This window comes from Coptis chinensis, chromosome 3, assembly GCF_015680905.1.
Source record: "Coptis chinensis isolate HL-2020 chromosome 3, ASM1568090v1, whole genome shotgun sequence".
Classification (NCBI taxonomy): Eukaryota; Viridiplantae; Streptophyta; class Magnoliopsida; order Ranunculales; family Ranunculaceae; genus Coptis; species Coptis chinensis.
In genome coordinates this window covers 70402081-70474169 of record NC_141458.1, presented here as the reverse complement: position 1 = coordinate 70474169, position 72089 = coordinate 70402081, and the positions used below count along the sequence as shown (strand labels likewise).

At 38.9% G+C, this 72089-nt stretch overlaps 2 protein-coding genes, 1 long non-coding RNA gene and 5 other non-coding genes across 11 annotated transcripts; 6 read left to right on the top strand and 2 right to left on the bottom strand.

Moving 5' to 3' along the window:
• Window positions 1-10439: 10439 nt before the first annotated feature.
• Window positions 10440-11060, bottom strand: LOC147510610 (uncharacterized). The gene has a single exon (XM_086598195.1). It carries the CDS (start codon window positions 11058-11060, stop codon window positions 10440-10442), a length of 621 nt encoding a protein of 206 aa, XP_086454321.1.
• Window positions 11061-17488: 6428 nt separating this feature from the next.
• Window positions 17489-17926, top strand: LOC147510609 (uncharacterized). Its single transcript, XM_086598193.1, has one exon. It carries the CDS (start codon window positions 17489-17491, stop codon window positions 17924-17926), a length of 438 nt encoding a protein of 145 aa, XP_086454319.1.
• Window positions 17927-23431: 5505 nt separating this feature from the next.
• LOC147510608 (small nucleolar RNA Z103) lies at window positions 23432-23530 on the top strand. The gene has a single exon (XR_015219602.1). It is a non-coding gene; the product is annotated as a small nucleolar RNA Z103 (small nucleolar RNA).
• A 212-nt stretch (window positions 23531-23742) lies between these two features.
• On the top strand, window positions 23743-23866 carry LOC147510607 (small nucleolar RNA SNORD14). The gene has a single exon (XR_015219730.1). It is a non-coding gene; the product is annotated as a small nucleolar RNA SNORD14 (small nucleolar RNA).
• A 278-nt stretch (window positions 23867-24144) lies between these two features.
• On the top strand, window positions 24145-24269 carry LOC147510606 (small nucleolar RNA SNORD14). The gene has a single exon (XR_015219604.1). It is a non-coding gene; the product is annotated as a small nucleolar RNA SNORD14 (small nucleolar RNA).
• A 91-nt stretch (window positions 24270-24360) lies between these two features.
• On the top strand, window positions 24361-24458 carry LOC147510605 (small nucleolar RNA Z103). The gene has a single exon (XR_015219603.1). It is a non-coding gene; the product is annotated as a small nucleolar RNA Z103 (small nucleolar RNA).
• Window positions 24459-26943: 2485 nt separating this feature from the next.
• LOC147510604 (small nucleolar RNA R71) lies at window positions 26944-27050 on the top strand. Its single transcript, XR_015219648.1, has one exon. It is a non-coding gene; the product is annotated as a small nucleolar RNA R71 (small nucleolar RNA).
• An 11767-nt stretch (window positions 27051-38817) lies between these two features.
• LOC147510603 (uncharacterized) lies at window positions 38818-59201 on the bottom strand. Of its 4 annotated transcripts, XR_015218949.1 has the most exons (10): window positions 59126-59201; window positions 45856-45890; window positions 45417-45482; window positions 45229-45321; window positions 44962-45090; window positions 43113-43169; window positions 41691-41888; window positions 41378-41437; window positions 40065-40160; window positions 38818-39229 (listed from the first exon to the last, which is right to left on the bottom strand). It is a non-coding gene; the product is annotated as an uncharacterized LOC147510603 (long non-coding RNA). The 4 variants fall into 4 exon arrangements; XR_015218948.1 differs by lacking the exons at window positions 44962-45090; window positions 45229-45321; window positions 45417-45482; window positions 45856-45890; window positions 59126-59201 and adding exons at window positions 39387-39529; window positions 43514-44948; XR_015218946.1 differs by lacking the exons at window positions 44962-45090; window positions 45229-45321; window positions 45417-45482; window positions 45856-45890; window positions 59126-59201 and adding an exon at window positions 43514-44940.
• Between the last annotated feature and the right edge of the window lie 12888 nt (window positions 59202-72089).

Genomic DNA, 72089 nt, shown 5'->3' with positions numbered 1-72089 from the left:
AGAAGAATTTTTCACCCTCTATCCTAGTGATTCTTCTAACCCACCTATTGAGGAATGTTTTGCATATTTAAAAGATTCTGATGTTCTAGAACTGAGAGCATATATTAGGTGAGCGCCATTTACCTACCTCATATCATCCTGTTACTCATTCATCTTCCATTAATGTTCCCTGCCCTCCACCTTTTCAAAGGAACCTTGAGTTTACGCTTGACCCTCTTACTTCTTCTGTGCTTAATGATTTTCTAAATCCTCCTAATATGGAAATAACTCCCAAGGGAAAAGCACTTGACACCTTCATTTTCAGAATTGAGACAGTTCCTACCTACACCATGAATGAGTTTTGTGCTAAACCCACATCCTCATTTCTTCTATTCCTTACTTCTAACACTTATCCATATCCAACATATCTTCCACAAACATCCATTTTCTCACGATCATTCACTTGGATACCCTCTCATTCAAAGATGAAGAAGAAGGTGCATGCTCGGTTACGTTCTAGATCTATTAGACTTCGCTTTCATTTCACTAAGTTTCGTCATAGAAAATCTTGGTGCTTGATTCTGTTTGGGGGTGCATTCCATGCTATTTATTTAAGGAAAGACCCACAACTCTTTAGGTTGTTGATATATGGTAAACTGCATGTTCATTATATACATATGTTTTAAATATAGTCTTGAGTATCTGACTATAAAAGACTCATTTTGTTGTTTGGTGTATTTCCTTTCACTTCCATATAGTGATAAGTGCACCATTCAGGTAACCGGGCCCTCCTTATGGAGTATGTGGCTGTAAGTACCGGATCTTAAGTCCACGTTTAATATAATTCACGTATTCCACTCTATCTTGTTTTCTCGATTTTTGAGTAATGTTCATCTATGGTGTGAATTATGCATTTATTACTTTATTGTTTTTCTTATATTAAATCTAATTTATAAAAACTAAAAAATATATTAAAACCATAAAAATAGTAATCTAGGAAGTCTCGGGAATCTGACTTTAAAAGACCCACGTTTAAAACAAATTTCCTAACTTCATTGCCAAAATTTGTTTGGGGGTGGGGTGTTGGTTTTTCCGTTCTTGATTGTTCAACTTTCTATTTATGTTGCTTATGTCGTTTAATCGTATTTCGATTCGGATTGATATTATCTATGAATTTAGATTTCATTCGTTCGCATAACTTACATCACGCACGCACTTTGAGGCATTTTTCATCTTCTTATATGTCACCCTTGGTTAGAATAAAATGTTTTATGGATCATTGGATTGGAAATTCTCTCTTGATCATTTCCATATCTCATTCGCAAAAATCGGACTGGTAACGAATCGGCAATTTTAGTTTGAAGTTGCGCGAAAAATCAAAAAAATTTGAAAATCGAATTGGGCTTGGGCCCAAATCTCACACGCACGCGCCACGCACATGCATCTCTTTCCTTCAAACAAAACAGATCATGAGTTTTTATTCTTACTTCCGCCATTACCAAACTTTAAACCCTAACCAAAAATAAAAAAATAAAATAAAATAGAAAACCTAAATACAACCACGCCAAAAGTTTAAACCCACACCAAAAACTTCTCCACACATCCCCACCACCAATTTCAACCTTTTGCACTAGAAAAACATACTAAAATGCACAAAAATTTGGACCACCTCCACGCCACCTACCAAATATTTAGTAAGTTTTCTTCAAACTCGTCTCCTCCACCTTATTCAAACCCACAAATCGTTTCAAAACTTCAATGGCTCTAAGATGAAGAATTTTGCCGGAACAAGCTTTTACTGCCGCCCGCTTTGCGCCGTTTTTTCGTGACGAGATGATTAGGAGGGATTAGAATAGGTTGTGGTACTTGACAGATGATTTCTACCACTCTGATTTGGTCGAACAATTCTATAAGAAGAGGGAGTTGGAGGGTCAGAGAATTTTCGTCAAGGTGGCTAGGACTAGGAGAGAAGTATCAAAAGAGTTGTTGGCTGAGATTTTAGGCATTACACCTAAACGCCACCTCGAAGCCACCTTGCAGGAATCCCAGTATACTGGAGTTCCTGCATTGATGAAAGACACTGTCATGGAGGGTCAATACAATCCGAATTCTCATTGTGCTCGACAATCATCTCTGCGAACCAACCAACTGGCTGTAGCTTAGTGGATTGGTAAGAATATCATCGGGAAGGAGAAAGTCAGCTACATCAGTCTAACATGTCTGCACATTCTCTGGATATTGCGGGAGAAGAAGTATAACTTCTGCATCCTCGAGTTTATTTTAACTATGATTAGAAGGGTTGGAAAGAGTGTTGCGCCCTTTCTGGTATTGATCACTAAGATCATGGTGTCTTTTAGAGCTGTTACAAAATTTGTTCGTATTATGATAAAATTGCATTCAAATGCAATTATTTATACAGAGTGTATCCAAAAGCCTTGGAAGTTGCCGGAGGATAGGGTGGTTGATTCGGATGATGAAATGGAGGATATGATATGTTTTGATGAAAATGCCTTGGAGAAGTGTACTTTTGAGTTAGAGCACATGTCAGTGCTGCATACTGGCTTGCATTGCGTTAATGGTATTTTTGAAGATGTACGGGATAGGCAAATTATAATTCAAAATAAACAAAAGACCCTTCAGACGAGTTTTGAAGTGTTTGACAAGGGTCAGGCGGATCTCCAGTATAACATGGAGACTCTCGTTCAGCATCAGGATACCCATTATACAGAGATGAAGGCATAGATGGAAGCACAGCGCCAGTTTTGAGTAGAGATTCTATGATCCATGCCACCCCTGGAGGGTTCTATTTCAGATGAGTCTGAGAGGCATGAGCGTCGTCGCCGAAGGACGGATGGCTCAGGCCCTTCTTCATCTCAGGCCCCATCTTCATCCCAGGCCCAATCTCCATCTCAGGGTCCATCTTCATCACGTGGCTAGTTGTTTAGAAAAATTTGTTATTTTGATGTTATTTAGTTGTTTTATTGTTTTTATTAGTTTGGATGTTAAGTAGTTGAATTCAGTAGCTAAATTTGAATTCGATAGTTAATTTTAATTTTAATTTTAATTTAATGTGGTTTTTTTTCAAATTATGCGTTGATTTTTGTGTTAATCCCACCTTCCCGAATTGTTTGGAGGTGGTATTATTTCTTCTAGCATGATTTTTATATGATCCAAATTTTTAGAAGTAGTTTTACGGTGATTGTTGGGAATGTTGCCGATATTGGCGTGCCTATGATTAGATTTTATGGTAAGATGAAATTTCAAAGAGTTAAGAAGTTACTATTCTAAAGTCAATCTTAAAGATATTAGGTTTGTTTTAGAATAATGAATAGGGGTTGTTTCCGTTTTAAGTTTTTGAAATATTTTGTTTTTGGCAACTGCCTTAAACTTTTTTGGCAACTTGTCAATTCGTTTTCGAAACTAAAACCCTATATAAACTTCCTTCATTCTACACTCACAACCCACACTACATCTCACTTTCATCTCTCACCTTTCACTCCCTATTTTTATCTCTTTTATTCTTCACTTCAGCACTCAAGCTACCCGGAGTGCGACCTGCACCTCAGTTGAGTGCCACATGCGCTTGAACCACTTGTAACTCGATTCAGTGAGGAGCGCGACCTGTGCCCTACACAGACCAAATCTGAGTGTGCCCCGCGCCCAAAATACTATAACTCGAAATTCACCTGAGTGCGACCCGCGCCCTACCCAGACCAAATCTGAGCGCACTCTGACCTCCGTAGGCACGAAAAATTCCAAATTTTTGTGGGTTGTTCCAGGATCGTTTGCAGCTGTTTTAGAGAGTAGTTTGGTGATGACATCCCCTCGTATCATACCAGAACAGTCTTTTGAAGACTTGTTCCAAAGTGACACCTATGGTGCGTGGTTCCGCGAAGTAATCATACAAGCAGGATGACAATCTTTAATAGTAAGTTTTGATGAACTTTACTCTCCTGCACTTACCTCATATTTTTATGACCATTGTAAATTCTTTTATCGGATGGACGGAGAACACGTGTTCTCCATCAACATTGATGACGAAACAATGGAAATAACCAAGTTCTTGTTGGCTTTTGTTGTTGACCTTCCTATGCCTACTGAGATTCAAGACCAATGGGCAAACATAGTTGATAATTTCTCTGCCTACAACTATGAGCTTTTGCATGAGAATTATGGGGCTGGCATTTTTCGTGTAGAGGACCAAGGGACATATAACGTAGCCCTTGGTAGCTTGTCCATTAACGTGGGCACGGTCATATTCTTTATCATGCTAAACATATTAGGAGAGTGACGTTTTTCTTCTGCGAATGACGCCACTTGCGATGTTTTCCTTGCTCTAGCTGAGGGACGCCTGCTATATGACCTTCCCAAGACATTAATGTCTAGTTTAGCACGAGCCCAGAGTATGAGGCATAAGTACCTTCTTATGCCTGTTTTAGTTTGCCGTATTATGCTATGTTTCTTCCCTGTTTTTTGTGCCCGTTTAACGGATTGGGTTGGGGTCGACATTATGAGACCCACCAATTGTATTATTAGATCTTTCTATGCTATGACTTGGCCGGGATGGCAAGTGCAACCTCATTGGGTTGCCCCCTACACCCCATCTGACTAAGTGGCGCTAAACAGGTTAGCGATTGTAGATGATAAATGTCGTGAAGCCTGGCAAATCACCATGGCGTGGCAGGATGCAAAGGAACCTCATTTCTTTATAGAAGAGAATGAGGATGATGCTTAAACGGGAGATAATATATTCCAGAATTTCACGCATTTCCATGGTATTTTTCTACCCTTTTTATTTCAATACTTTGAGGACAAAGCATGCTTTTTGTTTGGGGGTGGCATAGAAACACGTGTAATTAAAGCATCTATTAGGATATAGATATGTACAATATGCACTTGTTTTCTAGTTAAAATTTCAAAAAATTCAAACATATAAATAAAAAATTTATGCTATACACTTAGGAATATTGGTATTGTTTTCTTTCTCTATGCTCTAAATAATCTAGAAGTCTCACGTAGCTTTTGCATTAAAATAGTTTTTAGAAACTTAGGTTAGTATGTAGGTAATAATCTTTGCATCTATCTATAAATATATTACATTAGTATCTATGATTGTTTGGCAGTAAGTTTCTGAAATCTAGGCAAGAGTACTTATTCTACAAATCCTGTGAGAATATAGCCTAAAGCCTTATATGAGCGAAACATTTAAGAATGACACAAGGGAGAAGTAAAATCCGGATAGAGAAATCACACGTCCACTTACTTGATCACTTTACCATATCCTAAGCAAGAATTTAGGCCCTCTTTGGATCAATATATCCAAAAATTCAAAACTATGAATTATTTTCTGCTAGTCGCCCCTTTGAGCCTTTCTTTAGCCTTTCATAAACCGCAAATCCTTTACCCTGTTACAAAAAAAAAAAAAAAAATCAACCTACCCATTATAAAATGAGTCTGAGAATAGGATGAGTGAAGAAAAGAGAAAGAAAAAACCTGTGTAAACAAAAATTAGTTAGTTGCTTCAGAAAAGAAAAAGAAAATAAAAAATAAGTTTCCATCCAAAGAAAAGAAACGAAAAATAAAAATAAAAACAAAATAAAAACTTCAAAAATAGAATAAAAAGAGTCAAAAAGCCAAAATAAAAAAGGCTAAGGATGGAAACAAAGTGTAGAAGCAAAAGAACAAGGGTTTCTCTAGTTACGTAGTATGAAGACCTTATTATCTCAGACTTGTCCTTTTTGAGTATCCATTTCCTTCCTTCTTAAACCATCTCCTAATCCCCGCAACACCTAATAAAGACCTCTAGCTCAATTAGAAATTGGTTAGTGTGATAGTAAGTGGCAGATGTGTTTGATCAAACCCGGCTTCCTTGTGTGTCGTTGAGATTGTTAGGTAAAGTGTGCCCACTGCGCACTAGAGTAGTGAAACTTGAGCGGAAAAATCAGAGTGGTTTTTGTCTTGACATTTATGTGAGGACCTACTGAAGGACGCTATTCCGAGTTTTCAGAAACGGACCTGCTAATGCATTTCATAGTATTACTCATTGTATATATGTTTATTCATAGATGATTGATTATTATGCATATATTAGGTTAGGTTTCGACTTGATTATTCTGTATTCATTGCTAGTGAGATGTATAGATAATTGAGACATAAAGAAGGAAACAATAGTTTTATTTCTTAGTTGTTGTAGTATATATGAAGTTTGTGAGTACTTTCACTGGAAAACTCTCACGATGCTATAACTCATCCATTAGGGAATTCCTAGTGGTTTAAGGCCTTGTTGCATATGGTCAATGTAATCGCACTCGGTGAAACGAGATTAGTTAGAACTCCATTTTTTGTCACTTATGCTAATTTCTCATATTTGCTCGAGGACAAGCAAAATTCTGTTTGGGGGTGGTTTGATAAGAGCCCAAAACTGTAGTTTTAACCCCCTAACAATAATACTTTTAGACCAATTATGCGAGTAATAAATAAGAGTTAATGCTAATTACGTGCTTTTACGTATTTCAGACATTGGAGTCAATTATGTGCAGAAATGTGTCACTTTTGTGAGATAAAGGAGCAAGGGTTGGTTGCTAAGAAGTTCTGCAATTAAAGGCCAAGATTCAAGGAGAAAAAACCTTTTTAAAGCCTGGTCAAAGCTGAAAAGTCAAAGTCAACGCGGGCAGAAATAGCGCACAAAAGTCAGTAGAAGTTCCGAAGGCCGTATCTTTATACTCAAACCTCAGAATTAGGCCTACCTAATGTCAAAACGACCGGCTCGGAAAGAGCTTTCCAATGGTTTAAGTCTTGACCCAATCAGAGGAGCAAATGTGGACAAAAAGTCTACTGAAGTTAAATCCAGCTGAAAAAGGCTCTGTGGACTGAAGAGATTGGGTTTTGGGCTCGATTTTCCGCCCCAAAACATGTCTCCTCAGCCCATGCACGAAAATGTAGATCTAGTCTCCTCCATTTGAGAAGAGAAGACTTAACTCTTAAGCATGCTAGTTTTTAGGTAGCCATTTTAGCCAATAATTTTAGATCTAGTTTTAGACTCCATTAATTAGTTTCAATAGCTTGTTTTAGATCTAGTTTTTACTTTGCAATAAATTAGTGTTAGAACAAAAGTAGATTATTATTTAGAATCATTATTAGTTTTATAATAAAGTATTAGTTTCCATCTCAATTTAGTTTACTTGATTAAATTCTTATTTAGTTTTAGTTGTTTTAAATTCATAAATTAGGTTGTCTTTATTTGATAATTAGTTAAATCATAATTATAGTTCCAAATTAGTTTTAAATCTTGTTTAGTTTATTTGGAATCATTAGATTATTATTCATTAGATCTAATTTTGACCATTTAGTTATTAATCATTTCGTAGTTATTAGTTTAGTTTTGAATTCTTGATTAGATCAAGATAGTAAATTTACAATCTTTATATCATGTCTTGCTTAAATTCGTATAGAAATGATAGTTTAATGACTTAAGGCTAAACCTTCATTAAAAGGGTTTGAGGAAGCCTTGATGAAAACTTGATTTTGTTAGCTTAGAAATGGTCGTGATAATCTATTCAATTCTAGAAAGTAATTAGTTCACCATGAGAATGGGCTTGATTGCTTCACATGCTAGTTATTATTTGGTAGAGATTGACATGAATAATTAGGGATTAGAAATACCATTTTGTTATGCGAAATCATTGAAATTTGGATCACGACGAATCTTCGCTAGTTAATTAAGTCGAGTTAAGGTGGAATCAATCCCCCCTAATTCCTTATCATATAGTCAAATTAGAAATCCCATAGTTTGAATTATTGTATCTTGTTAGTATAATTCACATCGTAGTATAATTTCCATCATACTCTCATTAACTTTGGATAGACCGATAATCTTAGAAAACATTGAATTCTAAAGAACTAGGAGTGGAACGAATTCTCTACTCCAACTCTATTAAGATAGCATCGAGAGTAGAAAACTTTGATAAACCCTTAGCGGAAAATAGCTTTAGTTTTACTTGCGTTTGAGTCTCGTGCTTATTCGTAGGTAAAACTAGTAATTTTACTTTTATCAACTCCTTCGTGCCACTTTGACCTTGATTAGGAACTTTTGAGAATTCACAACATAATTTCTTTGATATTAGGAAACTATCTATAATTAGCTCAAGAGTGTACATGGTATGGGCGGTATGCAAGTCTTATTTTGAGACTTAATTGAAGATGGAAATATTATAGATGAGTCTATTTTAATAAGGTATTCACCAAAATATATATAGAAGATCTATTTCTTCTCAAGTCTAAATAATCCTTTCACGTTCTCATTAAATGATGACTTGAGTGGTGACTTCATATCATTAAACTAAACCACATTGTCGTGGGATTTTCGTCCACGGTTGATTGATTTTTTTTTTTTTTTTGGCTGAGAATAATTAGACGATGCTAAGCTATAACAGTTGGCGTTGGATACCAAAAACCAAGAGTAATAATATGGCTGACTCTCGTAGAATTATTAACCTATTGAATGGTATTAAGCAAGCACCTGCCCTAGCTTTAGCTTGGTACTCTTTCAAACACCTTGGTACGCTATGAGAAACTAGACGGAGATGTTCGATAAGAGTTAAAATCCCAGAAGCTGGACCATTTCTGGAGCCATTTAAGGGAAATGGTCGAGTTAGTGATGCAAGCTGACTGATCTTGCACCCTTAACAGTTACCATTGCACCATCAACTAAGAATTATGGAGAAAACTACTAGAGTATAAGAATATCGATCGTACTACTCACTTTCGAGTTTCTTTGTCTCTGTAAATATCGATAACTTTTGAAACTGGGTTCGTTCAGTTCGCTCCGCTTTCTCCACCTCTCCTGCATATTTACAGCCCGCCAATAGGTTTGTTCGCATTTTATAGGCTATGAGAGTGTGGTGACTCAATGGGGGTGTTAGTCGCCTTCTTGGCAAGACTCATAGGGATTTGCTAAAGGTAGCATGTATTGGTGCTTGCGCATCCAGCTAGAGTTTCATTCTCTATAGCTAGGGTAGAGAAGAATGGGTATCACTATTATACATAGATGAACAAAAAGATATACAAGCTTGGAAAGGCTTATCATGGGTCACATGCATACTGTTGACAGTGAGTACGATAGGACTAAAAAGGACATCATTACTCCGATGGGAGGTTTAATTTTCCCCAAACTTAATAATAAAGGGCTGTTGTGAGGGACCGAAGAAACATGTTGTTACTCTGAGACAATCACTGTTGAAGCAGACTTCAAGACCGGCCATGGAGGAAATCAAGCTCAAATTTATACACTTAAAGTTTGACCATGGTGAAAAAGTCCAAGTTTTATGGGCAAGTCAAAGCTTAGAAATCACAAAGTGTTGGTTGTCATTCTGTTTAATTCTAGCAGCAGTTCTACTTAGCTTGCTTTCTGTTCTATGTTTGGGCTTTGATCTTCAGTGAACTTCTTGACTTTTTTCGTTATTTCTATAAGGATCTAAATTTTTTAGCACAATGTGACTTATGAGCAATGGTATCCAGAATACTTAATATCGAAAAATTACATGTCTAACTCTAATTAAGAGATATCTAATTAAACTACTAGAATTTTTTTTTGAATTGACTTTGTCTTTCTATATACAACAATTATAAAAATGCTACTGTCAACTCTAGATTTCTACATATAGAACAATCATAATCATATCAAAGGATCTAATAAGGAGGATCCGTGAAGATATTGTTCTATACGTTGAGTAAGCACTGCACCATTAGTAAAAAGATTAAGTAGTTCTATCATAGTTACAATATAATGAAAAGCTTATAATGCATCCCCATCCTCTCCAGAATCAAATTTAGAGGTTACATTATCATGTTTCTAATGATAGAGATATGGGACGACATGAACTTGATTAGGTATGAACACAAGGAGGCCAAGATTAAGAGAATTATGCAAAAGGGCAGTGCAATATAAGCTTCTTTAGTATTGAGGCTTACATGAAGGATGAAGAAACGATGAAGGGGGAATGAAGCAAATGAAAATGAAAAATTGATTGTTAAACGATAGGTCGGGCAATAGTGGTGTACTTAGATCTTCTCAGAGGAGTTATTTTGCAATGGATGGAGAGTAATCAAGATTAAGTTTGCAATGTTCTCATGTTTTATCATAATTGATTGGTTTAATTTTTACCAATTGATTTCCAAAATGTTCAAAAAATTGTGCACCAAAAAAAAACTTTTTACTTCAAGCGAAATATCTTAAAGATCCCAGGCGTATGCCCGGTCCAAAATAGAGTAAAAACTAAAATAAGATAACACCCAATTTGTCGAATTTTTGTTTTCCCTTGCATATTTTTTAAAAGTAAAAAAAAAAAAAAAAAAACACAATTCGAATCCCATCACAAAAGACATGTAAATTTTTTTTTTTTTTTTTTTTTTTTAAGAAATAAGCTAGGGTTAGGCAGACCCCCACCTGTATTAAATCAAACTCACTCATACATTTTTCCTACTGCCTCATCTTCTACTAGTATATGGAGCTCTATACTTAGAGGATTACCATGATGCACGCAACTAATACAATTAGAGATGCTTAAACCTGCTAGAAAGTCAGCAGGTTTATTGCGCTCTCTGTATACATGAGAAAAAGAACAAAAAACAAAATTGGTTGCCAGCTCTTGGATATGAGTAACAATGTCCAGACAATACCAAGGTATTTCAACAACTCTCTTAATGATTTGAGTCGCCCAGAGAGAGTCTGATTCGATTTCCACTTCCTGAACCCCTAAGGCACGACATCTGATCATACCTATTTCAATAGCTTTGAGTTCTTGAAAAATGACCGACTGCATCCCCCCAGAGCCTGTGAAAGCTTCAATCACTGCGCCATTACTATCTCTGATCAAACCACCATGCCCTGTTCCTAGTGGTGTTAAAGCCCCATCGGCATTCAATTTTATCCTTGGTTCTGCCGGAGTATGCCATCTGCACCACTTCCTTTCTAAAGGCTTAAACTGAATTTGGATGCCTATTCTTTGACAGAGTACTCGACTCTCAGCTGTATTTGGCATCACATTGACTTGAAGTTGGATATAGGCCCTCATCTCCCTCATAATTCTCCCCAAGACCACTGGCGCAGGCTTTGAGAAGCTCTTGAACCTTCTAGCATTCCTCTCTTTCCATATGCAGCTTTTGGAATTACAAAAGACTAGATTGCTTAATAGATCGATTTAGGAGAAAAAAAAATACAAGAACATTTAGCTTTAGAAAATTAGGAACTTAAGAAGAAAGTGCCTACAAAGATATGCTTCTTACAAATATATATGCTTATGGAAACCACTTTAAAATTCCACAAATGAAAAAAGCAATGAATTCTTTGGAACTGTAAGGAAAATAGTCCAAAAGGCATTGGGAAAAAAAATTAAGCACTTAGGCGCAATAAAGAATATTATACAATATATGTTTAGACATTTTTTTTTTGGCTAAAGGGTAATTAATATTAATAGCAAAAAAGTGGTGTTACAGACTTACAAAGCGTTTACAAATTCTGGATTGGGAATATAATTCCCATGTTTACGCTTTCTCAAAAATCTATATTGGGTAAGCAAACTTTGGATTTTCAAGCTAGCTTGTTGTGCCAACATGGTTTATGATCCCACCGTTGTTTTAAATTGTACATGTTTAGAAACCAGTACATTTTTTTTTGTGGTCACTTTAGCATTTATTTTAATTGTTTTCATTTTCATTCAATCCTGAAATTCCAATCAATACCTTAACTAGATTCAAAAGTAAATTTACTACAATTTTATGCAACAAATTAAAATTGTAATCGACTCATGTAACCGATGGATTGAATTCATTACATACAAAATTGAATTATAACTAATAAAATTAATTACCAAAAAACTAAAAAAATAAGAGATTGGGGAATTATGGTTTAGAAAACATACCAATAAACATACATATGAATTATTGGGACTGAGACTTGAGAATGTTATTACTCTTTTTTTCTCTTTCTTATTTTTTGTTTTTTCAAATAAGGAAAAACACTTGCCAAAAGTGTTGTTTCTCAAAATACATAAAATTAGAGATGGAGAGCTTTCTCATGTTAGTTAGGGGAAGGGTTTTTTTATTTTTGGTCAGTTACGGTGATGGTTTAGTAACAAAATCATTTTCATATATATAGAACTCACTTTTTTGGAAGAAATTGAGGGTGAGACAGGGCTTACCCTGGGCCCCCTAGCTCCGCCACTGCTTGTGGGTTGCGCAGTTGGCACCGTTCAATCCTCCACCTCTAGGGTGTATATGCTTAGCCCAAACCCACTTGTACCACCTAATCTTATTGTTCTCATTCTAATTGTATCAAAAGCCGATGGACCTGAAAAGGTACCATTCCGAGAAGGTTTCCAAACTATCATATCTTCTTCACCTGTAGGGGGTTGCAATGAGGCCAGGTTCATGCCTAGATTGCTAAATACAGTGTTCTCCCCTGGAGGGCTAGAAGCTCCACGGATTATAAATCTAAGATGAGATCAGACATTGTAGACTTGGACTCCTTCCAAACCATCACTCATAGCTTGAACTACCCGTGTTTTCCTCTACAATCCAACCCACTCCATATGACTATATGAGGTCTACTCACTTGGCATAAGGCCCATTTGAATCCTGTCCATTAGAAGAAGCCTTGTAGTATGTTACTGTAGAAACTAATACAAAGAAAGAATAAGAGATTCGAGAAGGACTAATTTTATTATATTTCGATGATTACAATGGAAGAAGACCTTCTCCTTATATAGTTACAATTACTTGGACGCTAAGTAAGAAATTACATATATATAGGATATACTATAAGGAGTGTTTAGTATATCCTATATTTAGAGAATCCTATATTTAATATCTATCATCTATTAAGTATATTCTATATTCAACACTCCCTCTTAAGATGGGGCATAGATGTCAATCATGCCCAGCTTGTCAATCACTTCGTTAAATATTCGTCCACAAACTCCTTTCATAAGAATATCTTCAAGTTGATCTTCCGACTTCACGAATGGAAAACATATACACCCTTTGTCAATATTTTCTCTGATAAAGAACCAATCCACTTCAACATGTTTCATACGGACATGTTGAATTGGATTGTGTGCAATCATAATCGCTGCTTTATTGTCACAGTGTAGATCCATTTCTTTCATGAGTTTAAATCCAAGATCCTTCAATATATTTCGTATCCGTAGTAGTTCACATACTCCATGAGCCATACCCCGAAACTTAGATTTTGCACTTGATCTAGCAACAAGCTTTTGCTTCTTAGCTCTAAAAGTCACCAAATTCCCACATACAAATGTAAAATAGCCTGAGGTTGACTTCCTGTTCGTCATATCTCCTGCCTAATCTGCATCGGTGTATCTCATTACTTCCATATCACCACCTTTCCAGAATAAGAGACCTTTTCCCTCAGATTTCTTCAAGTACCTTAGTATTCGAAAGACCGCCTTCATATGTTCTTCACTTGGATTATGCATGAATTGACTTACGACGCTAATGGCATATGCAATATCCGGTCAAGTATGGGAGAGATAAATTAGTCTTCCCACTAAGCGTTGGTACCTTCCTTTGTCACATGGAACTTGGTCGGGAAACATTCCCAAGTGATGATTTGCTTCAATCGATGTATCTATCGGTTTGCAATCAAGCATCCCAGTTTCTGCAAGAAGGTCTAATATATACTTTTGTTGAGACATAAAAATACCTTGACTTGATCTTGCAACTTCAATGCCTAAGAAGTATTTTAACTGTCCCCAATCCTTCAACTCAAATTCCCTAGACAAATAGTTCTTCAGTGCCTCCATTTCTACTGAGTCATTTCCAATAACAACCATATTATCAACATAAACAATAAGAGGGGTAAGCTTACCTGACTTCCGTTTTATAAACAAGGTATGATCAGAATTACATTGTCTATATCCAAATGTCTTCATGCTTTTCGAAAACCGCCCAAACCAAGCTCGTGGCGACTATTTTAACCCGTACAATGCCTTCTTTAATTTGCATACTGTAAGGGGATTTCCCGTCACTAACTAAATGACCCGTGGGAGGGAAATGACCCAGGACTATAGATGTCTAGAATGAGATGAGAGCCATCGGATCAGTTATATGAACAAGTAATCTCGTGTTTATCATGAGTGTTTAGTAAGCCTGTGCCAGACACGTGACTAACCCGCCTCTAAGCATAACAGTTCTCCAAGTCATTAGGAATTGATATGGATAGTTCCTAAATATAAGGAAACTGAAGAGGGCGATCTTTGATAATAAGGAAGGAATCGTAATGACATATTTCTAAGAGTTACCTTTTAGATATAATCTTCCCATATACAATGGGATATTATGATCAACAAGGAAACCTACCTCTAATAAGATATGGTCTAGATTCAGACTTCCATAAGGAGAGGATTCCTAATAGGAAGGTAGAGTCCAAAGATAAAGGGAACTCACAAGCGGTGAGGTTAACCCTAACCCTAGGACTCTCAAAGCTCTTCCTATATAAACCATAGGGATTCGCTCTTAGGAACTACGCAAAATAGGGTTTGATTCTTCTAAATAAACAAGGAGATACGTACGCAGCCGCCAGGCAGTTCAACCCTGAACTCTAAATAATCTCATCCCTTCTCTGTCAAGAAAAAAGTTCTGAATCACAAGGCAAAGAAGAAGATCAAGGGATGCTCAGAAAATCCCCTACATCTTTTGGCACCGTCTGTGGGGATGAAAGCAACCTGAGGAGATTAGCACGTTAGTTCAAGATCCCCCAGGTATTGGGCCACTCAATGGCCGGGTCTAGATAAACATGATTTCAGGAAAGGCAAGCAAGCGAATTGGGCGGGCCATAGAAAATGGTGCGCAATACCAAATGCGTGTTGCCAAGCAAATGAGGATCATGAACAACGAATTGACTACGGATTGTGCTCAAGTCGACATGTTACCCTACAAAGATCCACTCATCCTTTTCACTAAGGCCAACTGTCTCAGTATCCAAAGTCTACTTGAGGATGCATTGGTTCTTACACTTCCTTTTGGAGATTACGATTTGCATCGCATATTGGTTGATCCAGGAAGTGCAGCAGATGTGTTATACTATGTCGCATTCAAAAAACTGCAGATTCCTAACTTTGAGATGGTCGCCACCAACTCCAACTTATATGGATTCAGCGGAGACAAAGCTCTAACAGTTGGGGAGGTCTAGCTACCCGTAGCTACTGGTCTGGTAACATCATAAATTTTGTTGTGGTAAAAGCTAACACACCCTCTCATATGATCTTGGGCAGGACCTGGCTGCACAGACTCCGCGCTGTTCCCAGCACCTATAACTAATGTCTAAAATTCCCACATAATGGGAAAATTGAGACAATCAGAGGAGATCAGGTGGTTGTCAAAACATGCTACGCTATGGCGACAAAGCAGTCCCCACTCCTTTTTTAACCAATCGAGGTGGGGCAACCCGCCAAATAGCAATTACAATTGGATCCCCCTCTCACGGACCTGGTCCCAAGAGAGAGGGAGGATCTCCTCTCACTAAAGCCATTAGAGAAAGTGGAAATTGTGAAAGGAAGCTCGCCTAAAACCACTTTCATCGGCACCTTATTGAGTCCTGAAGACCACCAGGCTCTAATAAACTTCCTCCGAGAACACAAAGACGTGTTTGCTTGGTCATTCAAAGAAATGCTGGGAATTGACCCCCATGTGGCATGCCACCGGCTCAATGTCCACAGTGATGCAGTAGTAGTCAAACAGAAACCGAGAATAATAGGTGCTGACAGATCCAAAGCAATAAAAGCCGAAGTTGAAAAGCTAAAGGCAGCTAATTTTGTTAGGGAAATCAATTTCCCCACCTGGATTTCTAATATTGTCCCAATCTGTAAGAAGAATGGGTCATGGAGAATCTGTATCGACTTCACAGATTTGAACTCCCCATGTCCAAAAGACAATTACCTTCAACCACGGATTGACAAATTAGTGGATGTGACGGCTGGACATGAATTGTTATCTTTCACAGATGGGTCGTCTGGCTACAACCAGATCCCATTGCATGAGGAAGACCACAAGTATGCTAGTTTCACAATCGAGAATGGCCTGTACTGTTATCAGGTCAGGCCATTCGGACTGAAAAATGTGGGAGCCACGTACCAACGTTTGGTAAACAAAATGTTTGAAGGATTGATAGGCGACATTGTAGAGGTGTGTGTAGATGATCTCTTGATCAAAAGCCTAAGACGTGGAGATCATCTCTCCTACCAGAAACGTGCATTTGACATTCTCCGAGAGTATTGCATGAAACTTAACCCAGTGAAATGTGCTTTCGCTGTCTCATCAGGGAAGTTTTTAGGGTATCTGGTTACTAAGCGAGGAATCGAGGCAAACCCAGATCATATCCGGGCACTCATAGAAATGCCTTCACCTAAAAACATGAAAAATGTTCAAAAAGTTACGGGCAGGTTAGCAGCTCTGAACTCCAAGAGTCCAGATAAGCGCTAACCTCTGTTTCAATTACTGCAAAAAAATACCTCATTTGCATGGATGGAAGAATGCCAAAAAGCATTCGATCAACTCAAAACGTACCTGGAAGCACCACCAATCCTTTCCAAACCAATTGAGGGAGAAGTTTTGGGTCTTTATCTCTCTTCATATGAGTACGGTATCAGTTATCTACTAATACGTGTAGACAAAAAGAAGGTTGAAAAACCTGTCTATTTCTTGATTCGAACACTCCTACTGGCAGAAACAAGATACCTTAAACTCGAAAGAGTCGCTTTAGCAATTGTTTTTGCGGCAGAGAAATTACGACCGTACTTCCAGTCCCACACTCTCAGAGTAATCATAGAATACAAGTTATGATCAGTCCTGGAAAGGTCGAACAGGTCAGGAAGGTTAGCTAAATGGTTCGTGCAACTGTCAAAGTATGATGTTATCTACGTCCCATGAATCTCAGAGAAAGGTTAGGCACTAGCAGAATTCTTGGGAGATTTCCCAATGACCTACACTGGGTACGACTCAACAATCCCCAGTTCAGATGATAGCATCTTACTTGAATCCCTAAATACTCGTCCGGACCCTTGGGAGCCATGCTCCGGATGGCGACTGTTTATGGATGGATCTTCAAATGATAGAGGCGTAGGAGTTAGAGCTGTGTTAGTTACTCCTGCCAACATGTGACTGGAGAAATCCATCCGGTTAGGTTGGAATGCCTCTAACAATGAAGCAGAGTATAAGGCAACACTTGCTGGCTTCGCAATGGCTCTCGACCTGGGCTTAACACACCTCACAATTTTTAGTGACTCACAGCTGGTTATGTTTCAAGTTTGAGAATATTCAGTTTTATCAGCTACCTCGATCACAAAATCGACAAGCAGATACTTTGGCATATGTTGCCTCCATATTGGGCAACAGCGAGTCTCGCTCCATCCATATAGAGTTCCAGGACAAACCTAGCATCCAAGCACCCACTGTTATAACAGTTTGTGTTATTTCAGCCACCACACCAAACTGGATGGATCCATACAAGTCTTACCTCAAGAACGGGACATTCCCAGAGGATAAGAACACAGCAAGGCGTCTGCTTGCAAATGTACCAAGATTCACCCTCATTGGGGATGATCTTTATAAGAAGTCCTTCCTGGGACCTCATCTCCGATGTCTCTCCCCAGACCTCGCTGAAAATGTCATGCGAGAGGTTCACGAAGGAATTTGTGGCAACCACGCTGGGGGCAGAACACTCGCTCTCAAGATCTTAAGGCAAGGGTACTTTTGGCCTTACATGCAAAAGGATGCACAAGTTTTTGCCCACAAATATGAAAAGTATCAGCGACATGCTCCGCTTATTCATGCTCCAGCGACAGAGCTGCACCCATTGGCTAGCCCATGGACATTTGCACAGTGGGGAACTGACATTGTGAGACCCTTGCCACCCTCTCCCGACAATGTCTGATGTTTACTGGTCGCGACGGATTACTTTACCAAGTGGATAGAAGTTGTTCCCCTTGTCTTCATTCGAGAACAGGACGTCAGAAAGTTCATTTGGAACAACATTGTCTGTAAGTTTGGCATACCCAAAGTCATCATCTCAGATAATGGGCAACACATCACCCATCTTTTCTCAACTCCAAGGTATCCACAAGGCAATGGCCATGCTGAGGTCTCCAATAGGGTTATTTTGGATAACATGAAGTGCAAATTAGATGACGCAAAGGGTTTATGGGTTGAGGAATTACCTACGGTCCTATGTGCATACCGAACTACACCCAGACGATTGACTGGTAAGTCCCCATTTTCACTGACCTACGAAACTGAAGCTGTCATACCACCCGAACTGATAGCTCCCACTCAGAAGTCGGATGTTGTGAACACCCTGGACAATGAGGAATTGTTATGTAGAGAAATGGATCTCCTGGATGAAAAGCGAGAAGGCACCACATTGCTCTTGGCTGCTAACCAGCAAATTCTGATAAGATCATACGACAAGAGAGTCCGAATTTGTGCTTTCAAATCTGGCAATCTGGTTCTCCATGAGATCCCAAAGCATAACGGCAAGCTTGGGCCCAACTGGGAAGGACCATACATCATCGACAAGGTTGGCCGAACTGGTTTTTATTACTTACGTACTGTTGAAGGGGACGTTCTTGTCAAACCATGGAATGTAGAGCACCTTCGCAAGTACTATTAGTAAATTGTTATTTCATGCTTATTTATGCATTGTTTATTCTCTCCAGTTATCAATAAAGTTCCTCACCTTGCAATCGAATTTATTCCTTGCGTCAGCTCTTTATTTATTATCCACAATGGATTAAGCCTTTAGGAAATTATCTTCTCACTATCTGTTCAAGAATATTGTATGCCAATTTTCTTTGGAACCAGAGATACTAAGTTTGGGGAAGTCGAACTGTATGCCAGTTCCTTTCTCATCCCCATGCAGCCTGAACCATACGCCAGTTCTTTCAGACTAAGATTATCCTTGATGGGTTAAGCCTTTAGGGAATCTAACCACACTAACTGTTCAGTAAACTATATGCCAGCTTGACTTGGAACTAGAGATAGTATTCTTGAGAGCCTGAACTGTATGCTAGTTCCTTGTGCTCTCATAACATCACAAATGGGGGTTGCTAGGAAGATCTGGGTTGGATCTAGATCCTAGCACGCAATCATTGGCCTAGAATTATATCGGCATGATTGCGCTGAGGAAAACTCTCCCACTGTTGTTCTGGCGATAACCTATTTATTTTTTAAATAGACAGGACCTATTGTTATTAAACACAGTGTTGTGCTCAAGGCACCCAGTTACCTTCACATAGACACATGACTCCTCTGTGAAGTTGTTTCTCTATTATGATCGAAATTTCAATTACGGTTAAACTTGGACGGCTCCCATGATATCCTGATCAGATTCTGGTTATGCCTAATTTTAACTTGCTTAACCTATTATGGTCACCTATTATTGTTCCAAATGAACTTTGGGGGCATCAGGGCTAGAATATGCATAGTAGTTCATGTCATTATATACTATAGAATATGCATTGTAGTTCACATCATTATATGTTATATAACATAGAATGTTTTAAATGCATGCATAAACTAGAAGAGCTGCAAAGCTTAGTAAGTAAATAGTATGTGAGCAATATAGCTCAATATTATAGACCCATAGAAAAATTGTTTCAAAATAAATGTTTTCTAAATCATGAACTTAATAACTAAGTATTTACTTAGCCTGTTGAGCAGGGGTAGAATCGAACTTCGGTTCAGCATCAGTACTTGCTGCTGCACCAACATCAAGAACTCTTGGACCACTCTTAGGAACTGACTGTGTGGTTAGACTGGTTGGGACGATTGAAGGCTGAATAGAACATTCACCTGAAACGGGCATAGACAAAAAAAGAAGCTGAACGGGAGGCATGTCATCATCGGTGTCTTCTACAAAAGATGAGGAGGCATTAGGCATAAGTTCATTATGAATTGCTAAGATAATGGTATTCAAGTAAGGAAATAAGATGAAAGGGTTGGTCACCCGCCCCTGATCATCCACTTGAGAAACATACCCAGTAGCCTCAATTGCCTCCTCAAACTTAGCTTGTATGGCTGCATTGAAGGAGTCTTCAGAAACATCAAGTACTCTCAGAGCAAAACGAATAGCATTCTCAGCTGACCTCTTCTTTACCTCGTGCACCACCTTGGAATAGAACTCAGAGGTCTCCGCCAAGAGATCACCAGCCTTCTTTTCATAATGTAGACACTTTTTTTTTAGAGCCCTCTCATAGCCTGTCATGACTTCATTTGCATGAGTAATGGCTTGGCCAAAGGTTCTCATCTCAGTATTCCTACGGTGAAGCTCCCCCTAGACTTGGTCATGCTTTGCTTGTAAAGTGGTGAATTGGGAATGTAGTTCCAAGAATTTCACTTTCCAAGAAGCAACCTCGGCAGCTCCCTTTTGGGCTTTGTTTAGAGAGTTTTGGAGGTTTGCAATCGTCTATCTCATGTTCCTAAAACCAGCTTCTGACTTCTTCTCTCTGGCCAAAAGTTGGTCTACCTGGGCTTGCAGTTCCTCAACCCTTTTCTCAGCAGCCTCTCTTGCCCAGTTCTGCTCGCCAATGGCCATGTCATCGGCAGGTGTACTGGCTGAGATCGCAAAGATTGGTTATTTCATGGCCAAGAAGTTATTCACTAACTGAGAAAGAAGACAGGGTGTGTAAGTAACATAATGAGAGAAACAAAACATTGTATAGAGAAGGAAGTCTTACCTTGGCAAGATAAACGACAGATCTGTGAAATGACAAATCCAGACTACCAGCCATATTTGCTTCAGCTTTATCAACAGGAAGTCACGTAGCTTCTAGAACTCCAACCGCGATATCAACATCATTAACTGAGTGTTTGTTGTTAACGGGAAGCTCATCAGTTTGTCCCCAACGCCTCATCTCCACGATCATCTCCCTTTCAGCTAGAGATTGTGGCGAGAAGGGAATGTTGTTACTTACCCACCTCCTATCTTGTAAAACCCCTATTTTTTTGTACATTATTATTTTACAATATTTCGTATTTTTGGATTAGATATTTAATGCATGGTCAATATGCTAGAAAATTTGGTTTGACTTTTATTATAAAAAGAGAAATGAGGGAAAACAATAGAATATTTTTGAAATTTGTATTAAAGGAATTTTGAATTTTGAATTTTAAGTTTTTGTAAAGATTTTTAATATTTGGAAAGTTTTCAAAAGAGATGTTAATATAAGGTATATAATAAACAGAGTACTTTTAATATATAATAATATTCTATATTTATGAATAGAGATATTTAATAAAAAGGAAAATTTCTTTATTAAGGTGAGATAATATGGTAGAGAATTTTATTGTTATGGAAAGTTAATTTTTATTCAAAGGAAAGTAATGGAAAGTTTTTAGTTGTTAAGGAAACTAATGTGTAGATAATTTAAAATTGTGGAATTGTCTTAGTTTATTTCTTTGTATCTAAATAAGAACATTGTTTCACTTAGAACAAAACAAAAAGAAAAATATATATAAAAAAGAAAAAAAAATCAAAAGAAGATTAAAAGGAATAAGGAATAAAGAAAAAGAGATAATGAAAAAAGGGAATATTTCTATTACTTGGTGATATGGATTTTTTTTGTGGCATGGATTTTTTTATATAATTGTTCTTTCAATTTTGATGGCAACAACAAAAAGGTAAGTAGACCTTACTAATTAGTCATTTTCAATTATTTGGTTGTTGATTCTTATATATTACATTCAATTAAATAGAAAACAAAGAAATATATGTTCTGTATCTTGGAATGTTAAATATTAGGATATGATTAATAGTCTTGAAATGGTTGTTTTAATTATATGGGTTCATATTTTATTTGCATGAATCAAATTTAATATTGCAAAGTACTTATTAACGTTAAATAACGTAAAATAGATAAAAGGAAATGATTAACATTGTATTAGTGATTAGACCTCAGATATAAATAACTATTCTAATTATTTTGGTTGTTGTTTTTCTATGGTATTCAATTAATTAAAATAAAATGGTTATGAGATGGATGATGTTATTTCCAAACGTTGTGTTTTAGTGCAATATATTTTATTGGCACATGATAAAGTGTGGAATGATTACGAGATATAATGGTAAGATATTTGAATAAATTACGTAACGAAAATCCTAGAACCTAACTACCATAACTCATATGATTTGCCATTGTGTAGGGCGTACGTAATATGATTGGCCCTTGTATAGGGCATATATGATGTTGATTGACCCATATGTAGGGCAATCATAGTTGAATAGTGGCTTGATTATCTCGTTCGCAAAATTTAGAACGAGACGCGCGATATTTTATGCCGAATAGTGGCAGTACTCACCTAATGGTGTTCGTGTGAGGGTTACCTGGTATGCGATATCCCGCTTAGGATAATTACGCACGGAGTGGTTCATTACGTCGGGGGAGGTATGTAGATGTACATGTTCAGCGTTGGGAAGCGATTGTGGTAGCCAGGAAAACTAGGTAAGACATAGAGACGACGTGTTGCTAGGGGCACTTGATAGAAACTCTAAACAATAATTGTAATGATATATCAAAGTGTACGTTAAATCTATAATAAATGATTTATTGTGGTTGTGAAATTGGTCATTGAAATTGTTCTTGTTGGTTCAATGAGATGATTGGAATTATGTATATGATATGTTTGTTTTATTATAATTTATTTTGCATTCACAATGGTTTTGCATAAGGGTGAGTTGAATTGATTATTTATACAGGTGTGACCCACTCTGTGATCAAGCCTATACCAGTTTAAGTATAGAGTAAGTTTTAATTTTGTTATTTTATTATTAGATGCAGTTGATCTAGTATGGTTTGAAGATAAGGCGCCTCGGTGGAGGAACTAATTAAATGCCTTATTATTATTGAATTAGAAGTTAAGGCGTCTCAGTGGAGGAACTACCTTCCTTAATTTTTGTACTTAAGAATGTTGTATTATTCGTTGAAAGTTAAGGTGCCTCGGTGGATGAACTATCTGCCTTATTGATTGTGAATATATATGTATAAGTATGATTTGTATTTTAGGGCTACTCATACTAACATTGTTTATAATGCTGACCCGATTTGCATGTTTGCTTATCGGGTGTGTTCATAAAATGAACATAATCGATAAGTCATAATAGGATTAGTATTGAAGAAGGTTGATTGCTGCTTGTGGTTTGCGTTAGTATCTCATTACAGAATATGTTTTGTTTTCTCTTGAGGTGCAATAGATTTTCAGTTGAGTCTCAGACATCCAAAGAAGAAATGAAGCAGCATTAGCTCTTTATGATCTAGTGTTTAGTTTATAGACGAGTTGAGAGAATCATTTCAGCAACGTTTGCTGTCTCTTTCTTAGACTGTTGTTTAATATGGTGAAAATATCATTCTTGATTTGATTTGTGTTGTCTAGATTGGAAATTGTATTGGATGTGATGAGCTTTTCCCCAGATTATCGACTATGATTATACTATGCGTTTATATTTCTCGTTTTTGAGATCTATCAAGCCAGGACTCTGATCCATTAGAACAAATTAAAGCTGTTATTTGTTTGAATTGTTAGTTAAACTAGTGTCTGCTGTTGTTTGTGTGCTTGCTATTTCTTTTAAGATTATTGCTATGTTTATAAGAGAAAGATTTTAGGATGTGTTGGTTTATAAGTTTGATATGTTTGATACTTCAATCTGAGGGGAAACAATCAATATTTTAGGGTAGAGTTCAAATGATCAATGAAAATAGCCAATGATGACAGTTTCAAGGCTTGTTTCTCGGAAACATTCGCAGTGGCTGCCTAATAGCTTTTGCCTTCGCGGGGCTTGAGAGCTTATGCTGCTTTATTCCTTCCTTGGATGTCTGAGACTTTTTAATCATTAGGTTGTTTGCAATTTTGTGCTTAATTCTTCTTTTGGAATGTTTTGTTGGTGTTCTAAAATGGCTTCTTCATTTTCAATTATGAATTGGAAGCAACTGTGAGTTATTAGGAATCATTATCCATAAGCTATTGCTCAAATAAGTTAATATTTAAGAGATTGATTGATTTTTGTTGATTTTTTATAACATTATCCTTTCTGGGCCCTATTTGCGGTTGGGTTTTATTGATTAGTGAGTACAGTTCAAGAGTTAAATAATTGGATAGTTTGGCTGATGATGACTATTTTGAAGGCTTCTTTCTCAGAAACATTTGCAGTGGCCGCCTAAGAGCTTTTGCCTTTGCCAGGCTTAAGAGCTTATTCTTCTTCAATCCTTCCTTGGATGTTTGAGACTTTATTATCTGTATATGGTGTTGCATTGTTTCCATGGCCATTGTTTATTTTACTTGTTTTACATTTTAGTGGTTGTGACTTTGTTGTAGAGGATGGAAGTGATGAGCCTTTCCCCAGCTTATCGACTATGATTAAACTGTGCGTTTATATTTCTCTTTTTGAGATCTATCAAGCCAGGAATCTGATCAATTTCTCTGAACAAACGTTCTGTAATATTCAGCAGAGAAAGTTATGAATGGTTGATTTCTCTGTATTATACTATGTTATGGTTTTCTTTACTTCTTTGCAACTTGTTACTTTGTTAAGAATAATTACTTGCTATAATATCACAGGTTCTTCCTTGTTGCCAAGTAGTTTGGATTGAATTTCACTGTTACTTGGAGAACTGTATGTTTTCTGTTTGGGTAGCTGCAGGAATATCAGATTTGTTGCTAATTTTTCATGTCTAATGTTTGGGCTGCGGGCCTGCTGTATTCCCCTTGGATTTCTTACAGTTGATGTCAAACGTTCGAGTTCCCCTGAACTGTTCCAGAGTAATTTATGTGGCTGTTCGAATGTTTGAGTTCCACATGTACCGATTCAACAAGTAATTTTTTACTGTGACTCAAATGTACCTTGTAGCGTTGAAAGATTGGTATTGCATCGTGGTATTGCATCGTGAAAATATTGTAAACACAGGCAAAAGGTTTTAGACACCAACGGAAATAAATTATTGTAATTTTAAGACTACGTTAATTATATTATAGATATATTCCATCAATTGGTTTTAAAAAAATTGAACGGGGAGTGGCAGCATCCGTTTGTTGCTATGCTCTAAAGAGCAAGTATCAATTTGAAAATTTTAACTGGATTGTACTCTTTCCTTTTGACCAAGTACGTATATGCGTCACCTCTACCCCCAAGTTGATTACAGCTGGTTTAGTAAAACATGTCTGGGATAACTAACAAAATATAAACTATTGGCCGGATTCGAATATTATCCTGCCCCAACTGCTGGTCCTCCAAAATCAAAGAAATTTTAGAAATTCCAAAAACCAATATCACGTGCACGTGTTCAGAATCTTGGAAATACTTAGTCATGTCATTGTTTCGTTTGTTTCGGAATTCTGTTAATCCTCGTGAATGCTTAGCCCATTCCTTGCTTAATTTGCCCCCAAGTTCTGCTAGTCCTCAAACTCCTCAGATGCGTAGCTCTATCCTTACTTAGGTAGCCCACAAGTGTTAATTAATACTATGGACCAAAATATCGCCGATATATCTGATATATTGCTGAAATATATTGGTATTTTGGTACACCGATATTGATATTTTTGATATATATCCACCGAATATAGAATCCTTTTTTCCGATATAAAACTTTATATCGCTGATATAATCGATATATCCGATATTTATGATATATATCAGTTGACTTTTTGACCATTTTTTAATATAAATCCGATATTTCTAATATATTTCCGATATTTTAAATAGTTTGGACTGGTCACTAAAAAAATGGATATATCCGATATATATCGGTTTTTGGGTACACCGATATATTCATCGATATCGATATTTTGGGCCTTGATTAAGACAACCATTCGTGCCATTTTCATTTTTCGGACTGTTCAAACGCCGTGTCCAGACTTGCACCTTTTTCATTTTTTGGACTGGCCCAAAAACTTCGTGTCCACCACTTGCATCCTTTATTTCAAACCAATTGTGTCCGTTATTGTCTTCCCGTGTCTTGATTCAGACGGGCGCACATGCCTAGTCTGGGAACAACTAATATCTGTCCCCAAATCTTTGATTCGAACTGGCGTACCATGTCCCATCCAGAGACCTCCGCCCAATACATTTGATTCGAACTGGTGTACCATACTAAGTCCAGAAACAACTATTATCTGCCCCCAAATCTTTGATTCAGACTGTCATACCATGCCGCGTCCAGGGACCTCCGCCCCCATTGTCTTTGATTCGAATTGACATACTATGCCAAGTCCGGGAACAACTATTATCTGCCCCCAAGTCTTTGATTCGGACTGGCATACCATGTCGCGTCCAGGGACCTCCGCCCCTAATGTTTTTTATTCGAATTGGCATACCATGCCAAGTCCGGGGACCACTATTATCTGCCCCCAAATCTTTGATTCGGACTAGCCTAACGGGTTGATTGGTGAAACCTGGAGGTCCTAGCTGCTGTTGGTTGTTACACCAAGCAAAATTGGGATGTTGTCACCAAGCTGTGTTAGGCATGTTAAAGGCACAAACTTTTTCAAGTGAATGAGGATTGGATTCATAGAGCAACGGGCAAGAGATTTCAGTATGGTCAAGGCTCTGACTAAGGTAACATGGAGAAGTGTTAACGTTCATGACTTGTTGCGTTTTTTTTATCATTCACCTGTATGGAAAGAGCATCTACTTTCTTGGTCAAGGACTCAATCAGAGTTTTTAATTCTGGATCAAGTTTCACTTCAAACATAGATGTGGCTTTTGGAGGAGTGACATGAGATGATCGGGAAGAATCAGTTCGTCCCCAAGAGATACTTCTTGATGCTTGTGTTTTTGAGAAATTTGTATGTGTCATTAGCGCCTTTATACATGAAATTACCACCATTCATGATGTCGAGCGTTTCTTGTTGATGCTCGGATAAACCGTTAAAGAAAGAACGGACGAGGACACCAGTGTCGAGTTGGTGATATGATAGGGACATTCAAGAAGAAGATCATTGAATCTTTCCCATGCTTCCGAAAATGATTCATGAGGATGTTGTCGAAAGAATTGAATCTTCTTAAGCATCTCTTTGGTTTTCTTCCGAGTGTAGAATTTGATCATGAATGATTGTACTAGTTGTTCCCATGTGTCGTAAGACTGAGGCGGTTCACCTGCTAGCCAGACCGAAGCTTTATCAGCTAAGGTGAAAGGAAGCAACCATAGCAACACTTGCTCATCGAAAACGTTGGGATGATGGAAAGTAGTTAAGACTGTCTGGATCCGACGAAGGTGATTGTACGGTTTCTCATGGTTTAGGTAACAAATTGAAGACATTTGGTGGGATTCAAAAATCACCATCAAGGTCTGCAAGTTTGACATAGGAAAAGGTCATTTCTTTAAGGCAGTGTGGAAGTCCAAAAGGGATTTCTCGACTAGAGGATTCTCTTCGGCCATAACTACAGAAGTTAATGGCAAAAGAGACGCTTGTTGAGGTTTGATTGGAGGAAGAGCTTGGTTGAGGTGATAACTTACGTAATTACCGATCGTATTTTTTTCTACGATATGTGTATTCAAGTTCCTTACTATTACCAGACCTTAATCACATGCAACCATAAAATTAGCTAAGGCATACAATGAATGAATTTTTACATGTGATTTAGCAAGGATGTGAGTATGGAGATGAACAACCGTAAGCATGAGTTTCTGCTAATGTTAGCAGCTAAACAAAGATTAAGTTGGCGTAGACAAACAACTAGGTCACTTGATCGATTTGAGAGAGGTTTTTCGTGCAAACATGTTCCTTAATTAGAGAACCTCAATCTTTTAAGTTTCCTAGACATTGTATGAATATGAGTGGATATATATATATATATATATATATATATATATATATATATATATATATATATATATATATATATATATATAAACAACCTATAATCAACAAATTGTAGCATGCACTACATCATATCCGCTACAAACCTATTTTTTGTAGTGCGGATATACATGTTGATTATAAAAAAATATGTAGTAAAATTGTGATTTGTATTGGATATCTTATATTGGATATACATCTGTTACAAAAAATATTAGTAACGGATATCTTATATTGACACAAAAGCGTGACAAATATTAGTAACGGAAATTAGTAACACTTAATAACCGTTAAAAAATTTACTAATAGATATAAAGTGTCACTGAAATTAATTTCAATAACAGATACGTAACCGTTAGAATGTATTAGTAACGGATACCAAAAATTTTAATTCTCCATCAGTAACGGATATAAGTGTCACTATGATTTTATAGTAAGGGATTTTGTCTGTTAGTGTTAGAATGTTTCTAACGGTTTTCTATCCATGCTGTATTTTGTTGTGTTGTATTTTGCTGGCACACCACCTACAGTATTGTTCCTGGGTTATCTACACCTGCTTCTACCATACATTCCACATATATTACACAACATGTCCATCCCATTAGAGATACACTTCAGTACAATAGCAAGAAAGGAAAGAAGCACTTAAACCAAATATATTCCATAATTCATTAATAAGTCGCAAGTCTCAACTCTAATTACATTTTATTCAACAATGAGAATGAGATGATATCCAAGAGTATAATAACAACTAGTAAATTCATTAACTCTTTTGTAAACAAAATACACGGATAGAATAAGTCCTAATAGCTCTCAAACGAAACATTTGATTTCTTAAATCGTCCTTCCTCTAGCAATTATGAAAGTCATCTTTATATATATATATTATAGCTCTACCCTCTTCAATTGAGGAAGCGTTTCTAGGGTGTCCATGTGTCATGACTAATTAAGAAAAAGTAGGAGATAAAATAGGAAACAAATATTTATCTTTATCCTTAGATATATATTATAGTTATATCTTCACTGATCTATTTTTTGGAGCACTCGCAAAGATTCCAGTTTTTTCTAAACTCTATTATTAATTATAAAAAAGTAGAATATAAATAAAGAAACAATCACAAGAGTTTCACAGAGTCTCTAACTTTTCCTAAATACTATAGCTAATTACGAAAAAACAACCCCATCTAGAGTTTCACAGAGTCTCCAACTTTTCCTAAATAATATAGCTAATTAAGGAAAAAAAAATGAAACAAAAAACTAAATTGCTAAAAACAATAGTTTCCACCGAATACGATTTTCCTAAAATCCTTTCGATTTGATACGCCATCCACTGTGGGATTTAGACATTTATTCATAGTTAAGAATTCCAAAAATCACAATTCTGACCACAATAATTACGACATATTCCAATTCCTTAGATATATATTATAGCTATACCCTCACCAATCTATTTTTTGGAGCACTCGGAGAGATTCTAATTTTTTCTTAACTCTATTACTAATTATAAAAAAATATATGATATAAATAAGGAAACAATCCCATTTAGAGTTTCACAGAGTCTCTAATTTTTCCTAAACACTATAGCTAAATACGAAAAAAAAATCTCATCTAGAGTTTCACAGAGTCTCCAATTTTTCTTAAACAATATAGCTGATTATGAAAAAAAAATATGAGACAAACAACTAAATTGCTAAAAACAATAGTTTCTACCGCAAACGATTTTCCTAAAAGCCTTTTGATTTGATGCGCCATCCACTGTGGGAATTAGACATTTATTCATAGTTAAGGATTCCAAAAATCACAATTCTGACCACAATAATTATGACATATTCCAATTAAATTTATGAATTTATAATTTTTCAGCACTATAATATAAATTTTCAACTCTATAATGTTATATATTCGGCGGAATAACGAGATTAAGTTAAAGTGGACATTGGATTTAAATAAATTATATACCAAATCAAAACAAATTACATGTGGAAAATTAAATTATACAAAAAATAACATCACAAAATATATAATAGAAAATGAAAAAAAAAATAACGACAAAACAATAATGACAAATATTTTAAAATATATATAATATTGAATGAAAATAACGACAAAAAACAATTAATGGGGAACCGAAAACTGGATACAAATGCAACGAACTAAACCTCAAATAATATTTAACGTGAAATCGGAAACTGGATGTAAATACAAGCATTAAACTAATTTTAAAAAGTAATTAATTGAAAATTGGAATATGGATACAACTGCATTAAACTAACCTCAAAGAATAATTATCGGAAAATCAAAACTTGGATGCAAATACATCAAACTAACATAAAAAATTAATTATCGGAAAATCGGAAATTAGATGCAAATACATTGAATTAACCCTTAAAGATTTAATTAATGAGAAATCGGAAATTAGATGCAACTCCATTGAACTAACCTCAAAGAAAAATTAATTGTAGAGAAACATGATGCAAATGCGTAGAACTAATCTTAAAGAATAATTAACGGGAAATCGGAAACCGGATGCAACTGTACTGAACTAATCTCAAAAAATAAATTGGATGCAAATACATTGAACTAATCTCAAGAATAATTAACGAAAAATCGGAAACTTGATGCAAATTCATTGAACTAACCTCAAACAATAGTTAACAGAAAATCGGAAACTAGATGTAAATGCAACCTTATCAAATAATAAACGAGAAATCAGAAATCGAAAACTGGATGCAAATGCATTAAACTAATCTCACATAATAATTAACGGGAAACTAGAAACTGGATGCAAATGTATTGAACTGACTTCAAATAAATAATTAACAGGAAATTGGAAACTGGATGCAGCTGTATTGAACTAACCTCACAAACTAAATAACGAGAATCGGAAATCGGATGCAATTGCATTGAACTAGCCTCAAAATATAAATAGCGAAAAATCAGAAACTGGATGCAAATGCATTGAACTAACCTCAAAACATAGTTGGGTTATATGTTGTGGGAATATCTCGATAAGTACAATTTTGCATTTAAAATAGTATTTATCTTATCTCTTTCCATATGATTGAGAACTCTTTGCTATTCAAGTAGCTTCAATATATATGAACTTCGCCTTATTAGACAATCTCACAAAACTTCAATCAAACTTCTATTATTAAATAACAAAATGAAATTGAATTGAAGGGTTTTATCAAAGGTGAGTTTTTTTTTAATGGAAAGTGAGGTTTTCACATTATAAGAAATTTGGATGAGTGATCAATATAATATTAATATATAATAGTTCTGTATATTTGCAAATATTTTTTAGAATAATTAATATAACAACACCCATTCGTAGATAATCTTTGAAGATTCCACATAGTGAGTCATGCATATAATTTAAAGAATAATTGACGGGAAATCGGGAACTGGATAATCTTCGATGATCCCACATAGTAAATCAAGCAAAATTTAATTTTTATGTCATGTTTGCAATGACACTACAGATGGATCATTAGAAATTGGTATTACACACTACATTGGATAATTAAAAGAAAATCGGAAACTAGATTCAAATACATAACTGAGCTCAAAGAGTAATTAACTAGAAATCGGAAACTGGATGCAATTGCATTAAACTAACGTCAGAGAATAACTAACGGAAAATTAGAAATTGGATGCAAATCCTTGAAAAATATTTACGGGAAATTGGAAATAGTATGCAAATACTTCAAACAAACCTCAAATAGTAGCTAATAGGAAATTGGATGCAAATGCATTGAATTAAACTCAAAAAATAATTAACAAAAAATAAAAAACCGAATGCAACTGCATTGAACTAACCCCATAGAATAATTGGTGGGAAATCAGAAACTAAATACAAATGCATTGAAATAACCTCAAAAAATAGTTAACAGGAAATCAGAAATCGGATGTAATTGCAGCGAACTAACCTCAAAACATAAATAATCATAAACTAGATGCAGATGTATTGAACTAACCTTAAAGAGTTATTAACGGGAAATAAAAAACTGGATGCAAATGCAATGAACTAATCTCAAAGACTAAGTAACGAAACATTGAAAAATGGATGAAACTGCACTGAACTAACCTAAATGAATAATTAACGGGAAATTATAAATTTGATGTAACTGCATTGAACTAACCTCAAAAAATAATTAACAGAAAATCGAAAACTTAATGCAAAACCATTGAACTAACCTCAAATAACAATTAACATAAAAACGAAAATTGGATGCAACTGTATTGAACTAGCCTCAAAGAATAATTAACTGAAAATCAGAAACTAGATGCAACTGGATTAAACTAAAATCAGAGATTAACTAACAGAAAATCAGAAATTGGATGCAAATGCATTAAAATAACCTTAAAGAATAGTTAAGTGGAAATCAGAAGTCGGATGTAACTGTATCACACTGACTTCAAAGTATAAATAACTAGAAATTGTAAACTATCGAACTAACCTAGAAAAATAATTAATGGGAAATCAGAAATTGGTTGCAGATGTATTGAAGTAACCTCAAAGAGTAATTAATAGGAGATTAGAACCTGGATGCAAATGCAATGAACTAATCTAAAAGACTAATTAACGAAACATCGAAAACTGGATGCAACTGTATTGAATTAACCTTAATGAATAACAAATGGGAAATCATAAAGTGGATGCAATTGCACTGAACTAACCTCAAATAATAATTAACGAAAAATCGGAAACTTGATGCAATTATTGCATTGAACTAACCTCAAAGAATAATTAATGAGAAATTGGAAACTGGATGGAATGTACTACATTGAACTAACTGTAAATAATAATTAATGGAAAATCAAAAACTTGATGCATATGCATTGAACTAATAACCCTAAAACATGTTTGTATTACATGTAGGGGGAATGTCTCGACAAATATAGTTTTGTATTATAAGTAGTGTTTATCATAATTATTTTATTATGATTGAGAATGTCTTGCTCTTCAAGTAGCTTCAATATTATTTTCGCCACATTTGGCATTCTCACAAAACTTGAATGAAACTTATATTATTAAACCTAACAACAAAAAGAAGTCGATAAGTTTTATCAAGGTATGGTGCTTCCTTTTTATAGAGAGTGGTGCAAGAAATTTGAATGAGTGATTAATATAATTTTCATATCTCATAGCTATGCATAGTTGCTAATATTTTTTTAGAATAATTTAATATAAGGGCACCCGTTCGTAGGACGGGTTCGAAAGCTAGTTGACACCTGTAACCAGCCCAATGACACCAAAATGAAATTAAGAAAATAAAAATGAGTCATACATAACAATAAGTAAAATTTGTCTAGGTTAGATTCATAAAAACAAGGTGTTGAATAAGATTCAACAAGCAAAAGAGTGATACCAATAGTCTGATCAATACATTTATGTGGTGTTCGAGGCAGATTACGAAGTGAGTTCCAATGTGCACAAGGGTGGGGAGACGTGTCTAAGAGCAACTCCAATGGGGAGCAGCTATAATGGGCTGCTAAAAGGTGCCACATAGGCTTTTTAGCAATCCCACCCAAATTTGGTAGCCCAAATTCAAAAAACCAGTCCAATGAGGACTTTTAGCAGCTGTTAAGTTCGGAATACGGATGGTAGAGTTTCTACCATCTGTACGTAAAATTGCAACGGATGGCATAAACTCTGCCGTCTGTCTAGTCCAGACATCCCAATGGCTAGAAACAGCTAGTTTTTCTTAAATTGTAAATTTATAGCAACTACTTCACACAACTCTCTCACCATTTGCTCCTAATTCTCATACAATTTCTATCTACTCCAACTACAACAATCACTACTCCAAGTACAACAATGGATCCAAATGAACATGCAACCACATCAAAAGGAAAGAAATCTACAAGGTCCACCAATTTTTCAATTCAAGAAGACGAGGCTCTTTGCAAAGCGTGGATATATGTTAATGAAGATCCAATTGTTGGTGCGGGGCAACGAGTCACACACTATTGGGAGAGAATATTAGAGAAATTTTGAGAGAGAGTTAGCGAAAACAACAAGAGAAACAAGGATTCGGTGTCTACTCGATTTGGACACATCCAAAAAGCTTGCAACCGGTGGGCAGGAATTATCTCTTCTTCGGAGAGGACCGCAAGAAATGGCACAATGATCCAAGATCGGTTGACCGAGGCAAAAACAACATATATGTTGGCTCATAACACACACTTTCAATTTGAGCATTGTTGGGTCATCCTCAAGGATAGGCCAAAATGGAATGAAGAATTGGAGAGTCGGTCCACAACTACATCGAGGAGACGAACCAACGTCATTCTCAATGTAGATGACGAAGTCGTGCCTTTAACACCCACAACGTCGTCGGAAACTCTCGGTGGCGTTCCAATTAATCCATTTCCTACACAAGTTGGGGATGGAAGTGGAGGTGGAAGTGGAAGTGGAAGTGGAAGTGGAAGTTGAAATGCAAATGGAAGTGGAATCAAGAAAAAACGACCACCGGGAACAAGGGGTGAGAAAGAAAAGAGGAAAGAATTACAAGATGATGGAGAAGTATTTGGCACAAATGACGAATGCCACCATCGATAGGGTGAAGATGATAGAGCTCAAGAAGTGGAAATAAGACAACAAAATATTAGCACAAGATACTTCCACTCTTGAGCCGGAAGTTACTGAATATTTCAAGACGATGAAAATGAAGACAATTCGCCAAAGGAGAGAGAGTGGAACGTTTGGAACTCCAAGTGGTGCTTCTAGTGGTGGTGGTGCTTCTAGCGTAGGTGGTACTTCAATTCTACTACTTAGATTAATTTCAATGTTGTTTTAGTTCTTTCATTTCCATTGTTGTTGTTAGTTCATTTTCAATATTGTAATTTCAATTTTAATTTGAATTGTCTTGAAACAACATAAAGTCAAACATAGATAATACTCAAACTATAGAATAAACATAGATAATACTTAAACTACAAACATAGAAATACTCAAACTACAAACATAGATAATACGCATACTACATTCCTTGATCCGCACGAAATTGCCAAAGGTGATTGATGAGGTCAACTCTTAGTTGAACATTAGTTTTTCTGCTCTGAATATGACGAAGTGTGTTGAGTCTTCTTACAATTTCCTTATTTCGATTCCCAACAATATGCAATGCGACTGGTGGCTCCCAATCCATGTCAATTTGTCAATCTTCGATATCAATCTCTCGTTCATCCTCGACAATCATATTATGTAAAATTATACATGTCTTAATTATCCGATTAATGTCATCCCTACTCCACATTCGCGCCGGCCTCTTGATTATCCCCTATCTAGCTTGTAAGACACCACATGCACACTCCACATCTTTGCGACACGCTTCTTGCATCTTAGCAAAGAATCCCTCTACTTGAGTTGTTGGGTGAGAAATTGTTTGTACAAATGTAGCCCATTTAGGATAAATTATATCGGCTAGATCGATAGTAATCGATTTTGTATTGGCGACCATTCACAGTGTAATTGCAACGAGGAGCATCACCACACATAAGACTGTCAAAGAGGTGAGAACGTTGAAGCACGTTGACGTCGTTGTTTGAACTCGCCATACTAAAAAAAACGTGCCAAATCCACAAGTTTTTATTGGTAACGGCTTCCAAAATGATTGTAGGTTTCTTCTTATGCCCTACATGTGTACCTTGCCATTCCGTATGACACATTTTCCATTGCCAATGCATACAATCCAAACTTCCAAGCATGCCCGGGAAGCCACAATTTTCACCTTGTGCAAGTAGAGGTTGAATGTCTTCTTCGTTTGGAGCCCTCAAATATTCTTTCTTGAAGACCACCAACACGGCATCACAAAAATGCCTCAAGCTTTCGAAAAGGGTGCTCTTTGAGATTTGAAAGTATTCATCTCACGCATCCGCACCACAACCATATGCAAACAAACAAATACAAGTAACCACCTTTTGCATACCCGTCAAACATGGCTTTCCAATGCCATCAACCTTGTATGTGAAGTACTTGTCATGGTCGGAGACAACTTTCAAGATTCGGAGGAAGAGATGGCGGTGCATCCTAAACCTCCTACGGAAGATATCAAGGGAACACTTCGGGTATTGCACGAAATAATCCCTCATAATTCTATTGTGAGCGTCGATTCGGTCACGATAAATGTACTTTCTATCGGGGACCGAGCCTCGATGATCACGAGTAGCTTCGTGCATGTCTTGTAACAACGAGAAAATAGGTACGAATATGTTCTCATCGTCATTCATCATGTTTTCATCTTCGGATGAGGAGTTTGATTCAACATAGCGAGAAGAAGAAACCATTTTGAATGTGAGAAGAAAAGTTGCAAAGTTGAGAATGAATGTGAGAATAAAGGTTGCAAAGTTGAGAATACTAATACAAAAAGTGTGAGTGAAGGCAAAATTGAGAAATTTGTGGTCTATAAAGTTGACATAAGAAATGAGGTTGGTGGTTGAAGAGTTGATGGTTGAGGGTTAAGGCTTTGATGACAAGTAAATGCATGTGAGTAAAAACTTGGTTGAATTTGGCTAAGTCTAAATCGGGTTGAGTGTCTTGAAGGTACGGACGGCACAGTGTCTGCCGTCTATCCATTTTATTAAAACGGGAGACAGACGACATAGTTTCTGCTGTCAGTACATAAATAACCAACAAACGGTAGAAACTATGTTGTGCGTCTCCCGAAACTTATTATGGCAGTTGCTAGCGAAGGTCTTAACTTTGGCTGGGTTTTTTACTGCTTCCAAATTTAAGACCCTTTTAGCAGCTCCATTGGAATGACATTTTTGTGGTTGAAGTGCTATATTTGCCTTTAGCCCCACAACTTGCTATAATGAAAATAGTACTTCAAAAGTGGGTAGATGTTTCTATTGTACCTTAGAAGCCAGCATATGTTTTTATGGTATTTTAGAAGTTATGTTGTTGAACCTATATTTCCACCAGAACGTTAATAAAAATTAAACGCTAATAAAGTTGAGTGTACTACTCAACTTCAAATTTCATAAAGCTCACAAGAAACAACTAAAATAATGGATCTGCGGGCTCACTAACCCAAAAGACGCCCTCAATGTCAACACAGTCAAAAATCAAAATAGCAAGAAGAATTATTTTCCTTTAAACAACGTGTCTAGCAAAAGGACATGTATTTAGATTTGTTCCTTAGGCCATTTTGAGATAAAATTTAACTACTCAAGTGTTAGTGACCCAAACTAATCAGAATTCTAATTCAAACAGCAACCCTCCATATACTTCCCTAAACTTTGTAGCTAAGCAAAAATGAATGGACACGTCCAATCAAATTAGTACAATAGATGGCGTAAGGAATAATCTGAATGCAAGGCTATAATGGGATACAACCCTTAAAAAAATTAGCACGATAGATGCAAGGCAATTCAACACCATCCAAAGAAGCACCACCACCAGTTGTTTCATTATAATTCTTTAAGTGTTATTAATGAAAATGATGTCATCCTATGTATGACATAATTGAAATGTTTTTCAGTATAAGAATAGTTCACCTAATTGTAAATTGCATGTGAAGTTACTGGGACAGATCAAGTTAAAACAAATTACAAAATTAAAGTCAAATAAAAAATAATCAAAATATGGAGATGGAAGAATACCTTGATGAATGGGATAGTGAAGGATTTCTAAGTTTATAGAACTGATGGTACTTTGCAGTGGTCATTTTACCTATAGAAAATAACAAAAGTGTATGTTATATTAAAACGATACCCTAAAACTTATCATAGGCGACAACATGACCAAACAACCTAATATGGAGGCTGCACTAGGCTACTCAAGGACAAAATCAATTCGATATGATTTTGACAACATCAAGTCACATACATATTGTACGATACTTATGAGAGAGAAAGGAGAGCGACAAATAAATGCGTCCCCATTCGACCTAAACTCGGGAGAAGCTTCAGTACCCTCATCAAACTGGTGTGTGAAGAGGATGAGACCTAGTGCTTGAATAGTAGTGGAAGAAGATAGTTCTTTGTTTATGTTTTGGTAACTAAAATTCCAAGCCAGGCTTAAGTTATTCTGACTACTGAAAAGAGACTGAGTAGCTTTCGATATAAAAGTACTAACCAACAAGCGAAGCTCCAATGTGGCAAAAGAAGCGGGAGAGCTTCTAAGAACTAGACTAGAATCTGAACATTCAAATCCACAACCAAATCAAGTAGAAGATCAGGTGGCAGTATTCCTAAAATATGTAACTACATCATGAATGAGTTAACAACTTGTATAAAATTAAGTGGAATTGAAAGGTGCTAGCATGATCTAAAGTTAAGTGATAAAAACTAAACATGTGACGTGTCGCATGATCGTAAACTATTGTTTGTAAGTATTAATTTTCAAAAATAGTAAAAGCATAAAAACTATAGCCCTTAAGGAACTTTCATCCCTCAGATAGACTTTGTGGGCATATATGAAACAACCAAGACCAAAGAAATAGATCTGAAAATAGAAAATCTCAATAAATCATAGTAGTGTGATCATGTGATGTACATGTATATGGGATCAAATAACTAAGCACACTACAAGAAAACTGGTTTTTACCCATAGTCCAAAACCGTAGAAAAAGACGGAAAAGGGCTTTTCCCACAGTTTTGGACCGTCGCAGGACTGGGCTTTTTGTGAGTCAAAAATAGTCTACCCACAATAATGACCGTGGTAAAGCCTATCAATAGTGACGGTCTTTGCGTCAGCTATTGCCGTCGGTATGGCTACGGCAGAAACAGTTGGAAAATCCGTGGCAAAAGGTCACTTTTACCTACGGTTTTGGTCCGTGGGAAAAAGTTAGTTTTTCCTACAACTTTGATCCATGGGATCTGCTGTTTTTGATACGGCTATAGACCGTGGCAGAGTCATTTTTAAAAATAATAATAATAATTGATATTTCAATTCTGAGATCTTTTCCCCTGCAATCCACAAATAACCACCAATCACCTAATAAAGGTATTACACCTACAAATAACCACCGATCACCATAACCATCCTACATCTCGTTACTTATCTATAAAAGAAAGCTCGTAAAGCCAAGGATTGATCGAATTAACCAAGATCCCGTAAACATGCATGATAGGTATATAAAAGTTAACCATCCATATATGCAAGTTAATGCTAAACACCACGTATAATTTTTTATACAAGCACGAACCATGAAAATCAAAGAAATAAACAAAGTGCTTCGCCATTTCCAGCCTTGTATTAGGAAGGTATGAAGCAGATCATATGGTGCACCAAAGGCATGACTTGAATTGTCCCCATATATGTTGATTGAGAATATTTTGTGGAAGACATCCAAGGTTCCTTTGTACTAGAACCATTCAGGATAGCAAACTGCCATGGTACTGAGAACTCCAGCACGTGTGCATGATGGAGAACATCTCATATCTGAAAACATATATTCATAAAAAATAGCACAAGGCATCATTCAAATAAATTGAGCATGTAAAAATAATGAAAGCTACACGTTCAATCTTTGAAATGATTACTAGACCATAAATACAGCATAAAAGTGGCCAGTGGTACAATGCACAAATATGCCAACCTGTTGAGATGCGATTGAGTTCTTTCATATTGCACTACAAGTTTTATGACTAAAACGTGTGCTTCCATCCGTTGTTAGGGCAGCAATAAAAAAGGGTGTGGTTTAACTAGAGACTCACCAAGCCAAAAGTACATATTGCTCAACTACAAGCAAAGTAGCAATTCTTTAGACAAATTAAATAAGCCAAAATTCTAACCTTGATGTATGAATACTATTCCAGCTCTAGTAAAACAGTAAGAAATATGCACTTCTACTTCTCATATTCACATCTAATTTTTCAGCATAACACCCATATCTACTATAAGTATTAGACCAATCGCAAACTACACGAAAACAATAATTCCAAGAATTAATAGTGAGCTTTAATTTCCATCTAAGGAAAACTGTGAACCCCAACAAAGCCACATGTACAAACCAAATTCTACGAAGACAAGTAGTAAATGAAACCTATATTAGTTCTGTGTGCTACCGTTCTTATGCAAATTGCTATATGAAACCAATGATAGATCCCCAATGCAGAAACAAATATTAAAGTAAATGAAATTTATTAACATCGACATAAATTCCAAGGTTAAGAAGTAGGATACATAATATTCTAATCACCCATTTCCTTGCACAAGCATGTACCCGTTCATTATGGGATAAGGGCTAAGTACTAATGTAAATGTATCTACTTACAGTGAGCTTGAGCAAACAATAGTTGTAAGCATCCACTTTAGCTCAACAAAGTTAGGAACCGTGCAATTTTATGGATCCTTGGCTCCCTAAACTAACCTGTGAGAGTAACATGGACTTCATAGTTTAATGAAAAGCATAAAATGGGACTAATAAATTCCATGTCCACTAATGAATGGAATCAATGGATCCTACATACATAGAGACATATAGTTGACTGCTATAATTATAACTAGGTCTATGAAAAACCAAAAATACATATTAACACAGATATACTTGACAATATAGAGAACTAGAATAAGTGTTCCTATGAATATTAGAACAAAGGAGAATACATAGAGAACACTTATTTTCTCTGAAAAAAAAAAAAAAAAAAAAAAAAAAAAAAAAAAAAAAACCTTAGAACATAAATTTTTTGGCTTTCCCTCTCTTACAAAATAAGAGGCATTTTTTGACTTTTTACTCGACAATGGGCAGGACAAAGGCTACTAACCCAGAAAATAGAATAACAATGACCATTTGTTATAATATGACGGTCAAGCTCACTACTAAAGGAAGCATACTCTCATCATAAAAGTAATTAATGCCCCCATAAATACCGATTCTATGCTCAAAATTTTAGACTTATCAAGTAGACCTTACTTAAGCAAATGGCAAGCTTCTTTCTCCCAGATGCCTTAGGCAGCATACACTAAGGTATATTCCATCCTTTTGGAAATAAAGTGTAGGATACACTACATGCTTTTAAGGCACAAATTAAGAAGGTCGCAAGAGCTTGAAGCTTTGACAACCAAAAACTAGCTCAAACAATCAACTACTAGCCATTAAATAAGTTCATTCCACCACTACGCGCGCTCACTCACACACACAGACAAACACAACTAAATGAAAGCATTATAGCCAATGAAAAGCCTGAAATCAGGCCAGTCAGATTACCATGCAGCAACCACAAGGTGCCTGCAAAGAAGTCCAATATGTGGCAGTAGTGCAATCCAAAAACTGTACAAAGACTACTCCAGTTGAAAATTCAATTTTCAAGATAAAGATGACTACCTCAGCCCACAAAACGATTGTCTTCAGCCCCCTAATTTCGTTGTTTCACTTATACTTGATGTTGTTACGGAAAAAACAATATAATCTTATTATTCATTATACAGCCCATGTTGCATTATACATAGTTCACCTATAATGAATAGGAAGCACTTAATTACAATATCTTCAGGCTATTCACATAATACATAGATACAAACAAGGTTATTCCATAATTAACTATAAAGCTTATTGACCACAGCTTCAGAAACCGAAACACCACTTACTTGGATACATTTACCGGTGACCTGCATGTATGTCGATGTGAAAGCCAACTTTCTGCTTCTCTGCAAAGGCAAAACAAAAACACATATATGAAGTTTCATTCAGTTGGCCTGAGTCAAAACCCAACTGCAATGGACACAGATGAAAACCCAAGTACATTTTAACTTGTTGTTTCCATAATCCTAACTACATCATTTTATATGATAAAGTTTAAAGTTCAAATTATACGAAATGGCTCAAGGCTGCCCACCTTTTCGTGTATTTGATACATTATTTATACACCATAACTAAAAAAACGTAAGAGAAATAATATACCTCGCCGCAAAGCAAGTAGCTTGAACCGCAGAATGTCCAAACGGATCAATCTGCCAACCGACTCTAGGAACTTAATCAAACTCCTTTTTAATAAACCGGTGTCCAAGTGTCGTCTGATCAATCATATCAATATATAATGTGGTGTCCGTAGTACTTCTCCCGCAGCCCACTCAAATAAAAATCATTACTTCTTTCAACCTGATGCCAAAGTGAAACATTGGAAGTTACACTCCAAAATATGAAAGGTAAAATGAGATGTCCCTTAATCAGATATCGTATTGCAAATTTACAATCATTATCCAAGATTCACTGAAACATACATATCTACACGCATTGTCTGTGCTTGTTAGCAATCACCATAGACAGTAATAAATATGGAATAATTCCCCCGATCAGAAATAAACTATATAAGATTAAATAGAAATGAGGAAAGAATTACATGTCTAAACAAAGACACACAAACGATACACTTTCAATTGAGAAAATCATCCATTCACATATGTGTCGTGAAGGCTATGATATCATTGAAGCCCGAGGGGACAAGTAGTCTTCGAAAGAAGAAACTGATATGGCAAGACCAACACTTGTCAGAATTATCATTCAAAATAGAAAACTGTTTTAGAAAGGACTCGCCCTTTTCTCATAGCACATACTAACTATGACTTTGAATAGGGCATAGCCTCAACTAGTAGCAAAGATAAAATTCAATACAAACAAAAATAAAAAGATGTACCTTTGAGTTTTTTCGAAATACCAAATCCGAAAGCTCAAATCAGAAATCAAAATTGGGATTTTGAGTTCAATCCCGAGATGAGATGTAGAGACAGAAAAATACCCAATTGCTTTGTGACTTGTGAGATAACCTCAAAGAGAAGTTAATGGGGTAGGGAGAGAGTGATGAGTTGCCTCGAAAACGTAGGAATGCTTGATAAGATTGCACGTCAAAGATCTGAAAGGGGTGGTGATAGAGAGAGAGAGAGGGCATGCTGGTAGTGGTCGAGAGCTTCAGATGAGGTTAAATTGTTACTTTTTGTTGAGAAAAGAATGAGACGAATTGGAGAAAAGGGATTGGGATTGGGAATGGGAAAGAAACCCTAGAGATGGGATGGAAAGAAACCCTAGAGATTGGGATTAAATTGTTACTTTTTCTAGTAGTGTACTAATAATCAACTACATAACGAAAACATATATGCTAATAAGTTCATTAACAAAATGATTATAACATACACCTAATAACAGATAATTTCATGAGCAACCCCAACTTTTTTAATGAACTGAAGATTAAAATTTTTTACTTTTAAGATAAACTCAATTTTTTTGAGTTAAACTAACAATGGTACCCACTTCCTGAAATGAAATATGCGCCACACAAATAACATGCAATTGAAGAAAAAAAAAATACAAAATTACCTGATAATTTACCTGATAATTGGATGAGCACAAAAACAAATCGACCAGCGTCAAAATCGAAGAGAAGAACTGCCACCAAAAGAGTATCACAATAGTTTCAAAAGTGAAAAACTAATAGAAATAAAAATTTGGAGTTATAAATACCCAACAAGTTGAGCTATTAAAAACCAATCGAATCCGAACTAAAAAGGTTCACCGAATCAATGATGATAATTCAACACAGATAATAATTGAAGGAAAACAATAATAATATAAGCAAATGTTTCACCTAATTTCCTGTATTTAAAAAAAATGATGACTGAGCCAAAAATAAATCCACCAAACCCCAATCAAAATTGAGGTGAAGAACTGAGAGAAAAAAAAAATAGTGAATAATTGATCCAAACAGAAATTGAAGAAGATTAAGAAATTACCTAAACGAGAAGGAGAAAAGAAAATGACCAAATGAGCAGGAGGAGAAGTCGACCGAATGCGCAGCTTCGAAGAATCGAGAGTCGAAACCAAAAATTGTGAGACTAGATTGATCTTGTGTTCAGGAAAATTTCTGCACCCATTATTACTCAAAACAACTCAAAGATTTAATCTTTGAACTGAATTTCACAAAATAACGATTTCACTTTGATATAGTTTTTCACCCTTTCACTCTCTATTTTGTGCAGGAAGTGGTGGTGGGGAAGAGGAAAATAGAATAACTAATCAATCGAGTGTGTTATACCTGACCAATTTTTTAGGCCCTAAGCCCACGGCCAAAACGCGTGGATGTGAATCTACATAAAAAAAAAGTCTTACCCGACGGTTTCTCTCGTGGCTACCACCCACGGCCCAAGTAACAGATAAACTGTGGGTAATGGTATTTAAGTATGCTGACGAGCTTAAAACTATTGCCTACGGTCAATAATCGGGGAAAAGTAGCAAGGGTTCATGACCGTGGCAAAAAATACTGGGTAATCGTGGGAAAAAATCCATTTTCTTGTAGTGGCAAAACATATATTAAACCCTCACCCATTTTTTATTATTGATATAAGGTAACTGAAAAATGGAGGAGAAAAACAGTGGATACCCCTTTTTATTTTCTTCTTATCCCCCCTCTGTACTGGGTCACTTGGAGCAGACCAGCTCTTGCTTGGTTCAAGCAGGAGGTGTGTGTAGCCAATACAAGCTTGTTAATAAATTTGGCATACCTTAGTGCAAGCCACCTCCTCTTTATCTTAGTGCATATCTTAGTGCAAGTTGGATACGAAGTGTCTGACACAACAAAATATATTAAAAAAATTGAGGTTTATCACATATAATATTTTTCCGTATCGTGAACGACACGGACACGTGGGTACATATCTGACACGGATTATTTTTAATGGCATATCCATGCAACAACTAGTTATATATGAATATGACAAAAACATAAACTTAGTACAAATTCGTAGAGGAACATCAAAATATTAGGAATCAAACCCTTGATGCTCAACAAGTGTCACCGCCAACCAATGCTATCAAGTAACCATAACATAATGGAACGAAGAGGAAATAAAGGAGTATTGGGCAAGGAGACATGGACATCGTTACTATCAGGACAAGATTCAAAGGCTATAGAAATTACAAACCAGACAAACAATAATAGGTAGGAGCCAAAGAAGATAAACAAAGCCATGTGCAACTGAGACTGAAAAACCTGACGTTAAGTGTACACCACTTGACCAAAGGAAACAGCAGAATTTTCATAGAGGAACTGTGAAAGCTCGCTAACAATTTCAGGGATAGATCACATGAAGGGACCAGGAGGATTATAGACTTATAGGAAACAGAAACATGCAGGATAAAAGAGAAGCAATTGGCAACTTAAGATAGTTCAGGTGCGACTTACTATCAGATCAGGAGCATCGTCTAGCTTACATATAATCCAAGGGACACCAGTGCCAAGACCCACAGCCATTTCTGCCACAAAGTCTGTATATGCTCAAGCAAGAGGACCAGGCCCATACTCATTTTCTATCTGTGAATTCAAATTGAGCAAGTATAAGTCTGCTTCTAAGTTAGCTAGCTCATTCTATTTCATAATCAACAAATTTGGTAAAGTATAAACCTTTAACAAGTAAATGAATTTAGTTACTTACAAATACAAATCATTTACCTGAGCAAGAATAATTGGACCCCCCTGAGATTCAAACAGCTCTTCTGCCTTCATCGTGTTTATAAATTTTTTCGTAAATCTTTCCATTGCAACCTATAATATAATTGTAAAACCGCATATAAGTTAACCAAATTAAAGAGGGGCAAAAGAGCAATATATAGAGAGGGATAAAGTCTTAAACACCTAACCTTGAAAGGCTCATTGTCTGTTCTAAAACTGATACTAGGAATGAATTTGAGCCAAACTGGAATCCACTGCATTTAAGAGAATACATATCTCACAATTTAAGCCAAGGACCTAAGACAAATAAACCTGTAAACGACTCATATCTCACAATCTCACAGTGGAAGCTTCTACTTTGTTCTCATATGAGAACACACTGTTGTAACCCAAGTTTCTGACCTATATCAAACACTATTAAACACTTATATGATACTCACATATTTCCTTTAAGCAATGACTAATCTACATAATCCATTTAAATCAAGAAGTCAAAAATGAAAAACAGTCTAGACTTACTAAACTAACCCATTTCTCTCTGTTTTCTACATTCATCAAGGCAAAAAATAACCTAACTCTTTAATGCTATATCCAAAATAAACTAGATCGAACCAAAAACCAAATTACCTTTCTTCCTTCAGACATACTTGCCCCAACGTCGGCTACAAAAAAAACAACAAACAAAAAACAATCATCAAATAAATCCAGTTATAAGAATAAACCATTCAAAACTACATTAACGGGGGGGCGGGCGGAGGAGAGAGAACTCGTCAAATTTTCCAGTAGCAACAACACCACCACCACTAGAACCATTACTACCTACATTACTGTAGGGGAGTGATATTCTCTATCCAGCACGCGCTTAGCATGGTGGAACTAATGCACCGACCTATGATATCAGGTCGCATCCACGAGCCAACATCGCGCCACAAGACAGATCGCAACATCACGCGAACTACACCGGCGGTGACCACGGACTCCTATCCATAAGCAATCATGACCGGAAGGAGTACTTACACTAATCCCGACCGACCGACGGTCATCGATCACGCCGCATAAGCTACTTGCTCATACTGTCACTCCTCATCATCAAAGCAGACCTATGTAGATATTTCTCACGTGCTCCCATGATCCACACCCCACGTTGGTGACATCCTCTACACGTGGAGGGTGAGGATACACTCCGAATCTCTATAAATACCACTCCTATGAACTACGCCGGACTGATTCTACTCGAACCCAAATCCCCCGAGTAAGATCGAGGCGGTTCGCTCCAAAAAAGCGAACTCGGTCTCACCCATCCATCCATATCAGTCCCCCAGAGACTGTTTGTAAGGGAATATCACATCACACCTTTACATTGGCGCCGTCTGTGGTCTCGATTACTTGAGAAACCAAACCACTTTCACACTAATCAGTAACAAAAACCAAACCAAAAGATTCTCAAGCCCACGAAGCATGGTAAGCCTCGAAGCTCAATTCAACACTTTGGCCGGCCAGCTAGGAACAATGAACGAACAAATTGCCCAACTCAGGCAAGAAAACGTCACATTACGTGCACAAGTTGACACACAAAGCCCACTCGGCCGGCATGGCACGCGACGACGACGGCGTCATCAACGCGTCGGTCAGCCGGATCCCGAGCTAAACCAAAGGCTCGACAAGAATGCGGTCAAGAAGGATTCCACTATGATAGTGCAGAAAATGTTGAAAAACCTATCGCAAGATCTCCATTTCTTTGCCGAAGTACTTCACAAGGTCTCCCCTCCGGACTTTGTCCAACCAAGGTTCCCACTATATGACGGTCGCACATGCGGGCCAACATATAGCACGATATGCTCAAAGCCTTGCACTATCTGGCGCCCAGAGTTCGACCATCTACGATGTAGGCTCTTTCCAAAGAAGCTTGAAGGGCGGCCCACTCGATTGGTTTTCTCCCTCGAACCGGACTCCATAAGAAGCTTGAACGGCTTACCGACGTTGCAAGCCAAGCCGACGCATACAAATGACGCAAGAAGGGTGATCTCAATTCACTCTTCCAACTCTCTCAAGGGGAGGAAACCTACAAACTCCTTCTTAAGCCGGTTCAAAACAGAACTCTTGGACATGGAAAGCGGCCTCAAGGAATCATTTGCCGCAGTGGCTTTCACAACCGCCTGCCGCATCCGTAACACCGACCTAACCAGGTCGCTCTTGAAAGACCAACCCGAAACGTTGGCCGAGCTGTACGCTCGAGTGGATAAATACATCAAGCTGCAAGAAGCTTTGCTAAAACAGAAACGAGAAGAAGAAGAAGCAGCAGAAGAGGGAGAGGTTTACGAAGTAGCATCATCCTCTAGGAAGCGACCCCGACAACAAGGGCAACCATCCAGACCCAAACCAAGAAATGATCGGGAATTCGCCGTGCTCACTAGATCTCCTAGTTACATACTAGAAAAGATCAAGCGTGCTGCATTCTACCGACCAGAGATAAGGCAGCCAACAGATCGCCCAGACCAGCCCTACTGCGCTTTTCACCGCGCCAATTGCCACGAGACCGACGTCTGCTGGGGGCTCAAGCATTACTTGCAAGACCTGATCGAAGCTGGGCACATCAAGCAGTACACTAATATACCTGACGGCGACCTGCGCCACAAACTCATGGCTCGCAGGATACGAAGCAGGTCCCCACCCAGACGGAGCGCTCTGAGGTCTCAAAGTCGCCCTCACAGCAGAGGACGCTCCCGTGAACGCATCCATCAAGATCGCCGTCAGCCGTCAAGAGGTCGCGAGCACAACAGAACCATACACGTGATCACTCTCCAAGATGATTCCGTCTCAAGTTCACGGGAAAAAAGAAGGCGCGTAGGCGCCCTCCATGAAGTATACAATTTCTCTTCACAAGCTGCAGCCGTGCCACGCAGTTCAGGGCGAAGAACAGGAGACATCACCTTCTCCGAGGTCGACCTCAACAAGGTCTGCCTCCCGCATAACGATGCACTCGTGGTCCACGTCAAAATCAGTGACTGGACCGTCAAGCGAGTTTTGATCGACCCTGGCAGCTCTTGCGATATTTTGTTCTACCACACGATCCAAGAGATGAACTTACCAAAGTCGGTCTTCATAGACCCCATTGCACCCCTCTTCGGATTCAACGGTTCCAGAGCCGATCCAATCGGAGATATCATCCTCCCAGTCTCAGTGGGATCCCGGGAAGACAAAGTCAGCTTCAACACACGCCGTCCTCCCTAGATACCAAGTCGTCCTACAACGCCATCCTAGGACGACGTTGGATACATCAGATGCAAGCCGTACCATCCACGTTGCACCAAGTCATCCGTTTTCCGGGCCCAAGGGGAATGATGGAACTTCGAAGCAACCAGCTCGAGGCCCATCATTGTAACCAGATCATCGCAGCAAACAAGACCACGGAACCCCCATCTCCGTCGAGAACGAACCTAACCACCAATTACACAATGGCCAAAGATTTAGTGGCTGAAGTGAGAACTAGCGCAGCAAAACAGAACGCTGCCCCGACCTCGACCACCATCAAAGCAGCAGGCGTACCGACAGCACGACTCCTGGAGGTCGCCCCATTGGAAAGCATCACGAACAAGCAAAGTCTCGTGACACCACCACCACCTCCTCTCCAACCAGAAGAAAGGCAGGGAACTGCCCCAGTTCCTGTTGTCACGCCAACAGCGATCGCCGACCGTTGTCGTAACCACAGAGGACGTCCCAGTTCCTCTGACTACTACAGCCAGCCAGCGCACCAGCACAGACTCTACAAAGAACAATCCTCCAGAGAGCGCCCAGAACGCACAGAGCCAAGCACCGACTCAAGACAAGCAGCAAGTGAACCTGGGAACCAAAGGCGACCCTAAACTTCGTCTATGTGGGGAGCCAACCTTGACCCTACACTTAAGGCTCAACTTGTAAATTTTTCGTCCATGAATAAAGATGTATTCGCGGTCATATATATATCGATGTACCTGGTATAGACCCTAGTGTTGCATGCCACCGGTTAAACGTCAAACCGGCGCTTTAAACCGGTTCGACAGCGTCCTAGACGATTGTCATTACGCTTTCAAAAAGCAATCAACGACGAGGTAGATAAGCTCAAGCAAGTCGGTTTCATCCGAAAGGTCGACTACCCAGAGTGGATCGCCAACATAGTGGCAGTCCCGAAAAAGAATGGCACAGTCCGTTTGTGCGTCGACTTCACCAACGTCAATCAAGAAACTCCAAAAGACAGCTTCCCCCTACCAAGAATCGACCAGCTAGTCGACCAGACTTGTGGGCACGAGCTGCTATCATTCATGGACGCGTATAGCGGGTACAATCAGATACCACTAGCTGAAGAAGATCAGGAGAAGACATCATTTATCACTGAGCAAGGAATTTATTGTTACAACGTTCTCCCGTTCGGACTAAAGAACGCAGGAGCGACCTATCAGCGGCTAGTAACTAACATGTTCCAGGACATGTTAGGCGATACCATGGAGGTCTACATTGACGATATGGTTGTCAAAAGCAAAAAAGCAGCCGACCACCTCACTCACCTCGAGCAAGCGTTCTCCAGACTACGACGAACCGGAATGAAGCTGAACCCAGAGAAGTGTCTTTTTGGTGCGTCCTCCGGAAAATTTCTCGGATATCAGGTCTCGCAACGAGGCATCGAAGCAAATCAGGACCAAAATTGAGGCGTTCATTGACATGCCCGACCGCAAAACAAAGAAACAGATACAAAAGTTGTCAGGTATGGTCGCCGCACTCAACCGGTTCATATCAAGAGCGTCAGACAAATGCCGACCGTTCTTACAGATACTCAAGAAAGGCGAGCAATTCTCATGGAACGATCAATGCCACCAAGCATTCGCCACCCTCAAGGAGTACCTACCTCACAACACCTCCGCCCTAGCCAAACCAACCGACGGAGAAACTTTGGGGCTCTATCGGCGGTATCCGATTTTGCCATCGGTTCGGTCCTATTCAGGGCGAACACAATTCAGAAAAGCCGATCTACTTCACAAGCAAGACACTCACTCCAGCCGAGAAGAACTACTCTTACATAGAAAGAGCGGTCCTTGCTTTGTTATACTCGGCAAGAAAATTCAGACCGTATTTCCAGGCTCATCCAATCAAAGTGCTTAGCGATCTCCCTTTGAAGAGGATTCTTCACAAAGAAAACAAGACTACCAGGATGGCAATATGGGCCGAAGAGCTGGGCGAACACCACATGGACTTCGTCCCGCGCATATCACAGAAGGGTCAGGTCGTGGCAGACTTCCTAGCAGATTTCCCAGTCGACGACCCTAATTGGGAGGCGGAAACAGAGGTCGCACCCAAGAAAGCGAGCATGCAAAAAGTCTGGTCTCTCTACGTCGATGGTTCCAGCAACCCTGGAGGCAGTGGTATGGGAATCGTCTTAGTCTCCCCCGAGGGAGCTATGGTAGAGAAGGCAGTTCGTATAGACTTCGCAACGTCCAACAACGAAGCAGAGTACGAAGCACTAATAATGGGAATGCGCGCGGCGATCCAGCTCGGAGTAAAGGAGATCCAAATCTTTAGTGACTCGCAACTGGTCGTTCGCCAGGTTGCAAAAGAGTACACTACCAGCGAAGGTAACCTCTCCAAATACCTTCAAGTTGTTAACAATTTGCTTCCGTCATTTAGCAGAGCGACGATACACCATTTTTTGCGTGACGAGAACCGTCACGCAGATAGCTTGGCATACTTAGCCACTCAGACACCGAACTGTGTCCCTCGACAACTGATTATCGAAGTAGTCGACCGACCTGCTTACCAAGCGGACCAAGTCTTGACAATTAGCGACCTGTTCCCACTCTCTGAAGATCAGACGAGTCGCTCCTGGATGCAGCCTATTATACAGTACATCCAGCACGGCACACTCCCAGAGGAGCGCACCAAAGCCAAGAAGGTTCCACACCAAGCACGTAGCTATTGTTTGGTGAACGGCAGATTATTCCGCAAATCCGCCGGGGGACCCCATCTGAGATGTATCAATCCAGAGCAAGGCCAGCTAATTTTTGCTGAAATTCACGAAGGAGAGTGCGGCAACCACGCTGGAGGTCGGTCACTAGCCCACAAAGCGATCTCTCAAGGGTACTTCTGGCCTCGTATGCAGATCGATGCTAAAGCGTATGTCCTCAAATGTGTCAAATGCCAAACATTTGGTCACAACATCATACAACCAGCTCGCGAACTGATTAACATCGCGAGTCCTTGGCCGTTCCACATGTGGGGCATGGACATTATGGGACCATTCATCCCTCAGAAGAGCACCGGCTTCCGCTTCGTCCTTGCTGCCACAGACTACTTCACTAAGTGGGTTGAAGCAATTCCGTTAGCACACGTTAAAGAATCACATGTCGAAATTTCATTTGGACTCATATCATCACCGGTTTGGCCTACCACATACACCGGTGATGGATAATGGCTCAGTTCAAGGGCAAAAGCAGTCAAAGAGTTTCGGCCAAATGGAAGATCGTTCATGCATTCTCTACACCACGATGCGGCTCAAAGCAATGGACAAGCAGAGGCGACAATAAGGCCATTCTAGAGAATTTGAAAAGAAAATTGAAAAGAACAAAAGCCCGATTGGCCCAATCAATTTGGAGAACATACTCGGGCTCATCGACTTCTGACTTCGCTCAAGCACCCGGCGAAGTCACCATTCTCCCTATGCTATGGCACGAAGCCGTCATACCCACCGGTGACAATCCGACAACCCGATCTGAACTTGTCGAAACGGGCCTTAATGACTTCGGTTCTAGCTCGAGATCGACCTCCTCGAGGAACGGCGCGACCTAGCGGCCGTCCAGTGGCGACCTACCAACAGGTCCTCAAGAGATCTTACAACAAGCGAGTACATCCACGATCTTTTCAACGGGGGATCGTATTGAAGAAAACTCAAAGGCGATGCTAAGCTAGCACCAACATGGGAAGGGCCCACATGCGTGGAACGCGTCGTTGGCGGCGGCGGTATTGGATTAAAACCGAAGGAAGGATGCCGCCGCGACCATGGAACACATACTTGCTAAAGCAATTTTACCAATAGTTGTATTACGCATTGTAAGTCCCTGTTCCCGGGCACAACAAAGTTCAAATGAAAGAAACTCAAGATGGTATCATAAATGGCGGACCTACTCACATCTCCAAACCACACCTCCCACGAGCAAGCTCCATACCTAAACACGCTCACGCGGCGGGGCGCCTCGAGGAGCTTACAGGCTCAACGCCTCTCGAAGTCGCTAAGTTGAGGACCTATACTTCTAGGATCAACTAAGCGAGAACGCTCAGAGCGCGAACGCCCTCAGGGGCTAAACACGCTCTCATACGGCGGGGCGGCTCGGGGAGCTTCGGGGCTCGGCTCCTCTCCGAAGTCTCGCTAAGTTGAGGACCTATACTTCTAGGATCAACTAAAGCGAGAACGCCTCGGGAGCGTAAAGGGGGCTAAACTCGGGGGCTAAACACGCTCTCATACGAGCGCTAAGTTGAGGACCTATACTTTAGGATCGGGCTCGAGCGCTCTCGAAGTCTCGCTAAGTTGAGGATAAACACTTCTAGGATCAACTTAAGCTCAAACGCCTCTCGAATCTCGCTAAGTTGGGGGCATACACTTTTTCGATTCAACTAAAGAACGCGGCGCTCAGGAGCGAGCAGCCTCGGGGGCTAAACACGCTCATATCGCTAAGGCAAGCTTAGGGCGCCTCTCGCCTCTCCGAGTCTCGCTAAGTTGGGGGCATACACTTTTCGAATCAACTAAGCGAGAACGCTCTCAGGAGCATTACGCCCCCAGCGACTAAAACAAACTCTCATCCGAGCAGGACGTCATAGAGAGCTTACAGGCTCATAGCCTCTTTCATCCTCACTAGACGAGGACCGATATTCCTAGGGTTCAACGAAGAAGCGGCTCCGGTGAGCACCATAACCCACGAGCTTGCAGGGGCAAGGCCCCTTCTCGTCCTAAAAGATCAAACACTTACATATCGTGTTCCCATGCACTATCATAGCAGCTTAACATGTAACAAGAATACATTTCAGAAGCAAAATCCATAAACGGGATCAAAGCCATGAACAAATCAGACCAAAATATATACAGCATTAATCAAGGTCTCACCAAAGGGAGCACACATTTCGGATCCAGGGAGATCAGCTCTAGATCACCGACCTGCTAGGTCTACCCAGAAAATCCAGGTCGGCTACCAGATTACAAAAAACAAAGTTAACGAACTGCCACCTTCGTGGAAGCCAGTTCTCCAAATTCAAAAAAGCGAACTGCTCGGGCAAACCCGAAAACGCAGCTCTAGTGTTTAACCCTCGTAGGGGCAAAGAAAACACAAGTTAATATCAAACCAGAAGAAGAACATACTTTCACCGGTGACAAACTCACCATCACGGAGCAGCGACCACATGTTTATCCTCAGGAACAGTGCTGGTTGAGGGAACATGCCTCGCAGCTCGCAGAGCAACACGCATACCGACCTCTCGAGCCCCGTCCGCCTTCTTTAGCTGACAGTATTTCTCGTCCAGCTTGGCGTACTCACTACAGACGGTGGTATACGCGTCCTGAGCCTTACGGGCAACCCTCTGGCATTGCTTCGCGTACTCGGTGACTTCCGCGATCTCCACTTGCAGATCCGCCATAGACGCAGCAAGTTTCGCATTTTCATCAGCAACAACACGACATTTAGCCGACATAGTCTCCGCGCTTTTCTTTGTCGACCACCCGGCGGCATTTCGCGGACATCCCATTTCGACTTCGGGCATCGAGATCGGTATCAGGCGTTGCCTGCACAACCCTCTTCAGCTTATCATAACCAGCAAGAAACTACAAGTAGGGAAGCACAATGAAAATCAATCAAAGCGGACGACTCAAAAATTAACAAACAACGTACTCACCAAACAGCTCGCCATGTCCATGGTCCCCAGGAGCGTATCCATGTCTTCGTCCTCGACCTCAGCTTTGTCCCCGTCCAGCACAATACCCCTCAGAAGACTAGTCGCTATAGGTGCGGAGTGGAAGCTGCAGTCGGAGCGCTTTACAGCACGCCTCTTCCCCGACATCCCAACGTAGAAGAACTCACTCCCCACGTCCCCAGCGCGAGGGCGCGAACTCCCACTAGCGACGTGGCCCCCCTGCTCCAGGTCGTCTACCCGTTCGGCGACCCGAGGGACACCGTCCTCCCGGTGGGGCGACCTGATCACAACACCTCCAGTGGGGCGCCACGACCTCCGGGGCCGTTTAGCTTTTTTGGACCCCGACGCTACCGCCTTCCTCTTGCCACGGGCATCGTGCACATGCGGATGAAACTCCATTTCCTCCATCAGTAGAGGAGAGCTCTCTCGTAGACTGCCTTCTCCCACACCAAAAGCGTAACAACGAGCCATAAAAAAATCTAAACCACAAGGAACAAAACAAAGCCAATAAGCAAGAGGCAACATCCAACATAACGATCACAAGAATGAAAGAACAAACGTACCTGAGAAGACGACCAACGAAATCACGCAAGGTCAGAAGAGCGAAGACAGCAGTAACAAGAAGTCCAAATGCCGTTGCTCTCCCCGAACAGTTTCTATTTATGCAAAGGAAACGTATCTTCCCGAGGCAACTCATTAAGGCATCGAGACGCCAAACGCCAGTCCAACTGGCAACCATCATTTCATATTCCACAGACCCTTCATCTCCGCACACGTGCCCAGCACGCACTTTAATGGAAGTGACCACTGATCACAGGACGCTCCAGCCGTACCCATACTGACTAACTAGAGGACGCTAACACCGGCTACACGCAAAACAGTTCAAGGGTGACACAGGTCTACCAACCTAAAGGCATACAAATCAAACAGACATACAGTACGCAAGGAAGAAAAACACAGAATAACAATATAGCCTTAATATAAAACAGTTAGCAAACTGACGACCACAGTCCAGCCTCAGGTCGCCGAATAAGCCGAGCTGCTGGGTCTACCCAGGAAATCCAGCCCAACTAAACATCAGTATCATACAGACAGACAAAGGAAAGGACGAACTGCCCAGGTAACCCCAGGAAAACAGCTCTATTGTTTTAGGCCAGAGGCCGCTTACAAACACAAAAACAAAAACCAGACATTGACCTCTCAAATCACATCATCAAAGCCTTCCACAAGAGGGACGTCCAACACTTGGGAACAGCTCGGATCACCAGGGGACGCCACCACTCCTTCCGATTAACGCCCCACCGCGGCTTAACGGCGGGGAGGCTGATCCCCAACCACCTCAAAGCCGGTGGTAAGAACGACCATAGGGAAAGACTACCGACCTCGAGTGAATCGACCTGTCGGTCTATTGCCGGTCCATGCGCTGGCACCTCGGGCAGGTCGCCGTATCTCGCCTCCAGTTCTTCTATTTCAGCACGGATAGCAAGATAGGCCTCCCTCGCCTCCATCGCAGTAGCTTTACAACGTGCAGCGAGCGTATTAGCAGCAGCAGCCTTTTTCTTCAGATCGTCGACCTCATGCCTCAGCCCAGCCGCCTCGTTCACAGCCGACGTCCTATCCAGAGACAGCGTAACCAGTTGTGCCTTCAGAGTATCCAGCTCCACCTTCTCCGATTGAGCTATCGCTCGGAGATCGGAGACTTCGAGCCTCAAGGACTCAACCTCCGACTTCTCCATCTCAAAGAACAAACAAAGGGTATCTTCAATTTTCGGTACCCGCAATCACCGCTGCTGGCGGCTTAGCACATAGTACCACAAACAAGCGATGAGCAACGATTACAATAAGTAATAGCAAAACAAGAATAACAACGACCACTTACCGGACAAATCGCCTTATCCCCCCTCCGGATTCGACTCCAGCTCCTTGGCATCAAGGTCCTTCCTATCACCATCAAGCGTCATCCCCTCCAGCAAGCAAGCAGCTATGGGTGCGGACTTGTAGCTGCAGTCCGACCTCTTCACATAGCGCTTCTTCCCAGTTGTCTCGTCAATGTACATCAGGTTGCGCTCCAGCTCGTCCTTTCCAGTACTGGACGGCCCCTTACCAGCATCTCTTGAGCCAACCTTCCCCTTCATCTTGCCTGAGGCATCTCCAACAACACGGGGTCGAACGACCTCCGGGACAACCTCCGGGCCGTCCTCAACCAGAACGCTGAAGTCGGGCATCGGCCTCGACCTCGGGTTACGAGCTGCCCTCCCACCCATTCGCACCTCACCACCCTGTGCGGTCTGGGCCACCCTCGCAGTCTTAGCAGGTCGGTACTCCGGAACGTCGGAGGGAACGTCCTCCACGTCGACAGGAGCATCTTCCCGACCCATCCCGACCCGGACCGGAGGCCCGGCACGAAGCGGTCGCTTCACCCCAGTACGGCCCCGGTTTCTATCCTCTCTGGTCACCAGATCACTCCCACGCTTCTCCATAACACGTACTTTGGACGCTCCCTTACCACGAGCCCTACTTTTCTGAGCTTCCCTTCTCTTTCGAACGACAGGCCCTCCACGCTCCTTAAAGAATTCGGCGACCTCTGGCAACTTCGCAATTTTCTCGTCCCGAGTCAACCTAGCGAAGCTCTCGACATCGCTTTCGGTTCGTCTCTCACAATGCGGGGGCGGTTATCGTACAAAAGACAACATATCAAATATTAGATCAATCTGGGGATCAATCGTTATCAGCATAAAACCTAAGAAAACGTCTTGGTACCCACCCGGTGAAATCACACGCGTTTTCTTGTCAACACCGAACCCACTCGCCGCGGTAGTTACCCACTCGCAGAACGGTCTTTTATCCCAAGACTTCGTTACTCACTCCATCCGAGCGGGTGTGAGTAGCTTCGGGTTTGCAAGCTAAAGTTATATGCCCTAGATCGCTTCAAGGTGAAGTGCTCAATAATATCAGCGACTTCGATCCGGTATTCACCGCTGGCGTTCAACAGGTCGAACACCTTCAACAACCGCCACGTGTTACCAACGAACTGCACAGGCGCTTTGCCACAGTGGTTCAAAAATTGACAAACCAACTTCGAAAATGGTATCGTCATATGCGCCCTCAGCTGCCCCTCGCAGACGATCACCCCGTGGCGCGGTGGGACGTACCTATCGCTAAAAACCAGTACGCCTCGATCAGGCTCGTGGATCTCCAGACCGTCTACAGTTATACCATATCTTTTCCTCAGATATGGAAACGCCCTCAAAGCGTGTTTATCCACAGCCCTAGTTGGCGGCTCATTTCGAAGGCGACTCCTCTCACCGTCTGAAGTCTGAGCGCGCCAACGTCAAGAACCACGTAAGCGGTCGAGCATCGCCTTCCTCACTCACAGCCTCATCCCCATCACCCTCACCCCGCATACCAACTGATTCATCTGTCTCCTCCTCATCCTCCCAACCAAGGGAAACTTCACGGATCTCGTTCGAACGAGTGTCATCGGAATCCGACATCTTTCTCCTCTAAACTTATCAAATCTAGCTACTAGTATCTAACGAGTACCCTAACAACTCTAGCACGAAGCTTAGCACCAAAACAAGGGAAGCGGGTTCAAAATGGCAGAGCACTAACACGAAGATTGATGCTTAATGAAGTTCTCTCTACCAAACGAAGCAGCAAAATGAAGTCTCGGTCACGCAAGTAGGATTTTTGAACAACCGCCCCTCCAGTTTCCAAGGCATTATGATTACACCCTAGCCCTAGCCATCCACGACTTCCAAGTAACTGTCTTGTCTTTTCGCATCCCGAAAAAAAGCGGGCGTTTTTCTTCTCTGCGAATCTTTCCGGATCATCACGTCTTTGCACCGCAGCGTCACACGATCATACTAACTAGCGCACGCGGTTAACACCAGCTGTTCTACACTGATCGTGGCCGCTTCCCAAATATCACATAGTACGCGCGTGCCACCGTTCTCTCTCAGCAGGTCGTTACCACAACCTACTGAGAGGGGGCTGTGTAGGGGAGTGATATTCTCTATCCAAAGACGCTTAGCATGGTGGAACTAATGCACCGACCTATGATATCAGGTCGCATCCACGAGCCAACATCGCGCCACAAGACAGATCGCAACATCACGCGAACTACACCAGGCAGTGACACAGACTCCCTATCCATAAGCAATCATGACTGAAGGAGTACTTACACTAATCCTGACTGACAGTCACTGATCACGGCCGCAAGCTACTTGCTCATACTGTCACTCCTCATCATCAAAGCAGACCTATGTAGATATTTCTCACGTGCTCCCATGATCCACACCCCACGTTGGTGACATCCTCTACACGTGGAGGGTGAGGATACACTCCGAATCTCTATAAATACCACTCCTATGAACTACGCCAGACCTGATTCTACTCTGAACCCAGTCCCCAGAGTAAGATACGTAGGCAGTTCGCTCCAAAAGCCGAACTCGGTCTCACCCATCCATCCATATCAGTCCCCCAGAGACTGTTTGTAAGGGAATATCACATCACACCTTTACAATTACTACTTCCAGCTGTACCACCAACTTATCGTTTCGGTACTTGTTGGTGTCTTCTTCTTTGATTATTATTATTATTATTATTATTATTATTATTATTACCACCACCACCATTACTTGGACGTCTCTATAATCTCCACGTCAACACCATCACTAAAGCTAAACCAACTACAGTTCCAACTGACCTCCAATTCTAACATCAAGTAATAAAAAAATCAATACTTTATTAAATTTTAGTTAATAAATTAATCAAATCAGTAGATAATATGTTTACCATATTTGTAATGGAGAAAAGATTGGTGATTTTGAGTGTTAAGTATGCCATGAAACTTTTGAGGAGTTAAATAGTAAAAACAAAAATCAAAGATTGTTATGAAAGGAGGGAGGAAGGAAGGAAGGAGAAATGGGAGGAAGAAAAAAGAATAGAAGAAGATGGGTTGATGACAACTTACCCGATGACCAACAATTCCTTTTCCCTCTTTTCAATTTCGCTGGGTTTCAATTTCCCTACATTTGGTAACATATAACTAACCGTCACCTAAGAGCATTTGCAATGCAAGTCATAGTTTTCCCCCCCTCTATCACCGCCACCTCATCACTTTTCACCACCCTTTTCACCAACCCGGTGAAAAACAAGGTGAAGTTGTGCAATGCAGAGGTGATAAAAAATATTTCGGACGAGATGTTGGATTCCGTCTGGAGGTTTTTAATACGAGACGGAATGTAACATCCCGTCTGATATTTTATAACGAGACGGGATGTAACATCCCGTCTGATAGCTCAATATCACCGACGCTTAACGGGCTCCATTTTCACTTCATTTCCAGCCAAAATTCGATTTTGTAGCCTCCATTAACAACCTTTGAACACAAATTTCCATTCATAATGACTTCTCCACCCCCAACCCATCCCCACCAACCTCACCACATGAAGAGCATTCCGATGGTTTGGAAATGTTAAAATTTCCAAAAAAGGGGCAAAAAAGGATCGCCGCCGAGAACGCGTAATATGGGGAGGAGGGACTAAATTGAACTTGGGTTTAATTTTCCACCGCGTTGTGAAATCGAGGACCACCCACCATTAGCGTCAACATCGGTCCGACACGTAGCAAATCGAGTGGCGGAATCTCAAGTAAGTTTTTGAATTTTTTTTTATGTTAATTATTATTATTTATGTTAGTTTATATCAAGTTTGTTGTTGTTTGAATTTGTCGTATTATTTTAGTTTGAATTTGTATTAGTTTATATTAGTTTATTTTAGTTTGAATTTGTCGTATTATTTAAAAAAAAAATAGTTGTAATTATATCGTATTAGCGTGTTTGTTGAATGTAGGAAGTACACTTATGGAAAGTCGTTGTGCACTTTCAAATGTTGTGTCGTGGTGGCGTTGTATGAAATCAAAAACGGATCCTAATTTTGTCCCGGTTACCGATATTATATCCGCCACACCATTTGGGAGTTTTTTGAATTCTAATTTGGGACAAAATGATCAGGCATTGTTGTTTGGGATAGTTGAGCGGTGGTGGCCAACTACCCACACATTTCATTTCCCATGGGGTGAGCTTGGGATTACCCCTCTTGATTTCACAATGCTCACGGGTATCCCAATTGGTTATGGAGATGCCGTTCCTTTTGATGAAACTTTAGAGGTTTTTACTACGGCGATGAGTTTCTTTGAAGGTTTTGATTTGGTTGAAGATGATGAGCAAGACGAGTTTTGAGATTATCGGTGAGCAGTTTTAAGGGAGGAGCTATAAATATGAGTTGGTTTACTTGAGATATTTGAATAGACTCAAGGAGAAGCCGAAAAGACTATCATATTGGTGAGGAGTCGATCCACGAGTATGTACGTGCCTTCCTCTTCTACTTTGTTGGTGCGGTATTATTTGGATATGCTGATAGTTATTTACGTATCGGGTGGATGGCCGCTGTCTCAGACGTAGAGAGGATGTGGGATTATGACTGGGGTCAATCCATCTTGGCATACCTTTACCGCTGGCTAGACCTCGCAGTTGAGACGAAAGCCACTAAAGGCAATTTGTGCGGCTTTGTTTGGATTATACCGGTAAGTCTTATTTATTAAGTTATTGTTTCATTTCATTTATTTATCTAATTATTAATGTTGACATGTTTATATATATATTGATATTGTATTTTATCTATTGATGACAGTATTGGTGGTACGAGCATTTTCGTGTGATGCATCCTGTGTTGAAGAGGTTGGAAGAGGATGAGACTCATGACCTGATTCCACGTATTCAAGCATGGGGGCTTCATCGTAGGCAGAGGGGGTATGGGGACCTATCACATAATATTCATAACACTCGTCAGCAGATTGAGCTTTTAGGAGCTAGTCGAATTGAGTGGCAACCCTGGGCCGAGTCCTTCATCTTTCAGACCCCTTATGCGGATATTCCAGATGTTCCAGAGAACACTGAGTACCGTAGACTATCATATATGTGTCATAGAGCAAGGTTTCTTTTCCGCGGGCGAATGATACTTATAGGGTCAGTCACTGCATGGTACCTTGGGGACAGATGTTGGCGGCAAGTATCTGGAGAGATTGTTATACCTTACCCACCACCTATGGATATGACAGCCTCTGATATTCTTCCTGCTGTTCTTTCACACTATAGAGCAAACCCAAATGAGTGGCGGACGATCGCCTTTCAGTTTTACGGGCGACTATGACTTATATTGGAAGAGGGTTGGTCGAGGTCTCTTGCTAGGTGCGTTATACCGGGGCACCAATTTTGAAGGGGTTACTTCTGGAGCATTGAGGCCCGACATTCATTTCCCAGGAGGAGTGGAGTTGCCACGATCCACCCGCCAGGTGTTTCATGATATTCAGATGCATGAAAGAACTCCACAGATATTTGATGATGATGACCTTTGGCATTGGAGCATGATTACTTCGGGGGCAAGATATGAGAATACCTATTCCACCGGTAGATACCGCAGTTGGTAGCAGATTTGTCAAGATTCGGCGGTTAGCGAGGTTAGTATGATTTGAATTTATTTATGATTTGTTATTATTAGTATTCACTATAACCCCTAACTTGCATTTGTTTTGTTAAACAGGATGAAGTAAGGTCAGAGCTCCTTAACTACAGCTCTCTCAGTTATACCATGCGTGAGTCCTTCATGGAGTCCTCTCGTCGTAGTTTTGAGTGCTTACAAGAAGAACGTGAACGAACTTTGCAGCTTCAGAGACGTGTGCAAGAGTTGGAGAATGCTGGAAGTGGAGTACCTCAAGCTCAAGCTCAACCAGAGAGGCGACAACGACGTAGGGGGGAGAGCTCTTCGACCGAGCCTTTCTCGTAGGGGAGGAGGTCTCGAGAGATATTTTTTGTAGTTTGTAATAAGCGTGTGCCATTACTTGTCTTATGGCGTTTGGGATTGTTGTTTGTAATGAATTTTTGATTAGCTTTTTTTTCTTTGATGAGTTTTGGATATGAATATGTCATTAAACAAAGGAGGTTATGTCCAATTTTTTTTAGAAATTATAAGTTAGTTTTTTTACCGAGTTTCTGTGTTAGACTTGGGTGTTGTTCATGATTGTTGTTTGTCTTATTTATTATTTTCAAAGTATATTAGCAGGTTTTTGATATGAATATGTCAATAAAACAAATGAGGTTATGGCCAAAAAAAATTAAAAATTTATAAGTTCGTATGTTTCCAAAAATGGAACATTCGTTTCGCTCGTTTCACATTCGTTTCACATTTGTTTCACTCATTTCCTGTTTTTGTTGAAACAGAAAATTTTTAGTTTGGAATATCACTCATTTTTGCACAAGGTGAAGTTCTGACAGGTTCTGACAGGAATAGTGTATGGGGATACCGAGACGGAATGTAACATCCCGTCTGGGTTTTTTGGACCGAGACGGAATGTAACATCCCGTCTGGTTTTTAAGCCCTCCTCCCTGCACATTTTACTATTCCAAACAATGCAATTATGGATGGGGATGGTGGCCCATTTGGAATTATTGAGGGTACATTTGGATAGACATTTGGATACACTACTACAAAAAGGGGCATTAGCCACAGTAGGTGAAGTAGTATATACCACTGTGTTTATAATAAAAGTGGGTAATAGTCATTTACCACGGTACATTTCGCATTTCTAATCTAGGTACATGCAAAAGCCACTGTTTACGTGATATAGTGGTAAATAATATCCCATATACCACGGTACTACCAAATATTGCCAATTTGTTTTAGATATTGAATTTTAATCGTTTCTTGGAAAAAGGTGGTTTATGTTTTTCTAAAAATTACACCTACCGTGGATAAAGGGGGTCTCCAAAAGTCCAAAACCACTCGATCAAAAAACCAAAAATTAAACTGAAAATAGGGCAAAAAAACATAGTGCTAAAACCCCTCTTTTCAATCGTCACTGGGTTTCTGCTCTATCTCTCTCCTAGAATTTTCCCAATCGCGTTCATCATATCGGAAAATTTATCTCTCGCCTAGATACAGTTGCAAGGTTGGTCCTTCCAAAAAATCGTCATGCTCAGTTCGTGTTTGATTCACTTCATTTTCAATTCATCCGGTAAGAGTTTATCGTTTTTAGTTCGATTTTGATGTGTTTCTTTTTACTGCTCCTTTGAGAAATCCTCACGTGTCTTCTTGGCAATTAAATTTGAAAGAGTTGTTCTATTTCTGTTCTTTCCTTGTTGGTTTGGAAAAAATTATTGTAGCTCTACCAATCTGAAACTTAGATTACATCCTCTATAAGTTGTTTTCTTCTTAATTTCTTAATTTGCGTAACTAGAAATATTGTGTTGTTTGGGTGGTGCTATCTTCCTGTTTTGGGTTTTCAGTCCATCTATAAAGTGTTTGACTAAAGGTCACAGTAATGGTGTATAGTTTATTGGTTTTCATATCCATTGTTTTTCTGTCCCTCTTTGTCGTAGTAGTAGAAATATAAAAGCAAGATGGTTTATACTATGTAATATAATTAAGTTAACCTTGCTTGACCGCTATAACTTCCTTGACTTTTGATGAACCTGATGCTTTCTTCTCACCCGATGAACCTGATGTTGCTAGTTTCAGGTTTTGCTCATCCCCGAAATAAAATTAAAAGGGAACATATGCTAGACAACAGTTAGGCACGCTAAGATTTATGAGCAGAGTGTTGGAAAACCAAGAAAGGTATATCATATGTTTGGAGTAGCTATGACACTGACCTTAAAATGGATCAGCAGTAGGTATAACATATGTTTGGAGCAGCTATGACGCTGATCTTAAAATGGATTAGGAAGGATAGGAGTTGCTCAGATAGGTTATAAATTAAGTGTAGCAAATTGAGATCGTCTGCCAATAGAAAAAAACAGATAGAGATGCCCATACTTACAAATATATTATGATGTTTTTACTTCGTTTGGTGGAATGTTGACTTCGTTGTCTTTTACAGATCATTGACATTCGTCAGCATTGTCTTTACAAAACATTAAAATCAGGACACACAAGTGTATCCTTTCACATTTTCGTAGAAGCAATTTTTGGAATGGGCATTTTGATATGTATGGTGTGATTGACATTATAAATAATCACAATAAGTCCCCACATTGTGTTATATCCCCAATACAATTTTTTGTCTTGGAATATTTAAAGCGTAACTTCGAACTATTATCTTTGACCATCTGCTTAGATTTGTAGAAGTGTGCAATTTCTTCCTTGGAAACCTTGGGAAGGTACTGTTTAATGTCTAGTCCTTCCCATGAAATTTAAGCTCTGTTTTTTTCCGGGCTAATAATGTCATATTGTACAGTTAATTTTTAAATGAAGTAAGGTACACACCTTTATATTTGCTCTTCAGAGTATTCTAAGATTGCAAAATAAAGATTGCAAACAATAATATCCTTTTGACAAGTAAAGGTTGATATATTTATAGAGAGTGTAACCGTCGGTCGACCTACTCTATTAAACCCATTACTTCTACTAAACAGATTAAATCGAAATCCCTCCCTTAATAAGAACACTATCGCGATTTGAAGTTAAATTCTTTTTACAACAAGAGTCCCCTAGATTAATATTTATGTTTATCTGAATTCACATAGATTAATAAGGTTCTTTGTTTATTTATTGGTAAATTGATAGATCATAATGTCAGCCCATATCAAGCATTGAGATTGTCTGCAGCAGTGTAGGGATATATAGGTAGTTTCTGAGGCAATGCCTTTGTTGAGTTGGACAAATAGAAATGCATCATCCATTTCACCGCCCTCACACCTTGGTCCACGCCTTTAGTGTCGCAATCCACCAATTCTTGTTTGGATAAGGAGATCAACTTCCCTGTTTTTATGAGTAGCCTTCCCATAGGCTTTGTTGAGAATGCCCAGCCAGGATCCCGAAATTTCACAAGTTAGTAATGTATAGTGTACTTAATGTATAGTGTATTTTAAAACCTTCTATAATAGTTTGGTAAATTAATCTTTTCACATTGGCAAGTTCTTTCTGTAAAACCCCACATTTTTGGGCTTAAGAATGAGTTGGGCCATTACTTCCAGTAATGGGCCTAAGGTGGATTTAGGGGTGCAATAGAATCCACGGGAAAAAGGGGGGAGGGAGTGCTGGAAAGGGAGGACACGAACTCTCTCTCTCTGTGGTAATTGGAGGGGTTTCTCTTCCTTGGTCTCCCTCTCACAATTTCGAGGGTACACTCATCCACCTCAATATAATTACATGAAAAGGTAGGAGTAGGCAGCAAGAACACAGAAGAAGAAAGTGGAAAAGAAAGCTTTGAATGAATTGGTGCATCTAATTCTTCTTATTTTAAGCTTTGAGTGAAAGGTAGGGTTTCACTCTTTGCTGAAAGGTTTTACAAGAGTTTGTTGGTTAAAAGTATTAAACGGTGACTAAGGTCCGTAGCTATTATCTTTGAACGTCTTTCGTATCTCATTTAGAAAATTTTATAGTAAGTACTATTTGTTAATGATGTAAACTTTTTGATAGTTATGGGACTTGGATGTATATATTTAACTTGTGTTTTCGATAATGACTTTGTACGAAGTGCTTAGATGATCTGGCATTAGTCGAGACATTCAAGTACTTGGCGTACTTTGTCGCAGTTGATCTCATTTTGCAAACCGGTTACTTAACCGCTGCTCGGCATTGGTCGAGATGGTTAAGTAGCTGGGTTAATCAATGAGAAGTATATTGCTTAAATTTTCAGGTTATGACAGGATTTTTATTTATAAAATGTTGTAAATACAGAGGAGATTCTGCTAAATTTTTCCAGAAAAAGTAATGTATCTTAGGTATATAGTTGTTTGAGATTTGGGGCGTGACACTTTCCTAGCTCAATAGATCATTTTGTTGTTGTTGGGTGTGTTGTGTAGGGTATCAATTGATGAAGGGGAAAAGCAAGAAGACCAAAAAAAAAAAAAAAAGAATTGCATGCTCTCAATCGGCGATCATCAACGCTATTTGAGTAAGGTATTATCCTGGTTCTTTATGCTTATATTATCCGAGCTCTATGTACTTGTAGCATATTTATTTATATCATGCATTCACTTACCTTCGTCTATTAGAAAGGTGCCAAATGCTGCATTTTTTTTTGTAAGCTTGCTTGTTAAAGAGTCTACAGGGGGGGTAAATTCCTTTAATGAATATATGCCACCGATTTTAATTGTTTTGATCCTTGAATGAGTACTTTTTTATTTTATTTTTTAATCACGACTATATATTTCTTTTGTAGGGTGACCAAATTTTGTTTAATCTTGGCTGAATGTTCTTGGGACGAGAATGCCAGCATAGAGGAGGATGTTCTTGGTGAAGTTATTTCGAATACAAAACAAATAGAATGAGTTGGTTTGGAGGTTTTTTATAATATATTTGTATTGATTATAATTTGGATTTTCGATTGGGAAGGGATTGTTTTCAAATTGTGTTAGCAATTCAATGTCTTTGTGTTGGATGTATAAATTTATTTCTTTTATTTGTGTTGCACTATGAATTGTTTATTTGAGCAATGTGTTTTTAAATCCAGTGTGGATATATATGGTGAAAATGGGCAGGTTGCAGGTTGAATGAATATGATTAGAATCAAATAATTAGGGGTAAAAAAAAAAAAAAAAAAAAAAAAAAAACTATAAACCACGGTTTGATAAGAACTGAGGTATAAGCAATTTATATAACCCACGGTTTGTAATGACTATACACCACGGTTTGATAAGAACCGAGGTATAATTAGTTTATATAACCTACGGTTTGTGTCCAACCGTCGTATATATTATCACTATTTCCCACGGTTTGTAAATATAAGACCAAACTTTTTAGGACTATTAACCACGGTTTGTAAATCCTAATACCACTGTTTTACTTAAAACCGTGGTATATAAGAGGTACTTTTCCCCACGGTTTTGTTAGAAGTATTTGTCACGGTGATTGTTACCACGGTATGAAAACAGTGGCTAAAGGCTTTTTACCACTGTAAATAACAGTGGTATATGAGCTTTTCTGTAGTAGTGATACAATGTGTTGTCACTTGGAGAGTGAACAAAAATCTAATAAAATGTGTTGTCAATTGGTAAGTGGACCAAAATCGGAATTATTGAGGGTACATTTGGATAGACATTTGGATACAATGTGTTGTCACTTGGAGAGTGAACAAAAATCTAATAAAATGTGTTGTCAATTGGTAAGTGGACCAAAATCGGAATTATTGAGGGTACATTTGGATAGACATTTGGATACAATGTGTTGTCACTTGGAGAGTGAACAAAAATCTAATAAAATGTGTTGTCAATTGGTAAGTGGACCAAAATCGAAGTATCACATGTGACCTTATCATATGTGACCTTACCTTTCATATTTCGTTTTACTCTTCTTTCTTTTAGATCAAACAAACAACACAGCCATCATCTTTCCCCACAACCAAGCTAAAAATAGGAAAAATGTCTAGAGAAGAAAGAATTGCATATAACCAAAGGTTATGGGGAGGATCTAGTAGTAATAGTTAGATCTTTACGGTTTCACCGGTTAGATCTTACGGTACTTGGCTGAAGATGACTACATGGAAAGAGTAAGAGATGAGCATAATGATATGATGAGGCGAAGGAGGAGGAGGAGGTTGCAGTTATTATCCATTGCTGGGGCATTAATGACTTAAGCAGCCATTGAAATTGAAGATGTGGATACAGACAAGCGCGGTGGATCTGTGAAGAGCAGAGAGTACACGTTTAGAGATGGTGGTGATTTCAGTAAACAAAAGATAATGAGGGATTACTTCACAACACCTTGTAGGTGGCCTCCTCATAAGTTTAGACGAAGGTACAGGATGACAAGAGAGCTTTTTATGTATATGTTGCATCTTTGTTGCATCATTCGACGATTACTTTAAAGACAAGGTGGATGGATTGGATTCGGCAAGCAATTTCGGGTTACAAAAGGGACTAGCTGCAGTTGCACAATTAGCAAATGGTAGTTCTTCCGATTCAACGGATGAGTATTTACAAATTGGAGATTCCACGCAAATGTATCTATGAAGCGTTGGTGCAAGGCAATTATCACGGCGTTTGAGGAAAGAGTACTTGAGGCGACCAAGTGAGGCGGCATTAATCGCTAGGATATTAGCTGAAAATGCGGCAAGGGTTTTCGGGGAATGCTTGGATCAATCGTTGTATGCCTTTGGGTGTGGAAGAATTGCCCAAGTGGATGGGCCGGAACACATGTAGGGTACAAGAAGGAACCAACTTTGATACTTGAAGCCGTTCTGCGGACAAACATTGTTGGATCCGGCATTGCTTCTTCGGCCTACGAGGTTCGCGATAATGACATTAACGCGTGCTTCATCGTTCTCATGTTTTTGAATCATTAGAGCAAGGTGAGGCTCCTGCTGTTGCATTTAATGTGAATGGTAATGACTATGATATGGGATATTATCTTGTGCGATGGTATTTACCCAAAATGGGGCACATTTGTTCAAGCCATTCGTTATCCAAGAAATAAGCATGAAAAGATCTTTACTCAACGCGTCAAGAAGCTGCAAGAAAGGATGTTGAAAGGGCGTTTGGAGTTTTGCGTGCACGATGGCATATTGTTAAGGCTTCGCGGCGTTGTCATAGTGTTGTTGTTCTTGGAGATATAATGAAGGCATGCATTATAATGCATAATATGATTGTTGAGAATGAACGTGAAAGTGGAGTTTGGAATTGGAAAGGTCGAGGAGGAAAGAAACAATACCGCTTTTCAGGAAGATGATGGTTTTCATTTTGTCTATCGATGATTGAAGCAAGAAATAAGATCGAAATGAAGTTACACATACTAATCTTCAAAAGGACTTAGTTGAACATGTTTTTAATTGGGTGGCATTGAAGAAACAAGAGATCCGGTACCAATTTATGATCCAAATTGGTCGGATCGGATGAAGGAGAAGGAGGCGAAATTTAAAATGGAAATGAAAATGTATTTCCTATGTATTTCCTAACGTGAACTATTAAGTTCCAACGTATTTCCTAATGTATTTCCTATGTATTTCCTATGTAGTTCCTAATGTATTTCCTATGTAGTTCCTAATGTATTTCCTATGTAGTTCCTATGTATTTCCTATGTATTTCCTAATGTATTTCCTATGTAGTTCCAACGTATTTCCTATGTATTTCCTAATGTATTTCATATGTAGTTCCAACGTATTTAATCAGTTGTATTTTAATGAACTATATTACAATGTATTTTAATTTTATTGGTAATTGTATTTCTATGAAAATAATTATATTGGACAGAACATACATAGTGCATTAATTAAAAAAAACAGTTAGATAAAAATACATAGTTCATTAATTAAAAATACAATGAAATTAAAATACATAGTGCATTAATTAAAAAGACAGTGAAATTAAAATACATAGTGCATTAATTAAAATACATAGTGCTTTAATTAAAATAAAATACTAGATAATTAAAATACATAAGCTTAGTTAGAGCTAGAACCACCTCTAGCCCTTCCCCATTTAGCACGTATTTCAGCTTGTTGTTGCTCGATTATAAAAGCGGTATCAGGATGGAGGACACTTGTATCGGTCGCTAAAATCTTAGCTTCATATTGCATCTTTTGAAGCCGATTTTTTTCCAATTGAACCTGATTTTTTTCTGCTTGAATCCGATTTTTTTCTTCTCTTGCCATCACAGTTCTTTGACCATATGCAAGTTCCCTTTCCCTAAGTTCTAAGCATTTTTGTGTTTCATTTGCATCCTGTGAAAATGTATCCTCTAAACGTGTAAAGTAACCCTCCAACATACCAATTGATTTTTCTTGGTTCCTTTTGGACTTGGCTTTCTTCGATCCAAGAGGACGCTCCATTTCTTTTTGGACGCTCTATTTCTTGAGAACCCTCCAATTCAACTCCACCAATACTTGGTGAATTAGAAGTTGAATCTTCACCATCATTTTGCGACCTTTTTCCTTTGTGGGGCGGCTTGACCTTGCCTCAAAAACGTTACTCCACTTTGGATTATCCTTGAGTATAACGTAACAATGATCAAGTGAAAAAGCCGATTTTTTCTTGTAGTTGGTGCGTCATCCTTGCCTCGGACAACTAAAAAAAAAAAATTGTGGTAATTAGACTAAAATAATCACTAGGACTAAGATAATTAAACTGCAATAATAATTAGACTAAGATAATAATTAGACTAAGACTAAAATGGAAATAATAAATACACTAAGATAATTAGGCTAAGACGGAAATAATTAGACTAAGACTAAGATAATTAATAAATTCCAAATTGACAACGTTGTAATTACCGGCTTTGTATTGTTGTACCACTTGCATGTCGAGCCTCCACCGCGATTCACAATTGCAACAAATTTGTTCATCATTTTTGAAATATATTTCCACCTTCCGCTAATTGAATCGGAGACCTATCCGACCCGTGCTTGATTGAACTCGTTTGTTACACACGATTCCAAAATCCTTTTGCATTTTGGAAAGCACCAACAATAGAGTCTTCACTAATTTTTATCCAAGCAAGACATAGAGCTTGATCATCGGACATGCTAAAGTGAGCTCTCGCTTTTGCTTGAGTGCTACCACTTGCTTGAGATGCTTGAGTTGATGCCATTTGATATTTGGTTTTTTTAAGAACTGATTTTAAAGAAGAAGAAATATGATATATGATTGTTGGAAGTGTGAGTTGAAATGAAACAAATATTGTATATATACCAAAGTTTTTTATTTTGACCGTTCTGACTTTTTGACCGTTGGTAAACTAGCCGTTAGGACTCCGGACGGGATGTTGGATTCCGTCTGGTGATTTTTGTAATCCAGACGGAATCCAACATCCCGTCCGAAGTTAACAAGTCAGTGAAAAACTCGGTGGAAGGTTTCACCTCGTTTTGAACTGGGGAAAATTATCACCTTCATTATCACCCTGCATTGCACAGCAGTTTTGGACCCAAGTAGGTGATAGTTTTCACTACCCCCTCTCTATCACCTGCATTGCAAATGCTCTAATATCTAAACAAACCGTTACCAAGAAATTCTAATATTTACAAAGAAATTAAGTAACAGTTACCAATGTTTCTAACGGAAGACAAATGTTACAAATTTACTAACGGCTATATAAGTGTTACTAAGAGCATTCCATTCCGTCTGAATGTAAAAATCGAAAAAATGACCAGACTGAATGAAACATCCCTTTTGAAAGAAAAAACCAAAAAAAACCAAAAAAAAATCGAAAAAACTCGTGGTTAAAACATTTCGTCCGGAAAAAAAAAAACCGAAAAAATATAAAAAAACACACGAGATGGAATAAAAAATTCCGTTCGAAGCTCACAACTCAGTGACAATCTCGATAGCAACTGGTACCCTCGTTGTGACTTAGTTACGAGTCACCGTCATTATCACCCTTGTATTGGGCAAGTGTTTTCTGGTCCACAAAGGTGAAAACTCTCAATTTCCCTTCATAGTGATTTGCATTAGGAATGCTCTAATGAAAATTTTGAAATGTTGCAAAATCACCCAAATAGTGTAGTAATGCTTTGTAAAAACAAATCTCATATTTCTAATATGCTTGAAAACTTAAATCATAATTATGTTATATACCAAAACTTACTAAACACGCGTTTTCTTACACAATATATACGATCCTAATTGACGCTTGCTTTGTATAATGATTCGATTTTGTCAATACTCATTGAGATTGCGAATGTTATACAGAGAGCAGTTTCACCCCGAAAGACTTAGAAACAACTTACCCAACTTGGATTTTAACACTTGTTGAAATATTATCATCTTTCTTGACAAAATTGAATGATTATACAAAACATCCAAACCATACATACATACATAGACAATCAAAATATGCAAGGAAGTACTAATATATACATACTATCATACTCATATGAAAGAATAAATAGGTTATATCATGCAAGAATCTTGGTCAAAGAGAGCAGCTTTAATTTCTTCCTCAGAT

What these genes read in the sequence shown, in the direction of transcription:
- LOC147510610 (XM_086598195.1), bottom strand. Translation starts at nt 11,060, where the DNA reads ATGAGGGAGATGAGGGCCTATATCCAACTTCAAGTCAATGTGATGCCA.
- LOC147510609 (XM_086598193.1), top strand. Translation starts at nt 17,489, where the DNA reads ATGGATCCATACAAGTCTTACCTCAAGAACGGGACATTCCCAGAGGAT.